Here is a 60948-nt window from a genome sequence, read left to right as displayed (position 1 = left end):
TTCTCTCACTTCCATAAAATTCTTGGCACTGGAAAAGACACTGTGTTGCATGGAAATGTAGTTGACAAATTGCCCTGCAGAGAACTGTGCTAGACAGACTTTAAATAGTGTAAAGCCGAAATGAATTAAAATGAGTCAATTAGTCTTTCAAGTTTTTTGTTAATACCGACTAATTGTCCGAAGCAGAGCGTTCAAAGTTGCCCCGTGCCCAGTACCCGAAGACTACCCAGCTTTCAGTTCGATTTGGATAGGCAGATATGTACAGCGAATTCTGGGTAGAGAAGGTTCTTGTGTTGATGGGCCAAGCAGGTGGATGTCAACCTGCAGGCTCACTATTGGCCCACGTGAAGCTGGAGAAATCTGCACACGGTTAAAATCCTACAACCATGCCTTTGGAAATTCCTTTCTTTTTGATAAATCATTTCCTGACCCCTTTGCGGTTCAGTATCACATTTCCTCCCTGTTAAATGGCAATGTTACAGCAGACATATGTAGAAAATGTCAAACGTTGACAGGGCAGATTTTATTTATTTATTTTTTTTCCCCAGCGAGGCACTGAATGTGCCGTCGAGCACGTTCAGCGGTCTGTTGAACTCTCTGAAGCCACTAAATATGTCACTCGGAGTCCGCTGTGTGAGAAAGACGCGGCGCGTTGGTCGCTACTTCAGATCAACAGAAGAACCGCCATTAAAACGAGCACAAAGGGATCGGAGTCCCGCAGGCAACTGATATATTTAACCATGAGCAACAGATCAGAGTCTTATCGCGTTATCGCAATTTTACACGCCCGCTGCATCTCTATCTGAAACAGATTACCCAGCCCCACAAAACAGCACATTGAAAGAATGTCTGGGTAATTTATCCAGTACTTCATTCCATTTTGATGGTGTACACAGTCTATTTAGTGATGAACTGCTTAACACGTGCCCCAGCCCATGCATTACAGTACTTGAATAAAGAGTTCGTACTCCAGCGATGGCTATTTGAATGAACATTTTATTTAATAATGTGCTATCCGTTATCTTGACATTATACTTTTTTATTGTTTTTGGTATGGAAGGTATCCAGTGTTGTCAAAGCCATAATGGGGACTTTTTGCTGGTCCCCACAAGTTCAAGAGGCTGTTTTATGGTTAGGACTTAAGGTTAGGGTTACAATTAGGTTAAGGTTAGGGTTAAGGTTAGGCATGCAGTGGTTGGGGTTAGAGTTAGGGTTAGAGGTTACGGAATGAATGGAAGTCAATGGGAAGTCCTCCCAAGTATAGCAATATGAACATGTGTGTGCGTGTGTGTGTGTGTGTGTGTGTGTGCATATGTGAGCTTTGGCAACACTAAATAACTTCTGTCTTTCTATGGTTTTTTTAATTTATTTTTTAAACAGGTTGAAACCATTTCAATCCTTGTTGAATCTGAGAGAGAGAGAGAGAGTGGGAAAAGCAGAAGGTTGTGTCTTGGGTCTGGGTAGCGATTGGGGTGAGGGTAGATAGGCCAGTTATTTATAAATGCCTGAACTGTAATAGACCGGTTATTCATAAATGTCTGAACTGTCACAATGTCATCAAGTGGAGGGAGAGAGAACTCATCTGATCACATCAAGGACCAGAAAATAGAATGACCAGAAAGTCAATAATTTTTTTCAGTGCCCAGGACAGGCAGATCAGTCTTTCATTTAAAAGTTCTTCACTTTTCAAACCATAGTGTCTGCCGAGGAACAGTAGCCTTAAAAAAGGAGAAACTGGCCAGGTGTAAATTCACATCATTGTAACGTTATTTCATATGTTTAGTTGTGCACAACAGCAGCAGCTACTCTCCAATCTCTAACTTATATTTGTATATGTGATTTATAATTATTTTATTTTATTGTTTTAGATTACAATTAAAATGAATTATATTAATGCAACTACCCGACTAATCACTTAATAGCCCGCTTCATACATTATTTCTAGGTCAACATAGTACATTTAGCACATATTGTTATAATGCCTACTTAATAGTCAAACAGTATTTTTTAATTTTTATTTATTTATTTATTTTATTTTTATATAAGCCTACCAAAATTGAAGGTGGGGTAGGGGGGTAGTATAATTAATTCAGCTGTAAAGCGCTTCGGATTCCCAGTCGTCATGGTATCCACCAAGCGGCGCCTGTGACCTCATGCATAACCTGCACTGGAGACACTGACCAGTGCGGGCGGTCGCAGCCTCGACTCGCGGAGCCGCTACTGCAGAAAATGTCCATAGAGGATCGTATTACACTGCGCTCCATCTTTAAACCACTTTCTGTGCCGTTAGCTGCAGCGGGACACAACAGTACAGGATACGTGCCGAGAAACGTTAGGAAATAGGCAACGCCTTGGTAAGTTTTTGTAAAACTTACATGTGTATTTAATTGTCTTTTACGGATGTTTTTATCAGCGATACACGTACGTTATACACTTTTTCGGCATTTTGCTTTGTGGATCTGGTAGCAACGGTCTGGCTAGCTGAAGTAGACAGGCGCTTTCGCCGCTAACTGTATGTTTCAAAATCCAGGGCATTTCTTCGCCTTCCCTTTCACGTTCATTTTGGAATAAATCACACCTTTAAATGTTGTTTTCGCACAATGTGGGTTAGATACATTATTGAAATATAATAGTTCTAGCTCTTTGTCTTCGCTTCTTAACTACGTAGACGCCTGTTGATTCAGCTCCCTGTAAGGGAAGACGGAGGAGGAGGGGGAGTTGTTGAGAAAATCGGATTGCATTCCACCCCTGCTGTCGTCTCGGAATGGCATCCTGTTGATAGATCGACAAGGCCAAACATGAGAGGGCAAACAAACACACATAAATTCAGACATATGCTGTGTTTTCCCCTATAAACTATAGGCTAGACTAACATATATCCACCCCTCGGTCGGATACATTGACGCGTTCTTCATAGGTGTGGAGAGACGGTCCTTCTGCAGTTTATTTGCAGTCAGAATCTATTGAATGCAGTGATAACCCACAGCTGCGGTCCGCATTTCTCGTAGGTTGCGGTTGTTTCTATTGACTGTTACAGTAACGTGATACAGGCTCATTATTTACAAAACTGACTGTTATTTCGAAATAAACTTGAGGCAGAAACTTGACACATGCAAAGGCCGGCCCACTGTATCTTGTGGACTGTGTCTTGTGTCTTCCTCGTGCCATCGTTGAAATATCAAGTCAAAAAATATCAATGTGGTAGATGTTTTGATTAGCACGTATTTCTCTCGTTTTTATTTGCAATGGGAAGAAAATCAGTGGCAGACGACAGAACATTTAGGCTGCACTTAGGCTAATGTTTTGCAGTAAATTGGTTAAGTGTACAACTGAGTATGAATAGCACACATTTGCATTGCAGTAGTATCCCTTTTCAACGTAAACGACAACAGTATAGAAGAAAAAAGTTATTGTGAATGCAATTTCACTCTGTGTGCGTGAACAAACGACCCACATTTCTTCAGACGTGGTCACCACAAAGTGCATTATACTGACAGGTGTATGAATGACGATTCAATTTCAATCTACATATCCGCAGATAAACAACTACATTTGAAAGACGCCCTATTTTTATCTGCCTAGTCGATAGGTGCATATAACCCTGTTCCTTCTTCTGCATACATTAAACAATTCGATACATTGCTATAGATAACATTTCATTTGTGAATGACAATGCATGTTGTTGTGGTGTGTCTGATGTGTTTCTTCATTAGTATAGTGTATGGTTGTCTGACTGATTCGTGTGATGAATCAAGTGAACCTTGTTTAATTTCAAGCTGAAAAGACAAAACACATCCCACGTTACTGTGTAGGCGATTCATGTCGATTAGTCTATGCAGTTTTATGAAAACTTCAACTTGCAATATCGCAATAATAGCCTACATCATAAGGTCCCAATAAGCAAAAGCCAGTTATGGTATTTCTTAAAAAAGCAATTAGAATATCTTAATCCCCCTGTAAGATCATTCCTATATTTGAAGTGACGCATCATATAGTAATATTTTGATAAATTGCATCCAGTGAAAATGGTCTGATTGGTTACCATAAAGCTTTTTTAATCTTTATTGGTACAAAAATATACTAACAAGTACAACAATAGGGCCAAATGTTGGAATGAAGTGCAGATAAATAGCACATTCACTAAAAACAGCCATTTAAATTCAAAACTAATCTTAGAATTGACAATATGGATTAATGTTTATGTTTATATCTTTTGAATGAGCAAATGAGAATTAGGCTAAGCTGGTCCAGGTTATGCCGCAGCACTGCTTAGATTTGGGGTATTGAACAAAATGTGCAGCTTATTCATTGAACATGCAGCTAAAGTAATTGGATTTCTGTATGTTTCATTTTTATTCACATCTTCATCGTTGTGTGGGAACTGGCTTGTCCTCGTCCCTGGTTTCTTATGGGTTTTGTTTGATATTCATTCATGTTTCAAGTATTCATTTAAATATCTCTACATCTTCCAGTTGCAGAAGAAAATCAAACAAACATTCTCGAATGGGCAGCTGTGAAGATTCAACATGATTGAGTCAATAGGTAAGCACCAGTGAATTCTGAATGATTTTCTTTCTTTACAAAACAGACAGACTGAAGATATGTGCATTACAAATACGTGTCTTCAGCTATGACCATGTCACACTACAGTACGTCGCCTGCTTTGTGTTCAGGACAGTCATGTTGAATATAACAGTGTAAGACCTGGATCTGTCACTCTGTTCGTTTGTGTAGTAGCCTAGTCATTTGAATCATGTGTGCCGGTTGGCATGTTCCAGAGAAAATAGTTTCATAGCAACAAAGAAAGAAATGAAGTACATTTGACTTACACAGTGATGGCAATGATGTGTTATTATGAGAAAGGTAATAATACTGAGTGAGATAGAGTATGGTGGTAATTTCATTAAGTGTCCCAACCCTACCATTGAATACACCTGTTTTGTAATCCCAGTGAAAATTGCTTGTTGGCTCAGTAGACAGTTGAATTGAAGGTCAATGGGCCACCAGATATGAAAAGGTATTAGCCACCAAAATATTACTAAAATAATTCAAAGAACATTCAAAAAGAGGGAAAATGAAGAACGAAAAAAAAAATCTTCCCAAAAAGAGCTTATTTGTTAGAATATGTAGTGTCCTTTTCTTTCGCTAAATGGTTAATTTCGCCCTTTTCATGTAGCAGTATTGAGTGAAGGCAACCAAATCATTCATTTCTTTTCTCTGGGAACATTGAATGGATTTTATTTCAGGATGTATAACAGAGCGACATGATTCTGAGACTTTACCCTCTGTTTAACATCGTTTGACCTTAGTAGACCCTCTGTGCCATCTTTGTTCTATCTCTATGTTTCGTTCATGAATAATTTACAAGTTGTTCCGTACGTTCACAAAAATATTTGGCTCTGTTGAAACACAAGATTGTTCCACTCTGCAAAGAGTTCCTTGGACTGAATACATGATATTGACAATGCTGGGAGAGAGGGAAAATAGTGTATTTCAATTTCAAGACAGAAAGAAATTGTCCTATTTCGAACATCATACAATTTTTTTTGTAAAATTTAAAAGGCACACTTTTCTTTTCATTTTTTAAAGACTGTGGGCAGGTGGGAGTTTGACAGTCAAGCGGTTTATGTTTATGATACATTTGTAGTAACTTTTACTTGTCTATTTTAAGCGAAGTACTTACTCAGTGATGTAAAATCACCCCTCAATAGTTAGCCGCTGTGCTGTAATTAGTGTCGACGTTGTCTTGATTTGATCGCAGGTTTCTGCCTTTTTTTAAATTTAATAGTAGTTCTCCTTTAGTAGGAGTAAATACCACAGTTTGGTTCTTGTACCAGAAGGACGGAGTGATTTAAATAAGGATGAAGTTGCTCACTTGTTTATGTTATACTGAAGGCATTAGAGAGCCTCTTTCATTAGTAATTGATACTAGCTATTTAATCAACATTGAATACTCGAGAGGACATAAATACTCAGAGGAAGCAGCAGCGCTGACTTCTCGACCGTCTGCAGAGCGCAGCGGTTAGCGGCGTGATAATCCCTCTGTCTCTTTTGTCAGATACCCAGCGTGCCTTGCAGGCGGTGGAGCGTCTGCAGGCCAAGCTGAAGGAGAGGGGGGACGTGCCCACCGAGGAGAAGCTGAGCCTGCTGAGGTCGGTGCTGCAGAGCCCCCTCTTCCACCAGATTCTCAGCCTGCAGAGGTCCGTCCAGCAGCTCAAAGATCAGGTGAGCGGGACGCGCCATGGGGCCCGTCTTCTCTGAGTTATAGTGTGAACTCAGCTCAGAGTGGATTCAGTGTGCAGAGTTACAGTGTGCAATCAGCTCAGAGTGGATTCAGTGTGCAGAGTTACAGTGTGAACTCAGCTCAGAGTGGATTCAGTGTGCAGAGTTACAGTGTGAACTCAGCTCAGAGTGGATTCAGTGTGCAGAGTTACAGTGTGAACTCAGCTCAGAGTGGATTCAGTGTGCAGAGTTGCAGTGTGAAATCAGCTCTGAGTGCCTTCACTGTGCAGAGTTACAGTGTGAACTCAGCTCAGAGTACCTTCACTGTGCAGAGTTACAGTGTGAACTCAGCTCAGATAGTGTGATTTTTACTCTTATATTGTACTTTTTCTGTCTTTTTGGCATATATTTACTCCGTCCTGAACTGACCTCAGGCATTGATACAGGAGAGACTGTACATGTTTTGTAAATATGTCTGTTCTTCATTTTACGGCACTCAAATTAAACACCACTTTTCCCAGCTGACAATAATATTAAGTTATTAATGTACAGTAATAAAGCCATGCAGGGTTCTGCGTACACTGGTTCTAATATTTTTTGCTCAGATTCATGTCTTCTTTTGGTCCTATTAAAAACCCTCCCTCCCCTCGGCCCGCATTATAAATTCTGCTCATATTCCTGTAAGAGTTTCGCATAAGAGCGAGGGGACGGCGAGCAAACGCGCGCGGGGCAAACAGAAATCGTCTTGTTTGTCCTCGCGTGAAGCCCCGCCAGGCCTCAGCTCTTCGGTCAGTACGGGCGCGCTGACGGGCGGCCATTACAGAACGCCGAGGTGAAGGCATGCGAGGCATTCCGCGGGAGGCAGGAACGCCGCGGGGGCCGCGCTCCGGGCGGGAATCTGACGCGGAATTCTGCCTACGTGCGCGGCGGTCCGTTAGGGCGGACCCTCGCGGTGCGGAAAGCCAACGCCGGCCGGACGGTATTCACGGCGGCCATTTTCCGAGGGCTCGCGTACGATGTCGCACTTTCTTATCGTGATAAAATGTGTTTACTGAAGTGAATCAGAAAAGCAGAAAAAAGATTTATTTTTAAAAAAACTCATTTTCTGAATGACTCATGAGTCATTCATTTCCAATCAAGTTTCAGCTCATAGTTATTTGCTGATTAATTTAAGCGAAAACAAGTTTTTAAAAGAAACTATTTAGAACAAAGATTGTGTCTGTCTTTTGTTTCCAGTCAAAAGGCCTACGAGAGTCGGACTGTTTACGTGGCCCGGCTGGTCCGACTCAGCCCCGAAATCTCCATGGCAACCGGCTTTTGAATGTGCCGGGGAGGGGGCCGCGATGTGAAGTGGGGCAGAAACAATTCCTTTAAGCGCGCGCGCGAACCAAACTGGAACTTTAATCCTCTTAGTCCAGCCGACCAGCGCGGCTCGCGCGTAGAACAATCACCTGCGCCGCCCCCCCCTGCCGTACCCCCCTCCCACCTGCCGTACCCCCGCCGTACCCCCAGCCACATCAGCCATAGCTTTGGGCATGTAGTAACAAAAAACAGAGCCAGACAACACGTCGCATCGATGCGATCTTTAGCACACACGTCCCTTAATGGGGAAAAAATAGGACAGAACAGTTCAAGCATAACGATTGATTATGTATGATGGCACTGCAGTTACTTTGCAGCTAAATAGCTGCTGTATTTTATTGTATTCCTAAGATAGATGGGACTTAATTTTCGGTGAAAACGAATAACTTTTTTTTAAAGAAAAAGGGCCATCTTGTGTTGCTTTATTCTGATGTGAGCTTACATACCTGTTTCCTTTCATATTAACTAAAGAAAATCCCTGGATAAACACTCTAACTGATGAGCTATCGGCTATAGGATGTTATCTACTGGGGATTAGGCTTCCGAGCTAATCATTGCTGGATAACTAGCCATCTCGGGTCATTAAATGGGTGTTTTTCTTGTCCACTGATCTTATAATCTAACTGTAAACACAGATGCAGGTGAAGCACTGGGCCTGAACTCTGGTCATTGCGAGTCAGAGTTTCTGCTCTCATTTTTTACATCTTTTACATTACATTACATTACATTTATTTGGCAGACGCTTTTATCCAATGCGACGTACAAAGGTGCATTTTATGGTCATAGACAACTGCTAAACACAGGTTCAGTAAGGTACAATACTTATTTTGGCTATTTCTAGCCAAAAAATTTCTATTTCTAGCTTAAAATCAGTAACTAGTTCAGACCCAATAGACCAACTGAGGTGAGACCTGTAATCAGGTGATTTAATGGACCAATTAAATGCTGAGTGACAATGAAACCAATGAGATCCATGGAGGAGCACGCTGGCATACGTGATAGTGGACTGCATGATTGAGTGCTGTGGACAATCAGTTCTTCCATTAATAGTGTTGCAAACAGGGAAAAGGTTCCTTTGAAATGATGCACTAGGTCCGAGAAATGTGGATCGCATGGAACAGACAGACTGGGGAGAAAAGACATTGAATACGTTCAGTGAAAAAAAAAACTATCTATTAAATTAGAAACAAATTCAGAAAAAGAAAAACACAAAGCTTGAATTGTGCAGTGAAACAGTGAAGGAGTGCCAAGACTTGTTTCATTCAATATCATTCCTTCAGCAACTTAAGTTGAAAAATGACTGGCCCGAATGCCTGGACCGGGCTCTTATGAATAAGGCACCCTGGCGAGTTCAGCACAACAGCTCACTACAGCTGCCTGAACAAAATAATAAACATCATTCTGGTCTAAAGAAAATGGAGGCCGTTCCCTAGCAACTTAATATCTATCCATTAGCATATTCTGTTGGCGTATTCTCTAGGTAAACTTAAAAGAAAGCATACCTAGTCTCCATGTTCTTGCCCAATCATTTATCGTGATGCTCAGCACTGAACATGTATTTAAAGATTTTCTCGCAGTCCTCCTCACTCATAAAGATACATGCGGTGTTTTCTTCCTGTGTGGTCATTTCTTAAAGTCCTCCCACATGACAGATAGTCTCACTGAACAAAGGTGAAGGATGATGATTCATACTCCTGCCAGGCTGACACACACACACACACACACACACACAGAACCTGACTGGCTTAACCAGGCCCTTTGTGATTTCTGAGCTCACCAGGGCTCCCTGGTGAGCTCAGTTGGTTTTGGTCGGCCTAAGCTTTGGCCCGTGTCTCTGATGCGTTTTTGCGTTCAGGCCGTTCTGACCGGCTCGGCGTCGTGTGTTTCCAGGGGAACGCGGTGGTGCACAGCGAGCCGTGCCCCCCGCCCGCGAGCGAGCCCTATGCCCTGGCTCTCCCGAACGGCGGCCGCACGGCCCACCCGGACCCCCCGGCCACCGCCGCCGCCACCGCCGCCCAGATCAACGGCGGGCCGCCGCCCGAAGACTTGGAGCACGTCGTCCGATCCATGGCTCAGGTGACACGCCGCTCACGGTCTCTGGGCTTCTCAATCCGCTTTACCACGCGGTCTTTTACAAAGACCAGCCGAGTGTGCAGGTGCTCAGCAGGGCTCTGTCAGACATGAGAGAGAGAGAGAGAGAGAGAGAGAGAGAGAGAGAGAGAGAGAGACCGTGGCGGTGAAACGAAGCGTTGAATAACAACGGCTAAGAACACTCCAGCAAAAACAGCACCGCCACTGCATCATAACACCCATGTTTTTAACCAATCGGAGTGCTTTTTTGTAACACCAGTGCTGTAATGCCAGTGTTATAAACCAGTGCGAGTGTTAGTTTATTACATGTTATAACATTTAGTGCATTTACCCATTGTGAGAATCTTTAAATATGCATTTTGATGCTTTAATGTATTTATTTTTGCTATCTGTTATCGGGTGCATCAGTGCTTTTGTGCTTTACCTTTACCAAACCTGAAGTCAACCGGGTGCCTAGCCCCATTCACTATGTCCTTTTTTGTGCAGTGGGTACTTTGTGCTTTTTGCTAGCTTGATTCTACATACACAGAACTAAACTTTATTTTCTTGTATCACTTGGCAAATATGAAGGAATAGGTTATGGGGAAATGTTTAAGAATACAGTTTTTTTTATAAATGTAAGAATACCCACAGCATGCGATTGTACTGAAAGGCCTGTCCAAATGCTTTATTTAAAAAAGATGCGCTGACAGTACAACCAAATATACTGTTGATACGGACACAGGCCTATTGTGGTTTGCCGCGAAGCACTCTTCAGAGACAGACGAGAATAATTAAGACTTCAGAATTCAAAGAGGCAGATTATTCCAGTCTGAGCTGATGAAATATGCATTATGTAGTCTCAGACATGGATAATGGGGCACTGTCTGAACGCTCTTATTTAAATTAATATTAGGAGCGTTATTTCTGCTTTCCGGAGATGCCCTCGTCTTGGGCCAGCTCGAGGAGAATTATATCTTCCCCGGGCAGTTTTCTGAGAGAGGATGACACCTTTACAAGGGATTACGACGTCGTTAGCATCCTTTTGTTTCGCCCGCCGCGGGTGACTGGCCTCAATGTAATGAAGTATCGCAGTCGCGACAAAAGGATGGGGGGATTTGAATTGTCTCTTTTTAAAAAATTTTTAAAGGGGCGCTACGTGACGCGCGTGGAGCTGTTGAAGCCCGTCTCCGGGGACCTGGGCTTCAGTGTCGTCGGGCTGCGGAGCGAGAACAGGGGCGAGCTGGGCGTCTTTGTGCAGGAGATCCAGCCCGGGAGCGTCGCGCACTGGTACGCCGCGTTCGCCCCGCGATGTAAACGCCTTGGTAAATCTGCCCAGATGCGGTCTGAGGTGGGGAGGTCCGTTTCCTGCTTCTGGAATTCACGCCGAACTCCCTTTGTGCTTCTGACTGATTAATTCATTACAGCGGTTTAGGCCGCAGCTGTTCGCTCGTGGGTTCGCGAGTTTGGCGATGTAAAAATGTTAGCGCGTGTAAATGATCGCGCTAAGTGAAATAATTGAGAGCAGAAGTTGGCGCGAAATCCAGAAATGGATACGGGCCCCCTCCGGGAATGGAGTTCCCCCGTTCCGTGGGGTTCTGGGTTGGGGGTTAACTGCATTTCAGTTCCCTCAATTCAGGTAATCGACCGAAAATAGCTTCACGGGTTTGACAAAGGACCGTAAGGTTATATGAGGACTTGTCGATTAATGGATAGAATTTTCGGTGAATTTCCTGAATTGGTTGGATTGAACTGGAATTGAACCAATGGGTTCATGTGCTGGGACCATTCACCCCTGCCCCCTCCCCCCCCCCCCCCCCCCCCCCCCCCCCCACAGCGACGGGAGGCTGCGGGAGGCCGATCAGATCCTGGCCATCAACGGGCAGCCGCTGGACCAGACGGTGAGCCACCAGCAGGCGGTGAGCGCGCTGCAGAAGGCCGTGGAGAAGGTGCAGCTCACTGTGGCCCGAGGGCCCATCCCTCAGCTGGCCAGTCCCGTGGTGTCCCGCACCCCGTCCGCCGCCAGCACCCTGTCAGCGCACTCCAACGTGGTGAGGCCCCGGGACGGCGCCTTTTAAACGTGCCGTTAGCACGCTGTTAAACAGCTCTACACCCTTTTACACACTGGCCACACTTCTGCACACTTTTACACACTCTGTCCACACTTCTGCACACTTTTACACACTCTGTCCACCTCTACACACTATCCACAATGCTACCAACTTCTACACACTATCCACAATGCTACCAACTTCTACACACTCTATCCACAATGCTACCAGCTTCTACACACTCTATCCACCTCTACACACTATCCACAATGCTACCAACTTCTACACACTCTATCCACCTCTACACACTGTCCACAATGCTACCAACTTCTACACACTCTATCCACCTCTACACACTGTCCACAATGCTACCAACTTCTACACACTCTATCCACCTCTACACACTATCCACAATGCTACCAACTTTTACACACTCTATCCAACTCTACACACTATCCACAATGCTACCAACTTTTACACGCTCTATCCAACTCTACACACTATACACAATGCTACCAACTTCTACACACTCTATCCACCTCTACACACTGTCCACAGTGGTACCAACTTTTACATACTTTATCCACCTCTACACACTATCCACAGTGGTACCAACTTTTACATACTTTATCCACCTCTACACACTATCCACAATGCTACCAACTTCTACACACTCTATCCACCTCTACACACTGTCCACAATGCTACCAACTTCTACACACTCTATCCACCTCTACACACTATCCACAATGCTACCAACTTTTACACACTCTATCCAACTCTACACACTATCCACAATGCTACCAACTTTTACACGCTCTATCCAACTCTACACACTATACACAATGCTACCAACTTTTACACACTCTATCCAACTCTACACAATTTAACATATTTTTCACGGTACTACACACTTTTACAGACTACTCACTATGTTACACACTCTACGTACTCTGAATCCTGTATCTGCCCAATGAAGGATTTCAATCTAGCTTGTGTTGCAAAAAAAAAACCCACAGATGTGGCAGCGTTCCCAATATAGTCTGACGAGATTACAGCCATTCTAGGCTTGCATATTCACTCAAACCACTAGTTACATTTGCATTTCAGCTATTTAGCAGATGCTCCTATCTAGAAACACTTACACAGCATACATTCATTTTGAATATGGTGCATCTATACAGCTGGGTATTTACTGAGGCAGTTCAGGTCAAGTACCTTCCTCAAGGGCGAAACTGCAATGCACCACCTGGGAATCAAATCCAGAGAGAGTCGCAGTTGCAGCTCCCTACCCATCGTGCTTCACTGCCGCCTTAGTTTTTGCCGATGTAATTTTGAAATATTCATCACATACGGATGTAAACAGTACCTGGAGAAGTTTGAGTGCTGATTGTACCCGCCCCTCGCTTCCTGCAGGCTCACTGGCAGCATGTAGAGACCATCGAGCTGGTGAACGACGGAACGGGACTGGGGTTCGGCATCGTGGGGGGGAAGTCCACGGGCGTCATCGTCAAAACCATCCTTCCCGGAGGGATAGCTGATCAGGTATTTATCTCGCTAACGGTTCGTTCAACCGAGCGGTAAAACATGCCTTGTAAGATGCGTTCGTGTAATGTGAGCTGGTGAGCCTCGAACCTGGGCCTCCAGGGGGAGGCTGTGCCAACCAAAGACAAATTCACCCTTCAGGCACCGGCCCGTCCATCGAAGCCCCGCCTCCACTATCCCACTTCTGGCACCAGTGTAACTGCAGGGACCTAGCAAGGCTTGAACGGGCCACGCTAACTGCTGCGCTAAAGCAAAATTTACCCTTAACGGAGCTGTTAGGCAGCCTCAGGAGCAGATCGCTGCAGTGTGCCATTTTGTAAACTTTTACCGTTAACTGGTATCACGCCCCCCCCCCCCCCCCCCCCACCAGGATGGACGACTGCACAGCGGGGACCACATCCTAAAGATCGGCGACACCGACCTCTATGGGATGGGTAGCGAGCAGGTGGCCCAGGTGCTGCGGCAGTGCGGCAACAGGGTCAAGCTGGTCATCACCAGGGGAGGCCTTGACGACAGCACCTCTCATCCTGTCGTGCTGCCCACTGTTGCCGAGCAGCAGGTGAGCAAGGGATGCTGGGTTTTTGCACGGCTCACTCAAATGAATGTGAACCTAGTGTTTACTCATATTTAATTTTTACTTTTTCCTAATATTTACTAATATTTACCCAGTATTGTTTAAACCTAACTGGAGTTCCATATTCGCATTTGTTGTGCATTGCAACCTCGTCAGGCCAGGATACAGCACTAGGAGAGCTCTTCTGAGAGTGGCACACGCTTCCTCTGTCCACACGAGGCGCTGTTGCAGTGAAGCGGCTCTCTGCCTCAGGCTAATGGTTGTTTTCGTTTCTCTCGGCAGGGCTATGAAGAGGAAGACGCTGACACCTTCGATGTAGAGCTCACTAAAAACGCACAGGGGTTGGGCATCACCATCGCTGGCTATGTGGGAGACAGAAACTCAGGTAAAGCTGCCCACTTAAAAACTAAAAAGCAACATGTTTTTGAATCGTGGACAGTAAACGTTCGGTTTGCTTATTTCTCAAGTACACCAGAAATTATATAGATAATATTACATAAAATAACAGTTATTCACAGTTATTTTAAATGTTGAGTTCGTTAAATATTTGATTACATTCACTTTCTTCACTTTCTTTTCATTACAGAGCCCTCTGGTATTTTTGTAAAGAGTATTACTAAAGACAGTGCTGTTGAGCAAGATGGTCGGATCCACGTTGGTGACCAGATCATAGCTGTGAGTTTCTCAAATTAAGACTAACTTCCTGATTTAATTAATACTTATTGTCCATAGCATGCTTATTAATGATCAAAAATAGTAATATTCTAATAATAAGTAATGTTTCAGTAATAATCTTCATCCCTGAAACATAAAATAACAGTTGATGTATGAGCTTGAATGATTTTTTTTACCGAACTTAATAGTTATGTAATAATGATAAACAGCATATAATCAGATATTTCTAGAATTCCTGATTTGATTATTATTTTTCATATAAAAAAATTTGCCTTGCCTGAAAAATGACTGACATATTTTCACGTGGTAAATGTGATTTGTGGTTTGCCAATTTAGGCACTTAAATACTTCGACTTCACGCATTAAACTTAATTTAAATCAGTGCGTAATTAATCACTGTTTATGAATGCTAAACATCTCTGCATGTAGTCTTAGGCTGGGGGTATTTTTAGCCGGCATATTATACCGCTGTCTCTCAACGGGTTCAAATAGAGGCAGGAGAACAGCTCATGCTCTTCCCCCAGATTCACACTTATGGCAGAGCAGGACCAAACACTGGCCCACACACACAGGTCATAGGCAGATAATGCACAAAGTCTTCCTTCACTGGTGTTGTGACTGCAGTCTTTCCTGAGACAGATTACCCTTATTTCTTTAACTGCGCCGAGAGTGGGTGTTTCTTTCAGATAGAGGCCCTCATCTCCAGAGTGCTGGAATTATAAGGTTCTATCTGACAATTTTTTGTCAAAAATGAGTCATGAACATATGTGTGTGTCTGTGTGTGTGTCTTTGTGTCTGTGTGTCCGTGTGTGTTTGGCTGTGTGTGTGTGTGTGTGTGTCTGCCTGTGCATTTGTGTGTGTGTGTGTGTGTGCATGTCTGTGTGTGTGTGTGTGTGTGTGCGTGCCTTTGCGTGTGTGTGTGATTGCCTTTGTGTGTGTGTGTGTGCGTGCCACATGTGGCTTGTATCACAGGTGGATGGCACCAACATCCAGGGCTACACCAACCAGCAGGCGGTGGAGGTCCTGAGGCACACGGGCCAGGTGGTGCACCTGAAGCTGGTGCGGAGGGGCTTCCGGCCTGACGAGCCCCCGCTGGCCCCCGCCGAGCCGAAACCCCCGCTGACCTCGCTGCAGAACCTCGCCGTGGACCGGCTGGACGCCACGCTCGGTACCACAGACAGTCAACCGCACCCTCCTAATCCCAACGTGTAAACAAGACGCGATGCTACGATAACAGACAGAGTATCCGGATTACGGTGTTTTATAGCAGTTAGGAACGGGCTGGACCCGCTGTGTGTTTTTGTCCCTCCTTAAAACCGCAACCACAGGGCCATTTTTAGCACGTAACCCTCCGCCCAGTCGCTGGAATTTCGACGGCAGGGAACCTATAATCGAGACGGTCCCAGTGCGGACGTCAGCTGTGGCACTGCGCGGTAGAGCCGGGGAGAAAGCCGCCGGTGACAGCGCATTAGGACTTAGCCGCTCGTCCGCGCGTTGCTAGCGTGCTAGCGCAGCTCCGCGAAAAAAAAGCGACACCTGCGCTCCGCGATCGGTCGCGTACGCCAGCTGACGCGGTGCTTTTCATTGGTCGACAGAGAACGAGCTCTACCCGTCGCTCTGCGGAAACAGCAGCCTGATCACCGCCGACGCCGACCGGCCGGACGTGAAGGAGGGTAAGAGAGCCTTCATCAGTCTCTTCTACATGCGTGTGAAAGCTTGGAGGGCTTATCAGCAAACATCTAATTAATTCAGAGGATTTAAAAAAGTATAATGAAAGTTATGGTGGCTGATGAAAAACCTTCAGGATTATTTTATGTTCATTCTTTTTTCGGAGGAAAATGCCAGTGTGTGTTTTGCTAATTTAAAGCACCTTCTGATTTATTATTCATGATTTGTTTAAAACTTGTTTATTACAGAAAGATTAGTGTACTTGCAGTCTTTTTCATAGTTTTTTTTTTCTAATTAAATTTGAACTTATTTATGTAATTAAAATCCGTTCAGCCTTTATTTTGTACAGACCTTGCTGATCCCAAGTTGCTTTAAAGAGAAAAATAAGGATAATTATGCATTTTTAAGGACTCAAATTAACTGCAGCTGAGGAGCAGGAGCTGATGAGGAAGTGGCAGTCCATTCTTGGCTCCAGCAATGAAGTAATAGTAAGTCAACAAAATACTGAAAAGATACAGCTTATTACTTAATTTAATACAGAGAATGGATGTGTTCTTTCTTAAGTGGTGGCAATGCAAGCAGGGATTTAACTTCTGAATTTAAAAAATGTCATAATAAATGCTTGCATGGATTTGTTTTTGTGACTGGACACACCCGTTGGTCTCAGTTTAGTTTACTAATAACATGCTTTGTTGCAGTACCTTCAGGCGGCGCAACAGTTGTCATTAGAAGCAGATGTTTCATTTGTGATTACTGGGTGGTTCCAAGGTTTTGTTTTTATTTTTAGTTGTGACCTTAAGTGATTTAAATACCATGCGAGCGTCCGTGAAGCCCATCCCTGTTGGATGACGCATGGCACTGTGGGTAATGTAGTGAACTTTGGATAACCGTGTTGCGGTCCATCAAGGTGGCGCAGGTGGAGAAGTTCAGCGAGAGCAGCGGGCTGGGCATCAGCCTGGAGGCCAGCGGCGGGCACCACTACATTCGCTCGGTCCTGCCCGAGGGGCCCGTGGGGCGCAGCGGGAAGCTCTTCAGCGGGGACGAGCTCCTGGAGGTGCGGAGGGAGACCCAATAAATTCACCGCCCGAAACGGCAGGCTTTGCACTCAGCCTGCGCGCAAATTGTTTTTATATCGCCGGAGAAAACGCCCGGCCCCGCATTTATTTTCGACAGCGTGTCAGCTCGACGGTTTGACGTGGGCCAGGAATCAATCAACGTCCTTAACTTTAACTTTCAAGTGAATGGAAGTGTTGTTTCTTTTCTTCATAAGCAGCTTGGCAAGATACCTGGGGTGAGGTTGCCAGTTTTGTCTGGGGGAATAAAAAACTAAATAAAAAAAAAAACTTTCACTCATTTGTTAGTTAAAGTTCAGGACAAATGTTGATTGAATCCTGGCCACAATTGTTTGTGGCTTGGGGCTTTTGTGCAGAATGACAAAAGTAAACTCACCAAAATAAACAACTGGCATTTATGCCATTTTTATCTTTAGTAAATGGTCTTATCCTGAGCAACCTTTTTTATATGTACTATTCATTTATACAGCTGGCAGTTATTGAAAGTTGTGTACACAAAGTGGTGCTCAATGGCCATATGGGACTTGAGAATTGGATCTGTAATGTCTGTGTTAGAGGCCCAGATCCCTACCCATTATGTTAAACTTTTAGCCCCCCAACCCAAAACAATACAGATACATATAGTGTGTACGCTGTTCATATATGTTCAAACACTTAAGCAGGGTCTTTAGTAAAGGAGGAGAATACGTCTGTATTGCAGGTGAATGGGATCTCCCTCATTGGCGAGAGTCACAAGGAGGTGGTGAGCATTCTGAAGGAGCTCCCCGTGGGCGTGTACATGACATGCTGTCGCCCCGCCCCCCGCCTGAAGAGTGACGCCGATGTCCCCCAGCCCACCCTGGAGGAGGAGGAGGAGGCGCAGCCGGAGTCCGCCGAGAAGGTACCCGATACCGACCACCCGCCGCAGCCTCGGATACCACAGGCCCGTCCCACCTAAAGGGGAACCCGCGGGGGGAACCCGTTTACCTGTCAGCCCGCCGGTGGTGAAACGCGCGCACACGGGAGAGATTCCAGGGGAGGGGAATTAACCGTGAGAGCAGCACAGTCGGGGGTGGGAGCGAGGAGCCGCGCGCGGGCCGCTCGGTGATATAAAATGGCCGCCTAATGTGGAGAGACACCCCTTGAGATGAGCAGAGTCATCTCCATTAGGGGCCGGGGGGCCTGTCGCCACCCTGTCTGAAATCATTCATTACGGCCGTGATTACCTTCCCTCGGCGACACCCCCGCAGCCTATTAAACGCGCCGGAGTCCAAAACGTGAAGCCTGATTCGCCGTTGATTAGGATTGGTGTCAAAGAGGCGGGCCGGGTTGTATGTCCTGTGAGAATACGGGCAGCGGGTTTTTCATTTGCCGAGAAAGATAAACAAATACTTACTGCGCGACTGCTTTGCGCAGCGTTTTAACCGTCATTTTGTCAAGACCTGGCTGCGTTTTTTACGCGTCGTTATCGATTGCCGTGTTTATGCTAGATACTTTTTAAGACGTCTGTCATCAAATCAATACCGGTTACCCTCGTGGAATGGAAACAGTGAAGTATTAAATTATGTTTCCCTCCTCGAGGTCTTAAGCCAGTGTCTATGGAAAATAGCACGCGCGCCACGTTAAGGCAACTCAACTCTACCTCCTTACCTTGGTACGGCCTGACCAATGCAGCGGCAGGCTGCCAGGTTTTCTCTGATAAGGATTAGGATTAGGATAAGACGGGAATAAGTCTGTTTATCAATGTCGGCCCAGCGTGAATCACTTCGGGGTGCTGGAGGATGTGACAAGAGGCAGCCTTCGAGCGAGCGTAGCATGGGGCTAGCTAGCGCTGTCAGTCAGCAGTTTTCCACTGCCGATCCCCTCAGCAGAAGCCGTCAGCTCGGTAAACGGCCGACGAGGGAAAAAAGGGCAAGAGGCAGGCGCTTAATATTTCTTTTAGCGGTCGAAGAGCGCTGGGATTTCGGCGGGGTCTCTAAGCATAACTTTCTCCCCGAGATACAGGGGGGCCATGACGGATTCGTCGTTTCCGCGGAAACGGACGACGCCGCGAAGGCCAACGCGACAGACGAGACGCTAGGGTCCACTCTGGCCATGTGGGAGACGGAGATTCAAGACATCGATCTGGAAAAGGGAGACTGCGGCCTGGGGTTCAGTATTTTAGACTATCAGGTACGTGCGAGTTCAGCTGAGCGGGAGGCTTATGCACTGTGTTTAACTATGAAGTGGTTTTTAACTGGAGGTTTTAAAATGGCTGATTTATGGGGACTGTACCTGTGATTACCCAGCATCCTCTGCAGTAAAGTGCAGTCATGAATGCCCGTTTTCTAGGCTATATATCTCTGAAAGCACAATCAAATGAGGCCACGTTTCTATTTAAAATACAGCCTTGGATTTAGAGCCGCACAGTCACTTTATGGGCAATGTGACCGCGTCATTTTCAAGTTTTAACGTGTCTTGGTTACTTTTTTGTACAGCGAAATTACAATAATAATAATAATAATTATTATTATTGTTTTCTGTTTTTATTTTATGATGTTTAGCAATACATTTACAGAACATTCAGAAGTTTTGGAATAAATCACATTTCACTCGCCTGTAAAGGAAGAAACTAACTGCAATTTAATTCATGATTGGAATGTAATGTCATGAATTATGAAATGTCATGAAAATGTCCTGAAGTTCTATGAATACTATGCAGTTAATTAACTGGATTTCAGTTCAGCTTCTTGAGTTGATTGAATTGAAATGGAGTTGAACCCGTCTCTGACCAGTAAACAACAGTCGTATTCTTCACACAACTTCATATTATTGAGTGTAGAGTATGTACAATATAAAAACTAGCCCAGCAGCGTTGTGAGCGCTGCACCTTGTGTGACCTCTGACAGGACCCCGTGGATCCCGCCAAAACGGTGATCGTCATCCGCTCGCTGGTGCCCGACGGCGTGGCGGAGCTGGACGGCCGCCTCCTGCCCGGCGACCGGCTGATGTTCGTCAACGACACGGACCTGGAGAACGCCAGCCTGGAGGACGCCGTGCAGGCGCTGAAAGGGGCGGCTATGGGGACCGTCCGGATCGGGGTGCCCCGCTGCTAAGGACCCGGCTGCCTGTGCGAAAACGGACGGGGTGCGTGGCGTGTAGTGCGTGGTGGTGCGCTGTGGCTGTTGAGCACAGGTGTGCATCGTGTGTGCATGCGACGTGGTGCGAGTGTGTGTGTTGTGTGTGCGTGCATTGTGTGTGCTGTGCGCGTTGTGTGTTGTGCATGCGATTGTGTATGGGGTCTGTGTGCATGGTGTGTGTGTGTGGCTTTCCCATGTGTGCGAGTGTGTGTGTTTGTGTGTGCGTGCATTTGATTGTGTGTCTGTGCATGCGTGTATGTGTGTATGTTTGTACATTTGAGAGAGCGACAGAGAGATAGTGTGTGTATGTGCGGTTCATGTGTGCGTACGTTTGCGCGCGTGTGTGTGTGCGCGCGCATGTGTGTATGTTTGTACCTGAGAGACTGGTGCGGTAACCATTTTTGAAGTGTCCTTTTGTGGCTAGTTTTACTTTTTAATGTTGAGAAAATCGTGTACAGTGTTAAAATCATAAGCTAACATCTCAGACATTGGCAGCAGCAGCTGTGCTTCCTTTGATTGAAATTGCTTTCTATTCTTTTTTTTCAGGCACTTTGCTCAACATCTTCAAAAGGCAGCGCTTTTATGTTTGTAGAGAGATGCATTACAGTGCCCTCTCCCTGGTGGTGTAATTCTCTCTGTATAGTTAAAAAAAATCATTTGGTATTTTCTGTCCTTTGAAATAGATTTTTTGACAGACATTTACTCTGAGCCTTGATGATGGGGTGTCAAGTATACAGTCGTTGCTGCCGGTTGGGTTTTGTCCTTCTAGAAGTTTCTGTGTGTCTCCCCTGGTGAAAACGGCTTCAGCTCTTTTGTGCTTGGGTCCAGTCTGCATTTAGCGTTTTTTTGTGCTCTGATCTTTGCGCATTTCTCCCAATCAACCGAAGAAAATCAATTCAATCGAAGAAAAAATCAAAACATCTCTCACAAAAAGTTTTTTTTAAAAATTACTGTCAACGCCTTTGCAATCAATTCATCTCATCAAAATCATAGGCGAGGAAATCAGAAATCAGGGATTTGTATCAGGCCTTGCTCAGTGCTAAAGCAAATAAGACTTTCACAAAGGCATACGCTGCTAACACACAACTCCCACATAACAAAGCCACAGCCTCAGTGAGCACAAGCCCAAATGTAGACTGAATGTAGACATCTAGAGGGGTGGGAAACTGGGTTGAGAGTCGTTGAATTCTGACCAGTTTTTTGTCTGCCAAAACACAGTTTGGCAAACGGCTCAGAAGTGGTTAACATCGACTGTGTTTTTGACTTAAAAAAAAAAAACCCGAAACTTCCATGAGTTTGTAAGTGAAAGTCAGTGGACAGATGTTGACTCAATCTGGGCCAGCGCCTGTTGGGGCGGCGTGGGCTCTTCGTAGGAACTCAAAGCGCTGGAACAGCTGAGCTCGTCTCCTGTTTTCAAACACACGTTTTTAACGCACAGGTTAAAAGGTCACGTGCATCAGACGTAGCGCCCGAATAAGAAGAACGTGATCTTTTTTTTTTTTTTACACACGAGTTCCTCCTCCTCCTCCTCCTCTTTGACCACAGCTGTTGTTTTTGCGCTTCACGCTCCTCGCCCGTCAATCGCGGCCGGTTGCTTTGAACTGTGTTTTCTCTCTCCTCCTCTGCTTCTTTTATTCACCCCCCCCCCCACTTCCTGTTTGCTCAGATCGACTCCGTCGAAGCGGAGCTGACGGACGAGAGGACGTTTGATCGGCGGTTCTCCGGAGATGCGGACGACACCTTCCACGCGTCCCTGCTCGGTCTCCACGGCAGCGCCCACAGCGCCGATCTGCGCTTCCAGATGTCCGCGCTGGCGTCGACGCCGGAGGTAGACAGCCCGTCGGCGGCGAGCGCCGCGCACCAATCGCAGAGCGCCGAAACCCGCGGAGTCGTCACGCGTCTGTCGAAATGCACGCTTGAAAAAATACGACCGCGTCAGTTCGCTGTAAAGAAATGCACCACCACTTAGAGATGAGGTGTAATCGCAGCTTACATTTAGTGCGTATGTATATATTATCATGTTTAGTGTTACTATTACTAAAAATACTAAATGCATGTTTTTGATGGTTCGAACGAGCTGTCGGCTGAAGAAGTTGACGAAATGAACGTTTTTAGCTCCCTCCCCCCCGTATCTGTCCCATTTTATCGTGGTTATCTTGCAATCCCAGAATTCCCGTGGCCTGTGAGCGAACGAGTGGGGTCTGCAGACTGTCACAGCGTCCGTGCGGATGAGTTTCACCTTCAGAAATGCAGTCGGCGGCGGGGTGACGTGCGCTACGTTCCGAGATCGTATCTCCCCACTCCCACTCGGCTTCAAAGCCAAATTCTGACGAGAGGCAGAGCCGTTCGACGACTGATGAGCTTCAGGAACATTCCGGGAGAGTTACAAACTCCCGGCCTGCGAGAGGCGAAGAAGGCAACAGAGAATCTCTTAAAAGCTGCAAATCTCTTCCGAGGGGGAGGAATCTTTACTGCGCGCTATTCCCCTCCAGCGGGCCCTGCTTGCAGTCTGTAATATTTGAGATTTACTGTGGCAAATCCCGCAGCCGCAGATTTTTTATTTTCTTTCTTTATTCTCTTTTATTGTTACCTTCAGGATGCTGCGGTGGAATCTGCCCGGTGATTCATAGTCACGGGGAGCGGGCTCCACTGCATCGCGTCCGTGGAGACGGAGCTATATTGTGGTTTTGAACCACCACGCGCTCTAAAACAGGATCAATTAAGTTTACGACTATTCCCTGGCGGACGGCCGCGGCCAATGAGAGGGCCCGTTACTGGGAGCAGGCGGAGGCCAATGCAATGAATTAATTGTCGGTTGGGATAATTGTAATTCTAATGGAGCGTAACCCTGCGGTGCAATACGGTTTGTTTTGTCTGGCAGGCAGCTCAGGAGGACCTGTTTGCGGAGGCCTCCTTCCCGGCGCCGCTGGCTGGATTCGCTGACGAAGCTGAACCCTTTTCCCCGGAAGAGAAGCCCATAGTTTTCTCCCGGCCCTGGGGTTCCGCGGCCCCTCCCCTGTCGCTCGGCGAAGCGCCGCTCCGGCACGGCTTCGAGCTGGCGGAGCCCGAGCAGCGCTCCGCGCCAGAGGTGGCGCCCCCCGGTGGTCATGATGAGGAGCGGGAGTCTGCAGAGACTGCCTTGGCCATCGAGGCCTTCCCTGACATTACGCTCCATCTCAGGGGGGGTGACTCCCCAGGGACGAGCACAGAGGAGCTCTGCATTAACCCACCAGTCCATGAAGGCTTTGTGAAGGTAATAAGCCCCCCCCCCTCGGAGAGATCTGTCTTTCCCTAACAGCTTAATCTGCCGCCCACTGCGGTCATTGTGCAAGCGTCGCGCTCACGCCAATTTAAAATTGATTGGAAACCTATTGTGCTCGCGAAGAGGTTCCAGAGGTTTGGCGCGTGAAGTGTCTGCTACAGAGGCATCGCTCTTAATGATCAGCTCCCACGAGGCTGGGGAAAACCTGAGCCATGGATCTGTGGTGTATCATTAGCTTACCCAAATCAATGGATTCTTTGCGAAATCTTAACTAATCACGCCTCCCAGCCAAAAAGAAGTTCTCTCTAGGTTCCGTTTGTCTTGGAGAAAAAGTCATGGGAAATTAAGATGCGTATTCAAATGATATACTGCATATCAGATCTCTTGAGACGTGCTTTAAATTGGGTACTGTAGCCGAATTATTAAGGGGGAAAGAATTATTTTCAGCTACACTGACTTTTCAGAAATTATCTTATCTACCCTTGTTGCACCTTTAACTCTGTTCAGTGCTTTGGGTATACGACGCGAGCTTCATGAATAACATGTATTATTATGGTTTGTGCAATCAGACGACGGAGACAAAACTTTGTAAAGATAGGGAAATCATAACCCATTGCTGAAATTGTAGAGCAGCTCTCGTGTCTGAATTCCATAGCCTATCCAGTCCCCTCACCCCTTGCCCATCGTGGAAAACGCTTAACCATATTAAGGTGTGCATGGTAGTTCGTAGTTGCATGAATAGCAGGCAGGAATGTGATCTGTGCATGCATCCTCTGTCCTTTCCAGTCTAGCGTTTGGACTAGCATCTGGTCTCCCGTTTTGTCTTCAATAATATGCTGTTGTGTTTTAGTGTGTAATTTTAATCAGACCTTGCGTCAAATAATGAAATGCTTTGTCCTTGAGAGACCAGTAAGATTCCTGCTGATGACTGAGTCTTATCTGTTCTCACTGATACTCAGAACAGGAGTCTTCTTTCACATGACGGTGCATTTTGGTTACTAACACATTTTGCAATCTGCAAGAGAGTTTCAAGCTTTCACAGGCATGTGTAGAGCTCAATTATTTTAGAGTATTTGACCTAGATCGGGATTGAATGCGCATGAATATGATTTGGGGAACATTATCATCACTGAGTAATGTGCTGTTGATAACGCTCCCTGTAGCGTTGTTTATCAGTAACAGTAGGATCCTCCATGGTGTGCTTAGGAAGAAGAGCTATGCGCGGAATCCAACCCCATGGAGGGGGCAGATAAACAACAGGCCGCCGCAGGAAGCACCTTTGAAAGGACAATTACAGTTGTCAAGGGCAACTCCAGTCTCGGTAAGTTATTGCTTTTCTTTGGAGTTCTTCTCCGTATGTTAATACAAGAACACAAAGACAGTAGTTCTGATTCCTCGCAAGCTTCAGCAGTTGTTTATGATCATTTCATAACTATGAATCACTTACAATAACTATTGAATATATTTTTGTTTAAAATGTATGTTTACATTTTTAATGCTTTCAGGGGTGTAGTAAATTTACTGAAACATCCTGTTCCTGTCATTTTCAGAACACAAACGCACACATCACTTTTTTATGTTTCTACCATCATTTTCCTTAGAACCTCATTTTGTTTAACATTGTTGGAAAATGTTTTCCTAGCAATCAAGTAGATATATTAGCTAATAAAAGACATTGTCTCCCAACCTCATTATTTCATTCTGAAAATTGCACCATCAAATAACTAATAGGTAATAAATGATTATGTACAACAGCTGTGATGGACAAGCACAGGGTGTTTACGAAGTCCAGTATAGTTCTGAAGCTCAGTGTGTTTCTGAAGCTCAGTATAGTTCTGAATTCCAGTATAGTTCTGAAGCCCAGTATAGTTCTGAAGCTCAGGGTGTTTCTGAAGCTGGTGTGTTTCTGAAGCCCAGTTTGTTTGTGAAGCTCAGTGTGTTTCTGAAGCCCAGTATCGTTCTGGTTCCAGTGTGTTTCTGAAGCCCAGTATAGTTCTGGTTCCAGTGTGTTTCTGAAGCCCAGTGTAAACTCTGCAGTGTGTTCGGCAGGGATGACCGTGAGCGCCATAAAGGACGGCTCGGGGATGCTGATCCGCAGCATCATCCACGGCGGGTCCATCAGCCGCGACGGCCGCCTGGGCGTGGGCGACTGCATTTTGGCTGTCAACGGCGAGCCCACCACTCACCTGACCAACGCCCAGGCCCGGGCCATGCTCAGGAGGCACTCTCTCGTTGGGCCAGACATCAGGTAAGCACAGGGGCCGGCGTTCGGACAGGGGCCCAAGGTCCCCATTTATAAAAGAGTCATAAGCTCATACTGTACACGGGAGTTAATACTGTATCCAATATGCACTGTACAGCTGTATGATTTAGGTATAACTGCCAATATTAGCACAGCTTATCAGCACGCATTTAAAGTCCACTCAATAGGGAAATTGTATTAGGCATAGATCCAGTTTTTTTTTTTTCTTTGCCATTTTTTGTGTTATTTAATATTATTATTTTATAGTTTACCGCATATTTAGGCTGACTGTTGGACCAGTTGAACCTGTCAAATGAATGAGACAGAGGATACAGATACAGAAAGGTTTTTTTAACCACTGGATGTGGTCTCTCCTTGAGAACAGTGGTTTTCCGTGTGATACAATAAGGGTGCAGTTTATTCAGAATCCCACTCATTAGTGGTTTTTTCTCACTGATAGAATAACGTGAATGAAGAGAGCTGCATGAACTGAATCCATGCGGTTCATGGCCGTTTACTTTGACACAAAGCCATTTTGAATTTGGATGCTTACCAGGCACTGGAGGTAGATTATATTGACACGATTTATGGACAGATGCAATGATGATTTGAAAAGCAGGGAGTTCATCAGTTTCAGTTGAATACTGTGAGCAAAATTCCTTGAGGTCTGCTTTTTTTTCTGTGGAACCAAGGTAGACTAAAACCCACATGACTTATGTGCCTCAATCTAGTGTTTTATTAAGCATACAACAATCTGAGCGTTCAGAGTATTATCTCTAGACATAGTACATGATGGGGTAGTCATTCGAGTTGAAATCCTACTGTAGCAGCATCATAATGTAATATTGTACAATATGTTACAGAATGAAGACCCCTTTAAGTTTATCAAAACCTATTTTTCGATACCCTTCTAAACTGACATGTTTTAAACAGTGCATGTTTTTTTGATTTTGTATCATCAAACTCAAATTTAAGTTTATGCTGATGTCACTAAAGGGTCACATAATGAAGCTAAAAGTACTAGGCTGTCTGATAAGAATTTCCTGTTCATTAAATTACCGACATGTTAATTTAAGTACCTTTTTTGTGTTCATCTTTTGCAAAAGAGAGTTGCTAGAGGCATGAAACAATTTAGAGAAAAAAAGTTTATTCCCATGTCACCCTGGTTACCTTAAAAGCACCCTCCCTGTGGAGTATCCACCATAGTGAGCTGCTGCCATCGACTAGTCTGGGCTTAGGCCCCTGCCTGTTTTGTGATTGCCTCTCCAAACTGAGCAGGGGGCACTGTTGTTCTTTTGTTTGTCTGTGGAATGGATAAAAAAATCTTTGGTTATACCTATCAAAATTATGTTTTCAGCTTTACTGTACATTTGGGATTGGCCTGGTGGTGAACCGTAGTTGACCTCACCTTCCTCTAGTCCTGCTATGCCATAACACTTATTTCTGGAGAAAACTGAACTGAAATACCGGGCTGTCCTGTCTGTCTCAGAGTGCTGTCTACAGCTGCTGTGTATCAGCTCTTTTCACGCTCTCAATTTCTACGCTGCACTGGCTCCCCTGTTAAACCCAGGATTAAATATAAAGCGCTGCTTACTTCCTGTAAAGCACTTACTTGCCTTGGACCGTCATACTCGTAGGATGTGATTGAACCTCGTGTTCCCAGTCACACTCAACGACTGACTTCTTGGTGATTGCTCACAATCGTTTAAAAACAGTTGGGGGAAGAGCTTTTAAAAATCACATGTTAAGACTTAACAGTGCTTAATTATGTTGGTTTGGACTTTTAGATGACTTTTAAGTTTAACTGTAATTGTGCGCTCTGGGATGTATACATGAAGAGCATTTTATACAAGCTTATTGTACTGTATTGTATTGTGTAGATCTTCTTGCGTGCCAGAGGACGATCAGTGCCCCTATTATGTGTGAGTATGGCTAACGGGCTAACGGGCTAACTGCCCAAGCTAACGGTGTGCCCACTGCCCCCTTCCCCCTCCTTCTCTTCTCCTCACTCTGAGCCAGGTCATTGTGATGTCATCTGTATGAGTACTGTTTGTGCATAAAGGCATGGGGAACCAGTCTGGCCCTAGGAGCTTTATCCAGATGACTCCAAACCAACCCTTAGGAAAATGAAATAAACTAAAAAATACATGTAAATAAAATATATTTTATATTACATATATATATATAATAAAATATATATGTAAATAAAATATAACATTGAGATATTGCAACACTTTGCAATGTATGGCCAAACATAAAAATTATTGCAACTTTTAATTACTGTCATATGAAATACACTGCTATTAAATATATCAAGCCACATATCCATATATTTAAGTCCTTATATTTGCAATATATTGAAGTATATTTAATTTTTAAGGGAACACCACACAATGTACAGGGAACCGCAACTGGAGAGATTATGTTTTTTTTTGTTTTTTTTTTGACAACACAGGCTCTAATGTGCCTCTTGAACGCAATTGTTGCCTCTCGAAAGCAATCGACCCTTTTCCAGTCTCGCCTTTCAAGGCGGCGACTGATTGTCACTGCTGGTGATTCGGCAGTCGTCAAAACTCGGAAGCAATCAAGGAACCAAGACCAAAATTTGAACAGGAAAAAAAAATGCAGTTATTCTACTGTTTGTTGGATTCTGTTTGTGCGATTGCAGGCTCAAAATGCTATTTTGGTGTACTTCAGCTGCCATACAATAAAGTATTAAACAAAAGCTTGAGTTGAAGTTTAAGCTGATGTCACTGAAGGGTCAGAGGTAGCAGGAAAAAGAACCAGGCTATTTGATAAGAATTCTGTTTTAATGAAATTAATCTTACCTAAATATTAGTGTTAGAAAATGTGTTAGAAATTCACTTAGTTGAGGGTTCAGCAGCATTAATTTTTGATTCATACATTCTTGTACTCTACATTTAAACATTAGTTTTGCATATATTTTTGTGTAACTTTTGTTTAGTGTCTAGAACATCACTAGTGTTTCACATTTCAGATTTTCTCAGGCTACAGCTGTTCTGGAAAAATCCACTCACTATCTGGATAAACCTCACCCCAGATGCCCCCAACACCACTAACCAGAGTCCCTGTTTCCCATTAACTCTTTTATTTTTGTTGTTGTGTGTTTTTTAAGGCTTCCAAGGCCCATTTCCGTTGTGAGATTTACACCTTATGCGTCTGGCAAAGTCACCCATCACTCACTAATTCACTTTCGCATTTGCTCTGGCCTCAGAGCAGGGGTACCTGACATGCTGTAGAAGGGGCGGTCTCATATGCCCTTCCCCAGCGTGTGCATGCAGTAAATGTGCATCGTGTCACTTCCATCGACTCTTGTCATCTTCATTCCAGTGTGTTGGTGTGCTGTAGAATTCTGCTCCTTGCTTTTTGGAACGTTGAATTCATCCAACCAAAACTGCTGCCCACTCGGGGCTGTGCGTGTCAGAGGTGGCCAATAGCCACGGGGTGCTGAATCGCCACTGGGTCTGCGGGTTTTTGTTGTTAACCGGCACTTAGTTGATCAATTCAAGTGGTTGATTACACGGTTAACCCCCCTTACCCAGTTTCTTGGGTGCTTGTTGTTTTTAAGGTGAAAACAAAAACCAGGAGACCCTGTGGCTCTCCAGGACCTGGGTTGGCCACCTCTAATGTATATAATATTTACAAATTGTAAAAAAAATAATATATGCATATGTATACAGTGAGCTTCATAATGTTTGGGGGGAAATGTCTCTAATAATTTTCTTATTTCTCAGCCTCATAATGGCTTCCTTGACTTTCACTGGCACAAAGCTGGTCCTCATGTCAACAAACGCCGATAACAGATTTCATAAGCAATCGTAAGCCTACAGTCAAGATTGAATACTGAAAGCTCTCTTGTTCATGCACTAAGGAACCAATTGAATATACCTGACTAATCAGAAACACCTGTGAAGCCATTTGCCCCAAACATAGTATGTATAAATGTAGGTGCTGTAATTTCTTTGTGGTGAAACCAGAATGTATGAAGTTGACATTCTCAGCCTTAATGTGCACTTTAACCGCATAGGAATTGTTGATTTCAAATATAGCGCTGAGCCAAATCAAGAAAAAATATGTATCTGTCCCAAACATTGTGGAGCTGACTGTATATATGCATATTTATGGTATACTTTCTTTAAATAAGCATACAATATGTCTGATTGGAGTACTCTTCCATTGTCGTAAATAGCTCAGGAAAATATGTATATTTTGTGTAAATCCTGATTAATAAATAAATGCAGAGGTTTATGAACATCCTTAAAGCATGTTTATTTATGGTGATATGGAAATATTTATGAATAATTCATCCTTGACTCACCTTGGGCAGCAAAAGAAATTTTTTGAAAAAGAAAATATTATTGCATAAATTGTCTTCCACAGTCTTGATCCTCTCACTAAAATATGATTAAAGAGAGAGTCTAGACAGTCTGCAGAATGGAAATAAGATCGATGACAATGTGCAAGTTGTTGTCAAAATCAAGCCATTGAAAAAGATATGTATATATTATTCAAATAAAATCAAGGCGGACTTTCTCTGGCTGTTTTCAGATGATATTTCCTTCATAATATTTTTCCCCACCTATACTAAAGTAAAATTTATATTTTCACAGCGCTTGGGTTGATAAGCTAATTCCCTGCCGCATTGTGCTTTCTGCAAAGCCAGTGTAGCCACTGGTAGGATGAATCCATGCATGAATTCATCACTGAAATTTGGATGAAGAAATTAGAGAATTGTTTTTGAGACATTTTTGTAAAGTATCATTTTCGTTCATGCATGTGAACAGGTGTGAATGCATTCATTAACAAGTACTCTGTACACAAAAGATGACGATGACTTATTTTTTGTGATCTCACAAATGCGTGTTCTGTGTGTGTGTGTGTTTATTGACCTGTGTGAGCGGTCTAATCCTGGGGTGGTGGGGTGTCTGTCGTCCAGTGGGGTCTCTATGGTGGCTGAGTTCCCCATCCCTCTGTTCCAGCATCACATACGTCCCGGCAGAATATCTGGAGGAGTACAGGCTCAGCACAGGATGCCAGAATGAGGACGTCTTCACCCCCGATGCACCTCCGCCTCCAAGGTGAACACACCCAGATCCACTGGGGAAAAAAAAGTTTATCACAGTTTAGCTTAGAGTGTCAAATACGTGCTGTCAAGTTAAATACGTGATCAAGCTTGCGCTGTACAACCTAAATGGCAGTCTGGCTCAATGAATTGAGTAGTCGCAACTTTAAAAAATGGATGAAGTCATTAGAGCTCAATTAAGTATATGCTTGAACAGGGCATCATTTTTTCTGCTCAGATGGTTTGAGGGAACCAATTGCTGGCATAAACCATTTAAATAAGCTAAGCTCTGGGGCTTGGCAGTGTGGAGCAGGCATCTCATGCTTGGCAGTTACGTGTTTGCTCACCTTTTCAGTGCTTTTATTTACGAAATGATAGGTGATAGATCAGGTAAATCTTTTAAATTCGAAAGTCTTTCATCCTTAATGGATGTGTGTTTTGAGATCCACAGCACGTTCCAGTTGAAACTTTTGTGTTTATTTTTTATATTAGTTTTTAGTCAGTATCGGTACCATTTTATGAATTCTATTCCGGTTCATACCATGCGTGTGAAAATTTCATTTTTTTGTCTTTGCTTCTTCAGTGTTACAGCCGTATTCAGTATTCAGCATTTACGTAAATGCTATATGTTCACACGAGTCATATATAGTAGGCTGTAATGTCCTAGTCAAAAAAAAAAATCATAATGAATAAAGCTAAGTATTGCTTTCATATCAGTCTTATTTCCCCTTTAAAGCACAGGAAAGGCCTAGACTCGTAGAATCAGAATGTGAAGCAGCCGCTCTCTAAACGTCCTTACAGCAGGTCGAGCGCCAACGCAACATTATCGCTCTTTTACTCTTTTCCTGAAAGTCGAATTTCTGAAATCGATGAGGAGCCCCGCGCCGCGTCTGTTTGTCTTTCGAGGCGAGGGAGAGGCGCGGCTGAGCGGTTCGGCTCGCGGCTGAGCGCAGCGGGTCGAGCGCGGTCCTCCGAGCGTCCGTCTGTCTCCAGATTGATTTCAAGGTGAAGCTCCCTCGGCTGCAATCAGAAACCTAAAAGGTTGTTATGTTCCCGGCCGGGCGTTCGGCGGCGGAGCCCGGCTGGGGCGCGGCGAGCGGCGGGGCGGTTTAATGTAGTCGACGGAAGGTCGTTTTGGGCCGATTCCGCGGCCGTGCTGGGACGCTGCTCGGCGAGGGGTTGTAACAGAAGTTCCGGTGTGTGTTTTTTTTTTTCTACTTTCCCCGTTAATAGCGGAGAGATCCCGGAGCTTCCGGAGCGGGAGGACGGAGAGGGGGAGGAGAGCGAGCTCCAGAGCGCCGCCTACAACAACTGGAACCTGCCCAGGAAGTGAGTGTGCCCCCCTCCGGAGCCCCGTTAAGGCTGGCAGAGCGGCCACCGCGGCTCACAGTGGCCCATTAGAGCGGCCCACTGCAGGGGCCCACTAGAGCGGCCCACAAGAGGGACCCACATGAGAGGCCCACAAGAGGGACCCACAAGAGCAGCCCACAAGAGGGACCCACATGAGAGGCCCACAAGAGGGACCCTCAAGAGCAGCTCACTAGAGTGGCTCACTAGAGCGGCTCACTGCGGCCATTAGAGTGGCTCACTAGAGTGGCTCCTTAGATAGGTTCACTAGGGCGAGTCACAAGAGCAGCTCACTAGAGCCATTAACAAGAGCTGTCCACAAGAACAGCTCACTAGAGCCATTCACAAGAGCTGTCCACAAGAGCAGCTCACTAGAGCCATTAACAAGAGCTGTCCACAAGAACAGCTCACTAGAGCCATTAACAAGAGCTGTCCACAAGAGCAGCTCACTAGAGCCATTAACAAGAGCTGTCCACAAGACAGCTCACTAGGCCATAACAAGAGCTGTCCACAAGAGCAGCTCACTAGAGCCATTAACAAGAGCTGTCCACAAGAACAGCTCACTAGAGCCATTAACAAGAGCTGTCCACAAGAACAGCTCACTAGAGCCATTCACAAGAGCTGTCCACAAGAGCAGCTCACTAGTGCGGCTCACTAGAGCAGTCCACTAGAGCTGTCCATTAGAACGGCCCAGCAGAAGATCCATGCTCTGAATTTCAGGTCTGCTCCTTGTTCCTAGATTCATGTTTCTTAAATAAAGCCAGCTGGGGGAAAGTGGGGAGGGGCAGAAGTGTGACTGAGCACACTCTTACTTCTTCACTCACCCCCCCCCCCCCACTCCCCCCACAGAGTGGAACTGTACAGGGAGCCAGGGAAGTCCCTGGGCATCAGCATCGTCGGGGGGCGTGGCATGGGCAGCCGCCTTAGCAACGGAGAGGTAATGAGGGGCATCTTCATCAAGCACATCCTGGAGGACAGCCCTGCCGGTCACAACGGAACTCTGAAGACCGGGGACAGGATCGTGGAGGTACTGTCCCATATAACCAATATAATAATCATAATAATAATAATAACTTTATTTTTGGAGTGCTTCTCTTCCATCCAGCACTTAAAATGAGAAAAGGAACATGCATAAAATATATTTTAAAAAATATGACGTAAGCGATGGAAAGAACACAAGTAAAACACGTCACAGAAAAAAAGTCTGGAAAACACAAAAACTAATAATTACAGGGAATGAACAGCGAGTGTGAAAGGATGAGTTTTTTTCTAAGGGATTTAAAAATAGAGACGGTCTGCTTAGCGCTGATATTCAGTGGCAGTTTAACCCCAGGGCCTAGGCCTATTCACAGTAAACTACACCAGTGATTACAGTCATTAGCCTGGCTTCTATCAATATCCATCCTTAAATTTGGCTTGCTGTTAAATGAAACTTGCTTGCTATTGAATGTTTTTTTTTCCCTCCACTGCCAAAATCAACTCCTCAAACTGTGTTTGTGGAGAAACAGTCAGACTTGCTTTTTTTTGTCAAAGTCAAAGGGACAAATGTTTATTGAATTCAGGCTCTTATCTTTAATACTGCAATTAAATGTCCCCCAGAGTAATACCCAGCTTGCACCGCTCTGAAAATAGCAATCTCTGGCAAAATGTTCCCAACTTTATTTTCAGTCGTTCCTGGCCATCTTCATATACTGTGTACTAAATATTTTATATTCAATGGATTATTTTAAAATGCATACTTATTATGAGTGTTTATCCAGTATTGATCGATGTCAGCTGGAGATGTAAACTTCTAGTGGTTTATTTCTAAAATGTAAAAAAAAATGTAATATGCACCAATACATTAAAAAGACACAATATTAAGGATTTTAATTTTATCCTGATTGATTTTGAGTTTGGTGATTATCTTGGTTGTTTGGATCCGATTTATTCAAAGCGTATACCAGGTCACTCTTCCAGTGTGTGGACAGGGCCCATGGTCTGACATTATCGTATCTCGCACAACTTAACTCCCACTGAATGAATGATTGTGTTTTTTTTAAAATAGGCCCTTGTCTTTTTGTAACATGCATAACAACTAAATATTAAGAGGATAATTATTTCATAGTTTGAATTTATCTTGCCAGCAGATGGCACTGTGACAACAATGCCGCTGGAAAAAATATGCCGGGTATTGTTTTCCTGTCTCCCATGTGACCGAGCTGCACAGAGTCATTGGTGTTGACCTCTTGGAGCTGTCAGTTTCCTTTCTGAATGTGTTTGCCGAGAACTCGCATTTCTATTTCGCCTTACTACCGTCGTATTTGAGCACCGGACGAAGAGAAACAGAGTGGCGTGCAGTCCGCTGCTTCAGAGCCGCGGTGTCAAACGCAAATCCTCTGGGCGCCAGCTTGAGCCGGTTTTAGTTCCAACCCATTGCCCTTGTTTAATTGGACCAATTAGCAATTAGTACAGGGGCACATGTGCAGACTTTAGCTGTGATGTATCACTTAATCGAAAAATGCCAAATGGCGTAAATGAATGAGCTAATGAATGCATTCAGCAGAAGGTTAGATTTTTTTTAAAAAAGCATGCAAACGAGCTCCTTGGAGACTGGTTTTAACACCCCACATATACAAGATACAATGTTTAAACCCAGGACTGAAGTTTATGAGTGTGCACAGTGCTGGATTTCAAATTTGGTCCTGGGGAAGCCAGAATCTGTTAGGGTTAAGGTTAGAAAACGTGTTGTTGTACTATGGTCTTGCGCTTTCACTTTTATTTACGAATGGCTCAGTTTTAGTTACCGGGTGACCACACTTGCAGCCAGTATGACCCCAGTTATTTCATCTGTCAGTTGGCAATTGAATCAATTGAAAAATGTGACCTCTTTCCAAAGGAATTATTTATCAGACAGCACAAATTAAGGCGGTAGTTAATCTGTCTGATTAAAGGGCCAGGGGTGTGAATGCAGAATATTTATTCTCCGTGACATACATAGTTATTTCCGACACAACGGGACCTTAAGTGAGAAAATTATTCTTCGGTGGTCTAATTAAGAACAGTTAATGGCTCATTACTATTCAGAGGTTGCAATGACGGTAGGAAAAGGGAAACCAGACACAACACAGTGTTTGTCCCTGGGATTGGGTTCGAGAAACCCTGCGGTACAGCTAACTCATTCAGTCCTAGCTGCCTTCTTTTACCTGTCCTCATTTCACCCTTTCACTCCATCCATCCGACTCAAGCTCATAGCCCCAAACGCTATAGCCCTGTAAACAAAGCCCAGGATAAAACACCTCCCTCTCCCCTTTTCACAGTTTGACATTATTCCTCGTCTTGTTTACACACTTTCCCATTGCACATATCTGTTTACATTAAAATGTGAAAAACAGGCGTTGTATTATTGTAATGAATCTAATGGTGAGATCACATGGGTCTTTCATCCATTTTTCAAAATTGTACTTCAAAGAAGAGAACGTAAAATTGCTGCTGACCTTGAATTTCTCGCCCTCCCCTCGAGCCACGGGTTCCGAAACTTTAAACCGAAATGCATTTCGTTCCATTTTCCGTCTCCCAACAAAACAAACACCTTTCAACCGAGAAAGAAATTCACCTCCGCAGTCATTCATGCCTTACATTATTTAAATGATAGAGTGCTTCTTCTTTTTTTGCGTACTGTTCTGCATAAATAACTGCTTGTAAATGTCGAATGTTACATTTTGCTGGAAAAATTCCTCCGTGCAGGTGAGAAGGTATTGGAATGCAATATAAAACAAATTTTTTTAGAAACTCAAGCGCTGGTTATTAAGTGTGGGTGGTAGTGCTGTACAGTGGGTAAGGAACTGATTTTGTCACCTAAAGGCTGTAGGTTCGATGCCTGAATTGTACCCTTGTGCAAGGTGGTTAACATGCATTGCTTAAGTATATATCCAGCTGTATAAATGAAAGCAATGTAGATACAAAAAAGAAATGTTGTGTAAGTGGCTCTGCATAAGAGCGTCTGCTAAGTGCCTGTAATGGTTATTCTGTAATGTAATGGTTATTAGGTACTGTAATGGTTATTCTGTAATGTAATGTAATGGTTATTCTGCAATATAATGTAATGGTTATTCTGGAATGTAATGTAATGGTTATTCTGTAATATAATGTCATGGTTATTCTGGAATGTAATGTAATGGTTATTCTGTAATATAATGTCATGGTTATTCTGGAATGTAATGTAATGGTTATTCTGCAATATAATGTAATGGTTATTCTGGAATGTAATGTATGTATCTGTAATATAATGTCATGGTTATTCTGGAATGTAATGTAATGGTTATTCGTAATATAAAGTCATGGTTATTCTGGAAAGTAATGTAAAGGTATTCTGTAATGTAATGTAATGGTTATTAGGTAATGTAACAGTTATTTTGTGGTTTTTTCCTCGGCGGCCGCGCCCGTCGCGCAGGTTGACGGGGCGGACCTGCGGGACGCGAGCCACGAGCAGGCGGTGGAGGCAATCCGACGGGCAGGAAACCCCGTGGTCTTCCTGGTGCAGAGCCTCGCCCACAGGACCCGGGTGAGTCCGTCATCAGCACCACCGTCACCGTGCCGACAGGAGGCTGTCTCCGTTTATGCCTGATCACATTTCCCCAAAATATGCAGATAAGCTGACCATCACATGTTCCCTGGAATACATGCCCATCCTTCCTCAGCCTCCTACAGTACATTTTTGAACACGTTTGAAAATAATTTTTAAAACCTAGCTAGCCATGGCCATAGTCATATTATTTTGGCACAGAGCACACTATGTCTGTGTACGTCTACATACCGTGTTTGTATATCTACATGCATCTTCTATAGCCAGGAACATGCTGACAGAATGTGGCTATACCCCTTAATGCACTGCTGTTGTTCGCTGTATAAAGATTACTATCAGGTTAACCGGTTTTGTTTATATAGCGAAAACGATTAGCCTTGTCCTGTTGCACACCATTTTTTTCCGCCTAATGCATGTTTAGTTCCAAATTAGGGATGTTAACAACATTAAGCAGCAACAATAACTTTCAGATTGTGGACTAATAAGGCAATTCCAGAGATAAAGGGCCAATATCGAGGCACTCAGTGCTCCCACATCAATGGCGACGCTCCCAGTTTCAGGCTTGCTTGCTCAGCATCATGAACATGATAATAACGCTCAGCCTCTTCTCATGCATGACCGCCCTTTAACCTCCACGCACATCAAGACTAAAATTCTCTCCATCTCTTCTCCCCCCTTCACTAACCACCACCCCCCTCCGCCCATGGTCCCGTCTCCTCCCCAGCCCGACTCCGTTCGTAGCCCCACCCCTACCCCCGTCATTGAGAAATATGTCACCGCATTAAAGTCCTTTCCGCACCAGCCACGCAAGGTAATCCATTCTTCTGTCTGGCCTGCCTCGTTTAGACCGTAGTCTTATCTGGCTGCTCGGAACTTTCCGGAGAGCGAGCATTTACATCCTCCCCTAGCAGTCACGCTCGGGCGCGTATGTAAGGAAGTAGATAAATTCAATTACGCGGCGTCCAGGGAAAGTGACACATCCACAGCGGCCGGGCCCGTTTAATTGCTGCGAGTTATTTTCAATTCCTGCTCCCAAATTGAATCAGACTACCCAGCTGGCCTCCCTAGCTCCGATAAATATTCACTTTGCGCTTTTAAGACTGCAGATCCGTTACGCGTAGCTCGCCCGTGAATAAAATATAAAGGATCAAAGCGCGTTGTCTTTCCTGAGCTCCGCTCCGTCTCTGGCTACGAGAGTGACGAGTCACGTGACAGCGCCGCGTGGAGAGCCTCGCGTTCGGATTATTAACATCGGGGTTCACCGAAGGACATCAAACCCCCTTTATGTCTGTGGTTTTGGAACAAGGCCAGTGTGGGGCTGGAGCCAGTTCCGGCTGCCCCCTTAAAATGGGCGAGCGTTACCCGTATTATCCGCAAACAGAGATACATGAAACATAACATTGGAAACCTGGAACCTGAACTAACTGGTTCCAGGTCTACAGTTACCTGTGGGTCATAGTGCTCCATTTCCCTGGACGGCCTCTTTGATTGAATTTGTTGAGACAGATTTGCATTTAACTGCCTTCTTTTTTTTCCAAACTGGTGATTGTGTGTTGCTTCTAGAAGCCGCCCTTGCCCTTCCTGCAGCTAAACCCTCTTGCGGTCTCCGCCCTGCGCAGCACTAATCAAACTGCAGCCTGCTCACTGCCCGCCCCTCTCCAGGTTAGCCTGCACCCCCCTCCCCTCCCCCACCCCCCGCCTGCACTCCTGCACCCGTTCCCGGCTAACTAGCACGTAGCGGTTCGCTAACGGTCCGCCGCCGGCGCGGCTGTTTCCCAAATTGACACTACGGTCGAGGCCCACTACGGTCCGATTGAGACACTGTGGTCCAGATGCACTGCGGTCCAAATTCTGTATGGTTGAGATGCACTGTGGTCCAAATGCTGTATGGTTGAGATGCACTGTGGCATAGAGGCACTACAGTGCTGGAGGTGAGGAGAGGACACAGCAGTTGTGAACGATCCTGCTGCTAGCGGAGTGTCTGAGCATCGATTTTTGCAAAACGTTTGTCGTGCGAACAGCTGTTGCCAGCAGCGGACCGATAGTCGATCGCTTGCAGGGAAGTCTAGGGGAGTCTTTGACTCTGGTAAAGCACACAACGCTTACTGCACCATTCAGCCAAACTTTAACCTCCACCTTACCTATAACAAGACCGAAAGTTGAGTCTCATCAATTAGCACACTGTAAAACTATTTTTAATTACCGCACTGTGTCTCAGAAGCAGGGTTGTATGTTCACAGATAGTCAGTGTTTGTGTGGTTCCACAGCCCATCAGTCTGGGAATTTTCAGTAAACCCCGCCCATCGCATCTGCGCTGGGGATGCGATTAGCTCTCGCGGCGCGGCGCTGACCACCTGTTCACCTCCAGCAACCCCCTCGCCAAGGGCAACCGTTCCTCCGTGCGGCCGGAAACCTCCGCCGCCCCCCCGCCTCCTTTTTATTCCCCGTTCGGAGTCAGCTCCCGAAAAAAAAAAAAAGAGGGAGATGAAAAATCCGTCCCACCAGATGTTTCCTACATAAGAGGCGGCGCCATTACAGAGAAGCAGCTGCCGTTTCACAGATGGCCATTTCGGCCATCTTTGTTGATCACCATTAAAAAGCCGATGAATATGACACATACGTGAACCCTGTAGGGTGTAAAGGCACGGCAAGCTAGGCCAAATGAGTTTTAGATCATTTATAAGCCTTCCTGCATATACGCTCTTACCACTTGTTAACGACTGAGGTGCTCCTTCTACAAGTGTAGATCTCGCTACGTACCGGTCGTCTGTGATAAGGTGCTTCCGTCTCTGTTTGACGGGTGTCTAACATGTTCGAGTCTCTGTCTCTCGCACCGAAATGCCGGTAACAGTCATCAACTGCCGACGCCATCGAAGAAAAGGAGACCCTGAAAACCACGCACAGCAGTGCCAAGGTTAGTATTCCTCAGTTATGAATAATTTATTTATTCCCTTTGCCTGTTATTGCATAAAACCTGTATATGTAAGCCTGTGTATGTAAGCCTGACCTTTGACCTTTGTTGTGGTGTCCTCGTGTGTTACAAACGTTATGAAATTTTTCTCTGTTCCTGTAGGGGGCTGAGAGTCACAGTAGACTTTTCCTCCGCCTCTCCCCAACTAACCCCTTTACTCCTACTCCGTTTAAGGTTTGTGGGACTCTGTGTGTCATACTAGCCTAACCCTTCCATGTATGTGCGTACAGCCACGCGTGACCATCCTCATAGGGGTGGGCGATAACACGCTTTTAGACCCTCACCGCTACGCTTGTCAGACATGGTAACTAGCCTATTCATTCACACTGTAGTGGAGGTCGTCCTTCAAACTTTTCCTATAAACCTACAAGTCTGATTGCTAACATGCTAACCAGCGCTGCTTGCTTTGAAAAGCCTTGATTAGCTGTACTGATAGTGTTGTTGAAGTAGAACTGCTTAGTATTCTATGCAGTTAGGAATGCTAAGGATGTCACTGGGCCTTGTGATGGTATGATATCCATCCTGAACATTTCAATGGAACCTATGGTGTTATGGTATCAGCAACATAAATGCATTGCTATGAATGAATTGAATTAATATTAGTATGTACATATCCTCACATATCGTTTTAGCGTGGGCTCCAATGATTATGATGAAAAAGGCCAATATTACTGTTAGTTATTCAAACTAATGACTTATTAATAAGCTTAGAGAAACTCTAAAACCAATCTCAAATTGAACATGATGAGTTTTTTAAAACAAAGAAGCTAAAACATTTGTTTTTAATTTTCCTATTCTGCTATAATGTTCATTAACCATATTAACTCAGAATTCCCTGACATATTGTGTACATATTGTGTGTAAGATTTTTTTTTTGGCTGAAAGGCTATCGTCCACCCCTAGCCCCATATATTTCATGGCTTCCATACGTGCATACATGTGGCCCTAACCCCTCCCTCTTCGTCCCCCTGTCCGTCCTTTTAAATGTGGCATATGGAATGATATCATCAGTGCAGTGAGTCAACTGTGTAATGTCTGCAGAATTTATTCAAATAATAGAAACAATCAACACTAAATGACTATGATAAGCTTAATGTCTATTCACTACAGGTTGTATTCAAATGAATAGAATAGAATAGCAAAGTCAAAATAAGTTTTCAGAGGAAATAAAATCCCAACCTATCATACCTTTTATTATTCAGACTTCAGTTAATTAGACATTTTATTGAAATACAATACAAAGGTAAGTTCTCTCATTTTATAATATTTGCTTCACATGAGCCTTAAAGTGATTTATTTCCGCTTGTAAAAATGTGCAGATTACACAGTATTGATGTTAAAACCAGGGCTAAGAACATTTCTGTTAGCCAGTAAAAGCCTTTGATCTACTCTGAACCATCATATTCATGAACTCTCTGTGATGTGTTCCTTCTTACAAGACCAGGGCTTGGTCTTTATTAAAAATAATAAGCCGTCAAACTCAGAATATATGAAACCAGTCTGGTACAAACCTAACATTTTCCCATCTTGTGGAACTGCTGTGTGGGACATGCTTGCGTTTCACTTCTAGGGATTTTTGAGCACTTTTTGTGAGATGCTGATTTAACGTTTTCTCTGCGTCGCTTCAATTTCGCCGTCGACGGCAGCCTCCGGCGCCCAGGGACGCGGGGAAGCTTCCGGGGTCGTTCCCCGCCCCGCTCGCCCTGCCCGTGGTCCCTCTCGTGGGGGAGACGGACACGGACACGCTGACGGAGATCCCGGACAGGCCGGCGCCCCCGACCGACCCGCTGGGGGAGGAGGACGAGTTCGGCTACAGCTGGAGTGAGTCGCCGGACCTCCGGAGCGGCGCGAACGCGCACGGCGGCCACTAGGTGGCTCACTTCCGCACATTTACATGCGGCCTGGCTCCTCACTGTGACCCTGATGAGGCGGAGAGTTTCTGTCGAGCGAATCCTGACGAGCTCTGCGCTGGGCTGTCCGACCAAATCAACCAAATATCGATTCATTATTATCTGAGTTTCCCAATAAACTCTGTGACAGACAGATGTCACAGTGCGAAACCCAGATGGGATATCCGAACGACTGCTTCTTTATAGACTTAATATTTCTGCAAGTGCATTATTGTTTGACAAGGGCATTGTACAATTTTCGACATGGATGGTAGTGCATTCAGCATATTGCACTGGTGCTAGAGGCTAATTTTTATCTGGAGTCCCTGGGCAAGTCTAAACAACACTACCGATGTTGAGAGTGTGGCAGGCTTGTGATTATAAAGTGTGTTCAGGTGTGTGTAAATGTAAAGAGAGTGTTGCAGCTCGTTATTATAAAGTGTGTTCAGGTGTGTGTAAATGTAAAGAGAGTGTTGCAGCTCGTTGTTATAAAGTGTGTTCAGGTGTGTGTAAATGTAAAGAGAGTGTTGCAGCTCGTTGTTATAAAGTGTGTTCAGGTGTGTGTAAATGTAAAGAGAGTGTGGCAGGCTTGTGATTATAAAGTGTGTTCAGGTGTGTGTAAATGTAAAGAGTGTGTTACAGGCTTGTTGTTATAAAGTGTGTTCAGGTGAGTGCGTAAGTGCACGGACAGCTTCTCACCGTTGCCGTGACGCTCTCCTCTCAGAGAAGGTGATCCAGCGCTACGGCAGCCTGCCGGGGGAGCTGCACATGATCGAGCTGGAGAAGGGCCGCGCCGGCCTGGGCCTCAGCCTGGCGGGGAACAAGGACCGCTCCCGCATGAGCGTCTTCGTGGTGGGCATCGACCCCCGCGGGGCTGCCGGGGCCGACGGCCGCATCCTGGTGGGGGACGAGCTCCTGGAGGTGAGCGGGGGGGTCCGTCAGAGGAGGCATCTGGGATCAGCTTTCCCCTGGCCGTACCCTAACCTTACCTATTACAGATAAGACGTAAAACTGATTCCAGATCAGGGCCTGTAGGCCAAGCCCTGACCTTCCCTTTTGCAGCTAAAATGTAAAACTGATACAAGATCAGGGCCAATAGGCCAAGCCCTAACCTATTATATGCTAATCGTAATGCATTTTGAATTAGATTCTCATAACCTTGCCTATTATAAGCTAAAAAAGTAAATTGATCCTTCATAAAAAAACTCCAGCTTTATGGATATAGGATCAGTTTTGCCTTTTAGCTTATAATTGAGAAGGTCAGGATATGGACATGGGAGGCCTGGTCCTAGATCAGCTTTCCTAGTCTGAAACTCTGTATGAGTTCAGGCCCTGAATTGTGTGCTGCTCTCTGCGTTTGTACGAGCAGATAAACGGGCAGATCCTGTACGGCCGCAGCCACCAGAACGCCTCGTCCATCATCAAAAGCGCCCCCTCCAAGGTGAAGATCATCTTCATCAGGTGAGAGCGCAGCAGAGAGGGTTGGTTTGGTGGCAGCCTCTGTTCCTAAGCCCGTTGTGCTGGCCTTTTTCGTCCAGTAGAGGGCGATCATATCATTCAGTGAGGCAGCCGTTAGACTGTGCTCCGTGTTAGTGATCATAATGTAATACCTGCATGTCTGTGCCTTGAGTGTGTGGTTCATACCCCCACACACCTCAACCCCTGCAGTGGAGTTTCTGTGAAGTCAGCTGCCCCCGACCACCAACACCCAAACTGGAGGAGAGGATTTATTTGGCCTGGTCTGATGAATGTGACAGGGTCAGGGGCGTGGCTTTAGGGAGCAGTCCCACTGTGAGTGACAGGGTCAGGGGCGTGGCTTTAGGGAGCAGGCCCACTGTGAGTGGTGGGGTTGGGGGCGTGGCTTTAGGGAGCAGTGCCACTGTGAGTGACAGGGTCAGGGGCGTGGCTTTAGGGAGCAGGCCCACTGTGAGTGGCGGGGTTGGGGGCGTGGCTTTAGGGAGCAGTGCCACTGTGAGTGACAGGGTCAGGGGCGTGGCTTGTGGAGGGACAGCGAGGAGGCAGACGCCCCAATGGGCCTGCTAGACACTGTGAAGCCCAGTAATCTTTAACACTCAGGGATTTCCATTGAGACCATTGAGGCCCTGAGACTCCATTGGGAAAGGTCAGACCGTCAGTCCTGATCTTTCTCAATGATGTCAAACAAACAGGAACACGGAGGCGCTGGACCAGATGGCCGTGGGGCCTGTGAAGGAGTACGGAGACGCGCTGGATTCACAGACAGAGGTAAACACCACCGACACAGCCTGGCCCACCAATCACATCTGAGGAAATCACAGGTAAGCACCACCAGCACAGCCTGGCCAGCCAATCACAGCTGAGGGATTCACAGGTAAACACCACCAGCACAGCCTGGCCAGCCAATCACATCTGAGGGATTCACAGCACTTTCCAAAGGCCACAGCGACTGCAGGCTTTCATTCGAACTAAGAGCCTAACCACCCGTACCAGCTGATTACCCTCTTTATTGATTCAATCGGGGATGTCGTTTCTCCTGATTTTGTTTTCTTAATCAAAACGTACTGATTTCCAGACCATAAGATTCTCTAAATCTCTCTAGGGTTGCTGGCATTTGGCTTTAATGCTGAAAATTATCACTCGCTAACATCTGTGCAAGAGAGTGCAGAAGTCCCCTGTGGAGTGTGCTTATGACATAACCGAACCACAACAGCCTCCGGCTGAGATGTTTAGGGTGTGAAAAATGAGTTTCCTGATTGGTCAGGAAAGATCACATGATTAGTGCAGATGGAGGTGAGAGGAGGGGGTGGAGCTCCTGGAGTTCAGGTCCTCAGCTGTAGATCATTTACATTCCTCAATACACAGATGACATTTTACATCTTCCCTCTGACATTTTGGGAATCAAATGGTAGAGCAGTGGTTCCCAAATGTTTTTTTGATCAGGTCCCACTTTGGTCATTTTTAAAGCCCCCTTGCCCCCCACACACATACATCCTGTGCCGTGTGTTTTTCCTTCAACTCTGACCGTGCCCCCCCCCTTGTCTCTCCCGAGGGGGGCGTACCCCCCCACCCCCCCCACTTTGGGACTCACTGTGCTGGAGTGTACATGCTGCCACAGTGATCTCTTATTATGAATACCTTTTATGGGGAGAATGATATATTTCATTTGATTATTACTTTCGATCTTTTTTCACAGGACATGTGTGCTGCGGTTTCGCCTTCAGCGATCGACGTGGACATGTTCCGATACGTGCAGCACGTAACGCTGTCCAAGGTGAGTGGCGGGAGCGTTACCGCTTGATTCCGAATTAGCGCATCGGGCCGCTAGAGCTGGGGTCACAACTGAGCTCCCGCGGCGCTTTCAACGCACCCCCCTCCCCCCCATCGAGCAGCCGCAGAGAACACGGCGAACACGCCAAAAGAGCCGCGTTTAAAGAGCCGCGAAAACTCGCACACACCTGGCACCGACACCGCTGCTTTCGTCAGGCCACATGTTCAGTTACATAACAGAAGAAGATTACAGTCATAAGGGAACATCTGCTGGGCGGATGAAGTCATGCTTTCATTTTTAACTGCCTCTGAGTGCATGTGCTACCCGCAGTTGTGACATGTTGAGCGTTCTCCTCGATGCGCTTCCTGGCGCCCGTTTGTGTGGCGCTATTAAACGACAGCTTCCTCGTGTGTGTGTGTCGCCTGGGAAACAGGACCAGGGTGGGCTGGGCATCGCCATCAGCGAGGAGGACACCAAGACCGGGGTGCTGATCAAGAGCCTGACCGAACACGGAGCAGCGGGGAAGGTGGGGGTCGCAACGCACACGCCTACCCCTCACCGTTTTACAGGGCCTGTTGGACCAGGTGTTCCTGTGTTAGAGTGATACATCTATCAGCGTTGGGGTGTGATGGTCTCTGCCCCCCCACCCTGATTTCCATTCCACACGTTCCCCTGTGTCTACCCTATATTCCTCTATCCCCCCATCCCCCCCCCAAAAAAATAAAAAAATACGGGCCCTCGTGTTCATTCTAGTGACAGTGGGTTACCTATCACCCGGGGTGTTATGGCCTTGCTCCCCTCTCATTAGTCACTGCTTGAGATGTTAGTGATGTAGGAATCCAGGCCTTTTCTTCGTGTGCACACATTATGAGTCACTCTGGATAGGAGCGTCAGCTCAATGCTTAAAATGTAGCAAACGTAAGTGAACGAGGTAGCATAAAGAGATTCTCCAAACGAGATGTTGCAGAGCTTTATGCATACATTCAGATCTATGAATGATGAGCAGGTGTGCTTGCAGGTGAGAGGCTCTTTAAAGTGAATCTGGCTCACAGCTGTGTCCTCTCAGGATGGCAGAATTAAAGTTGGAGATAAAATTCTGGCTGTGGACGATGACCTGGTCATAGGACACCCTGTGGAGAAGGTGAGCTCAGATTTTTATGTTTTTGTTTTTTTTTTTCCCTGATACTGAATCCATTTGTTAAGCTGTTGATTTAAAATGTTTTGCTGGTCACCCAGGCCAAACTGGAAATGAGCATTGGGTTGAATTCATCTGCTCTCGCTGAAAATATTACAGGCTTTATTTTACAATAAATAATACAGAGTTGGTTGTGTGGTTAGCTGAGCAGCTGCTGTTCTTGTGAGCGATTACTTGCGTGTCTCCATTGGCTGATGCGAGAGACACATCAGCCAATCATTTCTGAGACCAGAACAGCATTCCAACCATGACTAGCCATTTCCTGGCTAGCCCCGGCCAACAAATTAAGAACTGGCCGTGTTTTGATTTTGACCGTGTTCTTTTCCAGAAGATAGTTTTGAGACATGGACAGTGCATTTACGCTCATACAAGCACTTCACATGGATAACAGATGTTGCTTCCACACCAGGCAATCCAGCGCCCACCTTTCAGTGCGTCTCTGTAGTACTGGAACACAAAGGCTGTGGAAATGACAGGCGTGGATGTGATGCTTTATTACCTCTGCATAAGTCTCGGTCTGATTTATGCCGAACACTGTAAGCTCGGAGTGCGCAAGACCATGTTAACCCTCGCTGTCGAAGGGTCTCTAGAACACTAACACCGCTCTCTCACACGACTGACACATTTTACCGATTTAGACGTTGTTTGGGCAAAGGTCATCTCTGCTACCTGCCTGGTAATGGTTAAGCAGTGACGAATGTGAACATTCATGACCTAAAACATGTCTGTTTTATGGGCAGTAAAGTGGTAGTTCAGTCATTTTTATGCATGGTTGTATGACAGAATACAGTAACAACATGGTACGCTACTGATGCATTGGTTATAATGTGTTCATATCAGGAAACACGGCAAGAAAAGTAAAGCAGAAATTAAAGGAAAGTTATGGGTTTAAAAAAAAAAAAGAAAACAATGTATTTTGTTCTTTGAGAAGACCCCTTAGCTGGAATGAGCTGAATACATGGTTTAGTACCGATATCCATTGTGTCCTGGGTGGCTGATTAATCATTACCGGGCTCCTAAGTCATTATTTTTCAATTTTAGGTGATTAATCTGCTGAAGAAGTCCAAGAGCACGGTGAAGCTGACCGTCTGCACGGACGAGTCCCTGCCCTCCTCCTCCTCCTCGTCCTCCTCCTCCTCCTGCGATCCCGCCAGGAGAACTTCCGACGGACGGATAACCGGCATCCCCAGTGTCCCTCTCGTTTCCGTGGGAACCCCAGATGCGGAGCCAGTTCGGAGTAAGGGAGAGGAATCTCAGGAATGCGTCCCCCAGGACGGTTCCCAAAAAACGAAGCTAAACAAACGGGCTTGAGCACTCCGCGTGTGCGTCCTGTCGACTAATCCGTCTTATTTGTATTGAGTGCAATAAACAGAAACCTAGAAATTGAAGTGCCTGAACTTAAAAACTTTAAATCTGTCTTTGCTGCAGTAGTTTGGAACCGCTCCACAGTTTTGACGTGAGACGCGCGCACGCTTGTGGATATTCGGTGTGAAAGGCGCTAGATTTTGGCGACCAGATAATCGTTTTCCGCTACCCGTCGCTTGCAGGTTCCAGCAGGTCGTCCACCCCTGGCACTCTGACCTCCGACCCGGTGACCTGTCCCATCATCCCCGGCTGCGAGACCACCATAGAGATCTCCAAGGGACGCACCGGACTGGGCCTCAGCATCGTGGGGGGATGTGACACGCTGCTGGTGAGCGAGCGTGACAGGGCGTGTACCCAGACTCCCATCTTACATACCGTTAGTCACAGCAGGGTTGCTGGTGAAAAGCCATGGTTCAGGTGACTCCCGTATTTAAGCAAATGAGGTTATCTGCCTGGGTATGACATCTAAAATGTAAAAATATTTCCATATCAGACGGGGCTGTTTGCCTGCGCGAGGTCTGAACAGCTGGAGCAGGGGGATGCGTGGGAAATCTGCGAGAAGTGAAGCGAGCTGCTTTTGTAGGAAACGGTGTTTTTTTGCGCGTGTGAAGTCATTTACCTTCTCAGTCATAAGCAAACGAAACTGTTGCGAACACAGGCAAGGATTTAACTTCACACGACCGAAGCGGACGTTTAAGTAAGAGTGAAAGGAACGCTCAATCCCAGAGTGCTTTTCTGTCTGCGCAGTGCACATGCAGCCATGCAGAACGGGCTTTTGTCAACCGGAGCGAGAGAGACAATGTGCAGGCTTGGAATGTGACCTGCTGTGCCCCCTTTAACAAGAACCTGTTCCGCTTAAATCAACGTCAAAACCCCTCTCCCCCCTTCCTCTCTCTCTGTCTCTCTCTCCCCACTCTCTCCCTCTGTCTCTCTCTCTCTCCCCTCCCTCTCTCTCTCTCTCTTCCCCCTCTCTCTCCCCACTCTCTCTGTCTCTCTCTCTCGCTCCCCTCTCTCTCACTCCCTCTCTCCATCCCACCTCCCTCCCACTCTCTTTCCCTCTTTCCCTCTTTCTCTCTCTCTAGGGTGCCATCATCATTCACGAAGTCTACGAGGAGGGAGCTGCTTCCAAAGACGGGAGGCTGTGGGCGGGGGATCAGATCCTGGAGGTACGGGGGGGGATCACCAGCGCTCCCCGCGGGTCTCATACCGTGGGCAGCCGGGCGGGGGAAAGAGAGGGCGGTTAGCCGTGCCGCCTCGTTTGTAGGCCTTGGGAGTGCCGCTCCCCGCCCCGATTACCCAGTTAACCATTTAGGGTGTGAGGTCACAAATGTGTGACTAGAATGTTCTTAACGGAACATTCTAGCGCTGATATCACAATCACTGCTGGTAACTGAAAGCACTGGGGTTCTAGAACACCGACTTAGAATTTTGAATAAACTTACTCTTCAAAGGGTTAATAACACCCCCCACCCCCCATGTTCACAGACTGGGCAGAACAGCGGTGCCCACCCACTGCACTTTCTTGCTGGCCTGCACACTCACAAGAACAAAGGGGAAAAAACACTGATGTTATGTTAACATGTTATGTTATCATCGGGCTCCATGCTAAATTTGCCTTTTTTTTTTAAAACGTAAGTGTGCTAGGAATTGAGTCTCCTTGGTTAAGGCGTAGCTTTATAAATGACCTAATCCATTACCAGTTAACGTGATCTGCGTGTTGCAGGGCAAACTTGCGTTCCTGGAGCCTTGGACTGTTGCACATTCAGTAAAACGGCTCTTAGGAAACTAATTAGAGAATATCTACTTCTTGTCACATATCTAGCGCTAATAAATCACTGTGTAACAGCCCTTATCAAAAGCCTGTGTGTCGAAGAGGAAGAGGGCGAAGACTCTGGCACTCTCCCAGCATTCCTCGGCTCAACCCTTTCTCTCTCGCTCCCTCCCTCCATCCCTCTTTCTCAATCTCTCGCTCCCTCCCTCTGTCTCTCACCCTCCCTCTCTATCTCTTTCTCTCTCCCTCCCTCCCACCCTCTATCTTTCTCTCTCTCTCTCCCCTATCTGTCCCTCCAACCCCCCCTCTCTCTCCATCCCTCCATCCATGGCTCTCTCCCTCCCTTCTTCCCTCTCTCTCCCTCCTCCTCCCTCCCTTCTCCACCCCCTCCCTCTCTCTCTCTCTCTCTCTCTCCCCTCTCCCCCTCTCTCCCTCTCTCCTCTCTCTCCCTCTCTCCCTCTCCCTCTCCTCTCTCCTCTCTCTCCCCTCCTCTCTCTCTCTCTCTCTCTCTCTCAGGTTAACGGTATAGACCTGCGGGTGGCCACGCATGATGAGGCCATAAACGTGCTGCGCCAGACGCCGCAGAAGGTGCGGCTGAGCGTGTATCGGGACGAGGCGCAGTACAAGGAGGAGGACACGTGGGACGTGCTTTTCGTGGAGCTGCAGAAGCGGGCCGGCCAGGGCCTGGGGCTCAGCATCGTTGGGAAAAGGTAGCGCCCCCCCCCCCCCCCACGGCCCCCGCACTCCCCCGTCAGGCCACAGCAGGAGGCACGAGCGTTTTGGGGGGGGGCGGGTGAAGGACGTAAAACACAATGAACAAACCCATTGTCTCCACTAAATGACTGCTTTGCCCACAGTGGTAAATCAGGTTGGGTCATTATGGCTGGGGGTGAAAAGAAAGGAAGTTAGACCCCTGTATTGGGGTGGGGGGTGTGGGGGGGAGGGGGGACAAAGCCAAACTTCCCTCTCTGTGGAAGACCATCATTACTGTGTGCCCCGCCATCATACATTCGGCTGAACGGGGTCACCCTCGGTGTCAGAGCTGGGTGACCCGCGTCCGGCTCGGCGCGAACGCTGATGGGGAGCGAGCGACCGGTCGAGGCTCGGGGCGGTCGGCGGTCCGTCGCCCGGTCCGAGGGGAAGCGGCAGAAACGGCCAGCTTTTGTTTGCTCAGGCCCATTATGGTGTTTACGCTGCCAGCCCTGGGAGGTCAAAGGGGATCTGACCCTTCTGACCTTCTTACGCCAGAGAGCGGGCTTGTTTTAACACTTGTGAATAACAAGGAATCTCCGCAGGACTCAGGAACTTCACTAAAAACAAACTTATTTGTGACAGTGACAACAGCTATTAGCACATTGACTGAACAACCGGAGGGTTCTCATGATTTGCAACATTCTCTTGAACCAGTTTTTTTTTTTCCTTCCAGAAGAAGTATCTTGAAATTAGAAGTTACAATTTCTGTTTACAGTTTAGCCATTTCGCCATTTAGCAGACACCCAAAGTGCATATAGTTTACATTTTTAGAGGGGAACCATTTATACAGCTGAGATTTCCTGAATGAGTTTAACATAACTCCCTTACGCAAGGGTGCAATAGCAGTGCCCCATCTGGGAATCAAACCTGCAAACTTTGAGTTACAAGCCCAGTTCCTGATCCTATGGAGCTGGCCTTATAACTCAGGGCTGTAGCTGAGCGTTCCAGCCTGCTTCAACAGTGTCTTCCACTAAAACAGGCGGTCAAATTGTATCAAAAAAGTATGAAATGAACAAATAAACGATTCTCTTTTAAGTGAATTTTCTGGATTTTTTCCCCCCTCCGCAGGAACGATACGGGGGTGTTCGTTTCGGACATAGTGAAAGGAGGCATAGTCGAGGTGGACGGGAGGTTGATGCCGGGCGACCAGATCCTGTCCGTCAACGGCGAAGACGTCCGATTGGCCACTCAGGAGTCCGTGGCCGCCCTGCTGAAGGTTCGACGCGTCTCCCAGCACGGTCCAAACGGCTCTCGTTCGAAAAGTGTTTTTTTAAGAGTCTTTCATTCCTCTTCGTTTAGTGCACCGTGTTTAAAGAGTTTATTTTATTCCTGTTCTGGCTCGTTCCGCTGTGTGTTTTAAATGGCTTTTTTTATTCCCTGTTCTGTGCTCGTGTCCACTGTGTGTTTTAAAATGAGCTTTTTTTTTTATTCCCTGTTCTGTGCTCGTGTCCGCTGTGTGTTTTAAAATGAGCTTTTTTTTTTATTCCCTGTTCTGCGCTTGTGTCCGCTGTGCGTTTTAAAATGAGCTTTTTTTTTATTCCCTGTTCTGTGCTCGTGTCCGCTGTGTGTTTTAAAATGAGCTTCTTTTTTTTTTTTTTTTTTTTTAAATCTCTGTTCCGTTTTAGTGTCCGCTGTGCGTTTTAAAAAGTAATTTTCATTCCCTCCTGTTCTGCTTTAGTGCTGCACCGGGCCCATTAACCTGGAAATAGGCAGGTTCAAGGCGGGGCCCTTCCATAGCGAGAGAAGGCTCTCCCACAGTAGCCAGGTAAGCTAATTCACTACCAGCGCCAGCCTTTCAAACAGTCCTACCGAATTCATCGACTTCACTCGGATTTGATTGGCTCGTGCGCTTTTACGACTTCGCGTGCCTGAGACTGTGGCGTCGTAGTCGTTAGCGACGCTGAGGGCTGATCCAATTGGTTTTGCAGTTCAGCGAAACGGGCAGCTACGGAGACGCTCCTTACGTCCTGTCCGGGCCTGGAGGTCTGTCAGAGGATGCGGACGACAGGAGGAAGAGCCATGATTGTGAGTTTTTCTAAAAATGGAGCCCTGGTGATATTGGAGAGTACTCGTTCTTGGCATAAACAGTACTGTGTCTCTGAATGCAGAGCTGCTGGGATTGAGGGAGTTTTTTAACATATGTTCGCTGTCAGTTGAAGGTGTTTGCTGAGCGTCGTTGCGGTAAAGGAGGATGCCGATTGGCTCTTTGTTATTTGTTGTTTTAGGAAGCGAAGGCTCTTCGCCGAGCCGGGTTTAGTCGTGCTCTATCTGCGAAGCGCGATTCGTTATTTCCGGCCTGACAGTAGCACGCGGCCGCTAATTAGGCCGACGTCAAGAGAGCGCGTAAAACTGTCAAAGCCCGGCGGTTTTAGGAATGTGATGACCGTTAAAACGACCGCAGCAAGGCCGGGTTAATGAGATGTGCGTAGGGAGCCGATGTTGCGGGCACAACAGCCATTTGTTTGCAGAAACACACAGACTGTATGGGCTAACACTTCATTAATCGTCTTTTTTTTTTCTCCCCCACAGTGTCTGACTACCAGGAGATCAGAACCGTCGAGTTTACAAAGGTCACCCGTCTTTTTTTTTTTTTTTTTTAAATAGTTCATCATACTGTCTTCTAAAAAACTGTTTCACTATCACGCGATACCGCGTCTGCGGTATGTACAGTTGTCACACGCCTCACGCGTCACGTGTGCGCTGCTCTTTCAGGAACCCGCGGACTCTTTGGGGATCAGCATCGCCGGGGGGTTGGGGAGCCCCCTCGGAGACGTTCCCATCTTCATCGCCATGATGCACCCCACAGGACTGGCTGCGCAGACCCACAAGCTGAAAGTAGGTTTCGTAACGAAGGCGCCGAATCCTTCGCTTCATCCGTAGGCCTTATACGCATGGAACAGGGCCTGCCATAACCAGTCATGACAGCTTATGTTCAGCTTATGATCAGTGTCATAGCACTGTCATCATATGGCTAGCTTTTTGTTATTCAAAAATCTGTTTAGTAAAATTTTCAGCGTGCGTTATGACAGTTTAACTCGTGACCTGTCATATGCCGACGTCTGCTTATGACGTGTTAATACCTCGTGCTTGTATGTGTAGGCCGTGTGGCATGTGAGTTCAGCCGAGGTTTTGGCCTGACTGCTTCTCCAGACTGCGCCCCCAGACGGTCCTCAGTGCGGGCATTGTGCGGCTAGCGTCCGCGTGAGGGTTAGCGTCCACACAGCTGTCCGAAGGTCTCCTCCAGCCCCCAGAATGCCTCGCTGACAGGACCCTCCAGACAAGCCGGCCTTTGTGCTCCGCTGAAACAGATGCGCGGAGGGCCATCTGTGACAATAAATCTGCTATTCCTTTGCCCCCCCCCCCCGCCTCATGTACTCAAAATGGAATCGAGGTTACGGATGTTGTCTTTTGTATCGCGGGTTTTGTGCGTACGTCATCACGAACGGCGGCCTGGTTCGGAGCGCCGGACGTGTTCAGATTCCGCTGGTGTACTCCTGTTTGGCGGCCATGGCGTGAAAGGGCCCGCTTTTTGTGCTTGCATTTGAAATGAGCGTTAAGCTTTTACATTAGCATGGGTGGGTTAGGTCCAGTGGAAAAGGCCCAGCCCTAAACAGCCCGCACTGCTGTATTCTTGTGAGTTCCTCAGATTAACGTGTCTGGTTTGTGGAACGCTGGCACTGCTCTCTGAATGTTAGTGTACAGAATCCACTGGGAGGCATTCCCACTCATACACCCCCCCCCCCCTTTCCCCCACAGATTGGAGACAGGATCATCACCATCTGTGGCACTCCTACAGAGAACATGAGTCACACCCAGGCCGTCTCCCTGCTGAAGAACGCCTCGGGCACCATCGAGCTGCAGGTCGGTGACAGACAGACAGACAGACAGACAGACAGACAGACAGACACACCTGAAGACTTCCGCTCTGTTTGCCAAACAAAGTGCTCATTGTAGACTCATGGTGGACTGAGTAGGGTGACAAACACATAACCGGTGAAGCAGACAAACACGCGGCCACGGTCTCCTTTACGTAGAAACTTTAGCTCTCCTCAAGCGTAGGCCGCATCGCTCTCTTGTTCTGCAGAAACAGCGCTGATACTGGTAGTTTTGTCTGTGGGTATTCTCAGCTGTTTACGCTGAGTGCCTGTGTGTGTCCTTGTGTGCGTGCGTGTGCGCGTTTGCATGCGTGTACATGCATGTGTGTTTGTTCACATGCGTGTTTGTGTACATACGCGTGTGTTTGTGTGTAGGTGGTGGCGGGCGGGGACACCAGCGTGACGGGGCCCCCTCAGGAGCAGACGGCCGCCGGTCTCTCTCTCTCCGGACTCACGGCCAGCAGCATCTTCCACGACGACCTGGGGTACGCCTCGCACCGCTCCCCACCGTAAATCCCGCCCCTCCTCACGGCCCTCATAACCCTGACCTCGCAGCGCGACCCCCGTAAATATGACCTCTCAACCTGACCTTAATAAATCTAACGCCATCCCAAAACTCTAACCCCAGCTCTTTTCAGGACTCTGATATTTTTTTTTCCCATGATTCCCTTGGGTGTGTACCCCCCCGTTTGCAGGCCGCCGCAGTACAAGACGATCACTCTGGACAGGGGCCCCGACGGCCTGGGCTTCAGCATCGTCGGGGGTTACGGCAGCCCGCACGGAGACCTCCCCATCTACGTGAAAACCGTGTTCGGCAAGGTGAGGAGGAGGAGGAGTCCGCCGGGACCGTGGGGGCAGGGCGCTGCTGTGGTTAAGCAGCTGGGCTTATAACTCAGGAGGTTACGGGTTCAAATCTAAGGTGGAGCTCTTCTGTTGTACCCTTGAGCAGGGAACTTAATCTGCAGCACTTCTGGTAAAATATGCAGTTTGTATAAATGCATGTTTTGCTTAAAGAGTGCTCCAAGCTGTGCGTGTCCCTCTAGAGACGTTTGTCTGCTGAGCAAACACACATTTAAAAAAAAATGACTACAGTGCAATTAACTCTTCAGGTTTGCATGAAGCAATATTCTGGGAAGCATTGTTTTATTAATATGTATCGTGGGTTGAGGCTGCTTTGTGGAAAAGCCTGCAGTTGACTGACAGACCTGAAATCCGGTTAACCGTGGGTCCGTCTTTGTATTTGTAAATGGATTCTTAAGAACATGAGAACAGATTTCAGACCATGGCATGCGACTGCTCACTGGCCAAGTACACAATAAAATTCCCAGCGATATCTTTAAATGAGTCCAAGAGGGATAAAATGTACACTCTGTGAGAGTTGTACTATATCAGAGTGGAATGTACTCTTTATCAGAGTGAAATGTACTCTCTCAGAGTGAATATAACACTGCCTGCTTTACTGGTGCATGTTCTTGCAGGGCGCTGCCTCTGAAGATGGCCGTTTGAAGCGTGGAGATCAGATCATTGCCGTGAACGCGCAGAGCTTGGAGGGCGTCACCCACGAAGAGGCAGTGGGGATACTGAAGAGGACCAAAGGAAGCGTCACTCTCACTGTGCTCTCTTAAACGTGCACTCCCTGCTGGTCTCACTCTCATAAACGTGCAATCCCTGCTGGTCTCACTCTCATAAACGTGCACTCCTTGCTGGTCTCACTCTCATAAAAGTGCACTCTCTGTTGATCTCTCTCACTGTGCTCTCTTAAACGTGCACTTCCTGCTGGTCTCACTCAGTGGGCTCTCTTAAATGTGCACTTCCTGCTGGTCTCACACAGTGTACTCTCATAGACGTGCACTTCCTGCTGGTCTCACTTTCATAAACGTGCACTTCCTGCTGGTCTTACTCTCATAAACGTGCACTCCCTGCTGGTCTCCTGCACACACAAACACAATTTTATTTTCCTCGTAGCCATGAACACTGTGATCTATGTATTTCCATTCCACTGATTCCCTGTTACTCTAATAACGGAACTGCTGGTTTTCCACCCTCCCTTTACCTGGGAGTCAGGTGTGAAGATCATCTGGCCAATCAGTAGCACTAATTGTTCAGGTAATTATCCGGGTGGAAAGAAAACCAGGGCCGGATTTAGATTTTGATTGAGTATACCGGTGCTGAAGTATGCACCTACTGTGAGTAGGCCTTAGCCTTCTGGAAGCCGATCACTGAACACGTAACAGAACACGGTGGAACTACTGAGGCCATTCCGTCTAACTTCCTCTACTCCGGGATCAAATGATGTTCTGTCTTTTTTTCATTTTCAGACGCACTGTCTGAATACTGTTTTAGCGGAGGGTGTCCTGTATAAAGAGGGCACGGATACAAGTGTCTCCTGTTGGGGAAACTGCTGTTTCAATCATTATGGGTTTTTTTAATATCAGATTCAAAGGCACACTTAGTCCTATCCTTCAAACCTTTAAACTTTATTTCACCTGGAAGGCCTATCGAGATGAGGAATCTCTTCTCGCGGGGGAAGACGTGGAGCGTACAAGATTGAAATACCAATCAACTTAGTATCTGAGCAGAGTTTGGAAGAATGAAAGCGGAGCCCAACCCTTTATTGTCTGAGATTAGAGTGAAGTGTGCAGCTGTTACCGCGGGGACTGCCTCAGGGGTGACCAGCTGATCACACAAAATGAGGACACGATGAGCGAGTCGCAGATAAGACACTGCAATCAATCACCGAGCTGACAGGCGAGCAGCATCCGTCAGACTGATCAGCACAGGCTAGTCCTGTTGCTTTGGAGGCTTGAGCGTGAACAATGACTGTAAATCACTCATATACACTGCTGTGAATGCACCCATTATGCTTTAATGGGCTTGCCCTCTTTTAAATCCTTTTTTAAGCTAGATAGTGATACAGATCCTTTTTATATAATACCAGTAGTGTGGATGGAAGAGGAACTGCTAGAAGATGAAGTGCAAGATGAAGAACTATTTTTCATAAACATAAACTTGTGCAGACGAGGGGATGAATTGAGTCATGGGAGGGTAATGCTCTCAGGGATCGTTGGGGGGCGGGGGGAGGTAACAGGCCTTGTTGAAGCTAGAGCTGCTAATTTAGGTAACATCTCATGTGTCCTATTCTTTTTACAGTATAATACAAGTATTACTGAGTTTGCCTCCATAATTCTGACAAATGTATATGAATCTATACATTTTAGTGAAATAGGGTATGCGTAATGTTCTTTATTGTTTGAACAGTTATTGCGAGAACCACTCCATCCTGTGGTATTTTTCTTTAAATTCACCGGAAATGTTAAGCACACACGATTAGTTACACAAATGTATTGACCACCAGTTCTGTTGCATTAAACAGTGTTATGTTCTTACACAGAATAAATTAAAGTGACCTTCAGAATTCCTTCCTTCACTTTATGACTCAGTTCTGCTTTTTCAGTTTTTACCATGTATTTTTTCAGCTGCTACGATATACTGGAAATTGATTCATCCAACCAGTAATGATTTTCTATTATTATTTGTGTCAGTGATGTGCAATACTATAATAGTTCCTAAAGATTTTCATGAAAATGTGTCAGTGTATGACACAGATATACAATTTGAATATCCTCTTGATGAAATTCGCTTCTGAAATACAGGAGCAGATCACCGTGCATCAAAACCACTGTCGTATGAAGGGGTGAAAGTAGCAGAACGACTTCCATCTTTAAGTGTCACGTGTCCTCAGATCGAGGAAGGGTCGTAAAGTCACGGAGATGGAAAGCGCGGTCTTGCTTAATGACTTTCGGCACTGTTGACTGTTGTAAAGTGGCAGGGGGAGATGGGAGATTTATCTCGGATAAGAGGCCAGCTGTCACCATATATAATTTTTTTTCCACTGCTGCAGCTGTTTCCAGCCAATCACAGCCCTCATGCAAGGTTGTGTTGCTAAAGCCTTTCTTTAAGAAGGTTTACATAAAACAGTATAGAACCCAATTAGCACTGCATGTCAACCGAACCAGTTCCTCTGAGCGTGGGAGTGTTTACGTTCACGAAAATACCTTTCTTCTCCCTGCTTTATAAATAATTGTTCTGCGTGACAGAGATAATTGTACAGCGGAAGTGATTAAATTTGTGTGAGATACTCTAATGATGTAATGCCCTCAGTTTATTTTTTTTCGAGGAAGTGGAAGCTACTGATGTAAATCTTAAATTCAGCTGACAGCTTCTGATCTGTGAAAAGACTGAAGGATTCAAATTTCTTTGTAATTGGCTAGGGAATTAATTACCTGATGTTTAAACGTTTGGACTCGGAGGGCCAAAACCATACCTGCACTCGAAGTGCATTTCCCATGTAACTCAACATTGAAAGAGTGGGACTTGCACAGGGCTGGATTTGGCCCAGAAATTATGAAGTGGATGCACACAGAAGCCTTGTCTGCACTGGCATTAGATGTACAAAGATGTAGTTATTATTTGATATTGTTTTTGACATAGGCCAGGGATTATGCATGTTTTTTTTCCTGCACTGAGAAGATGTCCAGTATGGAGATCTACTCCATGAAAAATACAATGTGCAGTCATTTTACTATGCCACTTAGTCTGTTTTGAAAGGTTAAACATAAAAGGGCTGAGAACTCCATGGATACACAGGACTGAATCTCCACAGTCCCTGAAAGCTAAATTGACTGCCTGATAATTGGAATTTTATTGCATTGCTAGGATACCAAATTAGTGTGTTCCAATGTATTTAACTGCATAATTACACACACTCCAGAGTAAAGTTGTCCTCAGTTTAAATTGCCTGTGTTAACATAACATTGCTAACCTATTACCTAATACACAGCAACCAGGACTGTTTGAAATAAATGCAGGAAATGTGAAACCATTGTATTTCTGTTAGTCGCTAAACCCTTTTCAACTATAGAATAAGCAAAGATATTGCACGCTTGAAGAAAAATGCATCAACTGGTCCGAACAAGACAGTGCATGTCATTCTTTTTATGTAATCTTGAATATAGGTTAAAGTTTGATGTGTACACTGTTCGAACACCAGTTGTGCTCTGTCGTTCCTTTAAATGCTCGTTCAATAATGTTCTCCACATTGAGAAACATATTCCATGCTTTTTGAATGAAATATTGACCAGATAATAACTTTAGCAAACAGTTCTACAAAACTCCTTATAACCATCTCTGATGGATCAAGGTCAGCCACGTGTAAGCGTAGAGGTTACACTCCACAGGAGACACAGTTCACACATTCTGAAAAGGATACAGTCTTTAAGCTAATCTAATTAATGGGACTGTATATTAATTGAATGAGTTTCATAATAAGCAACTAAAGGCAAACTGATGTGACAATGTGTAGCCAATTGCAGCAACGTAAGCCACAGCATGTGGCACGGAACAATGACACCATTGTGTTCAGCGCTGATTCGCTATCCGGTTTGGAATGCTATGCTTCCAGATCAGACTGATTAGCTCACCAGCACTGCCCTGCAGGTACACCCAGGAAGGCAACCCACTAAACTTAACGCACGTGCAATGCAGCAGGTGTTCCACACCAAATTAAACTTTTAAACAAATTTCAGGACATAGCCTGACTTTCACAGAGGCATGGAAGTTATCCAACATCATGTATCATCTTGATGTATGGTTGCCTATAAGGAGTTTTGTATCGTTTTAATCATTAGACAAAATAAATGATATGCGTTAGTTGCATTATTCACTTCCTGTTGAGGGAAATGGAGGTGTACACTCTCAGTTTGAACTTCATTGTCTTCTAGGGTGAAAATGATGAAATAAGTAGCATGTAATTTCATTTTGAGATCAAACAATTAAAGCAGCTTTGTTAACCAAGTAAAAATAAATCAGACAGGAAGTGTTCATTTTGATTAACTGTTTTTCAGCTGAAAATGAAAGAGCAAAACTATTCAACCATGATGAATCATAACTGCAATTAGCTTTTGCCAAAAATGAAATGTATGAAAATAAATGTAAATGTATGACACATGCATTGGGTATTCAAATGCACTGGGGGTAAAACACAATTTCAAAATAATTATATATTATTATTACCATTTATTTACCGGTTATTGGGAACATATTCACTTAAGTTCAAAAACTCATGCACTGTCCAATACACTATAATGTACACAATGACTCATGCAAAGCTTAGCAACACAAATGGATAAGCACCGGCCTAAATGTCACTTCCAGAATGCACATATTCACTCGCACGTCATTTCTGTGTGTGCAGCATGAATATCTATGCACAGATCAGCTGCAAAAGAATGGGCTTTTGTTGAAAACTAGTGCATCAGGTTACAAAGCATTTTGGTTTGTAAAGATAACAGGATAAGGTTGGAGTGTGCGTTAAAGATAATACATCTTTTTCTGTATTTTTTGTGTTCTCCAAATGACAATTGAACATTCACAAAGATGTTAAAAGGGAAAGTGTGGGTATTATATATTTGGTCCATGTTGCTTAGTTCTGCATAGTTTATTTATTCATTTGTAAACGTGGGGGGAACGCTGGATTAGTATTGTTGTGATCACACCTGTTTTGCAGAATGACATCACCAGGAAAAGCATTGCATCCTGGTATTCTGCCTCACCAACCCAGTCTGTAGGCGATGAGGTAATGTCACTGCACTGTGGAGCAAGAGACCAGGGTTCGGTTCCCACATCCTGCAAGGCAGTTCTCCCCCTGATCGAGATTTCCTTGGTAGCCACCATAGCAATGAAAACATGGTCCTCAAAACTGCATTCATCTCCAAAACAGGTTTAGCTGAAACACTGAATGGTTGAATGTTGTCAGACTCAGATCTGATACAATGGCATCCAACAAAAACATTTGACACCCTGAATTAAGACAAGCAGTTAATTGTTCACTGCAGTTATTTGTTTTTGTTAGAATACATGATTCTATGCGATGTGTACATGATATTTTCAGAAAAGTTAGCAGAAGTACCACAATGAATGAAACATTTTTACAAAGGTCCTACCCAACATTAAATTAATTTATAGTAGACAATGAAAAGGCAAGCCTA

At 45.7% G+C, this 60948-nt stretch overlaps 1 protein-coding gene across 1 annotated transcript; it reads left to right on the top strand.

Annotated features, from left to right (window-relative positions):
* The first annotated feature begins 2161 nt into the window (after positions 1 to 2161).
* On the top strand, positions 2162 to 57329 carry LOC135258649 (multiple PDZ domain protein). The gene is made up of 49 exons (XM_064342092.1): positions 2162 to 2354; positions 4473 to 4542; positions 6059 to 6225; positions 9475 to 9660; positions 10805 to 10944; positions 11492 to 11705; positions 13122 to 13250; positions 13621 to 13809; positions 14107 to 14209; positions 14411 to 14499; positions 15472 to 15667; positions 16095 to 16172; positions 16576 to 16655; positions 17075 to 17221; positions 17941 to 18120; positions 19224 to 19391; positions 20108 to 20299; positions 21939 to 22166; positions 23220 to 23591; positions 24807 to 24921; positions 25650 to 25848; positions 27723 to 27764; positions 30843 to 30941; positions 32159 to 32254; positions 33122 to 33299; positions 36705 to 36815; positions 37561 to 37647; positions 39688 to 39750; positions 39910 to 39981; positions 41454 to 41628; positions 42421 to 42617; positions 43066 to 43157; positions 43865 to 43940; positions 44869 to 44946; positions 45377 to 45469; positions 46010 to 46084; positions 47180 to 47375; positions 47686 to 47831; positions 48586 to 48669; positions 49791 to 49984; positions 51096 to 51243; positions 51706 to 51792; positions 51956 to 52052; positions 52557 to 52597; positions 52740 to 52862; positions 53784 to 53888; positions 54278 to 54387; positions 54598 to 54721; positions 55381 to 57329. The coding sequence occupies exons 2-49, from the start codon at positions 4527 to 4529 to the stop codon at positions 55525 to 55527; spliced, it is 6324 nt and encodes a 2107-aa protein (XP_064198162.1). The 5' UTR covers positions 2162 to 2354; positions 4473 to 4526; the 3' UTR covers positions 55528 to 57329.
* Positions 57330 to 60948: the final 3619 nt, after the last annotated feature.

The sequence above is a fragment of the Anguilla rostrata genome, chromosome 7 (genome assembly GCF_018555375.3).
Source record: "Anguilla rostrata isolate EN2019 chromosome 7, ASM1855537v3, whole genome shotgun sequence".
Taxonomy (NCBI): Eukaryota; Metazoa; Chordata; class Actinopteri; order Anguilliformes; family Anguillidae; genus Anguilla; species Anguilla rostrata.
Note: the sequence above shows the minus strand (reverse complement) of the source record. Positions and strands in the feature narration are given on the sequence as shown.

Excerpts from the sequence above, each read along its gene's own strand:
- LOC135258649 (XM_064342092.1), top strand. Across the intron at positions 23,592-24,806 it reads TCCATGAAGGCTTTGTGAAG|GAAGAAGAGCTATGCGCGGA; the intron begins GTAATAAGCCCC and ends TGGTGTGCTTAG. Across the intron at positions 47,376-47,685 it reads AGATGCGGAGCCAGTTCGGA|GTTCCAGCAGGTCGTCCACC; the intron begins GTAAGGGAGAGG and ends CGTCGCTTGCAG.